At 36.9% G+C, this 60,970-nt stretch overlaps 1 protein-coding gene across 1 annotated transcript; it reads right to left on the bottom strand.

Moving 5' to 3' along the window:
* Positions 1 to 16,328: 16,328 nt before the first annotated feature.
* LOC140233268 (b(0,+)-type amino acid transporter 1-like) lies at positions 16,329 to 52,999 on the bottom strand. The gene is made up of 12 exons (XM_072313381.1): positions 52,895 to 52,999; positions 52,229 to 52,394; positions 49,356 to 49,601; positions 39,721 to 39,846; positions 33,806 to 33,911; positions 33,014 to 33,058; positions 31,612 to 31,735; positions 30,124 to 30,227; positions 19,436 to 19,532; positions 18,620 to 18,769; positions 17,750 to 17,918; positions 16,329 to 16,444 (listed from the first exon to the last, which is right to left on the bottom strand). Exons 1-12 carry the CDS (start codon positions 52,997 to 52,999, stop codon positions 16,329 to 16,331), a joined length of 1,554 nt encoding a protein of 517 aa, XP_072169482.1.
* Positions 53,000 to 60,970: the final 7,971 nt, after the last annotated feature.

Genomic DNA, 60,970 nt, shown 5'->3' with positions numbered 1-60,970 from the left:
GAGAAGAAAATGGCAAACAACAGGCAAACACATACCAGATAAAGAATACTATTGTTCCGAACATTGTAGACAGCAATTATGGTCCTCAGTGTGATAGGAACAGATACGTTTCAAGGATGACTTGCTTATGAAAGAAAATCAAACTTAAACATATTTTCCCACTCATACATTCTTCAAAATATTGTAGAGTTTTTAAATCTAAATGCCATATACTGATATCTGGGAAGATATCAGTATAGACTCAAGTTTCATATTCCATTGTCCTCTTTGTTGACGTTGTATTTTTCTCTAATTTTACCTTATCTTTTTTGTTTGAAAAGATTTTATTTTCTGCATTTCATATTTTCTTTCAGAATACAAAAATAACAAAGGCAGGTTCAATTACACAAATTCAATTCTGAAAATTATTGACATATTACATAGTAAGTCATATTTTGTATATAAAGACAAATGAAACGTTAAATAACATACAAAATGTTTATATGGCCAATAATGACTTGATTCACAGTACAATATATAATATATACATATGATGCAGAGGGCCGCCGTTATAAGCCGTGCTTGAACAGACGGACAGCCAGAGTTAAATTACCATTTTTTATTGTAGTACTTGAACACTAATACGGATGGGCCATGTTAAAATGCGTGTAAATCCAGTTTTATACAATTGGTAAACAGGAGAGGTGCCTGTGAGTGCGTGTGCAGGTGATGAAGCGCGAAAGTGTTGATGGTCAGCACTTCTAAGAAAATGATTGAATATGTTATAATATGGGCGACGGGTCAAGCAGCAAAGTAAAAGAAAAGGAAAAGGGGGTGGACCAAAATATTGCCTTGTTGTTGAGTATAAGAGGTACATGTTTAATGATTACTGTATAGTATGATATTGTGCCAAGAAATATTTCTTTGTATTTGCCTTAAAGGAATAAAGAGATGTGCACTGTTTTATGTGGAGAGGGAGTGAATTCCAAATATCAGGCCCGTTATGCCGAATTGATTTTTGAGCTAATAGGAGTTTAGGGTTATTCAAATGGAAATCATTACGATGGCGCGTGGGGTAAGCATGGACATCCCTGTTAAGGGAAAATGCGTTGTGGAAGAGTGGGAGTAGATTTTGCGTGTATTTGAACATAAATATTGCTGTTTGAAATTTGTGTATATCATCAACTTTAAGAACTTTTAGTCTAAGGAATAATGGATCAGTATGTTCTAAATAATGTGAGTTAGTACATATTCTTATTGCCTTTTTCTGTAAAAGAAAAATAACATTTACTTTGGTTTTATTACAGTTTCCCCAGACAACATTACAATAATTAATATACGGTAAGATTAATGCATTGTATAACATAATGAGTACTTTTTCCGTTACCAAATATTTTAATCTCCGAAGTATTCCAATGACTTTAGATATTAATGTGGTTATATTATCAATATGGTTATTCCAATTTAAGTTGGAGTCAAGGGTTACCCCTAAGAACTTGGTTGATTTTTTTCCAATAATGGGCATATCATCAATAATAATGTTATTAGGCATTATCGGTTGCAAATGTGAGGTATTAAAGTTTATGAAACACGTTTTATCTATATTTAATGATAATTTATTGCATTTAAACCATGTAGAAATTTTTGCAAGCTCAGAATTAAGTACATCCACTAGTGTGTTTAAACAGTTGTGAGAGTAGAAGACACTGGTATCGTCCGCGAATAATACATAGGTGAGAAGGGTTGAGGAATTTATAATATCGTTAATATATATAAGAAAAAGTAGAGGTCCTAAAATGGATCCCTGTGGTACACCGCAAGTAATATATGACTTAAACGAGGTACTTGAATGAAATGCTACGTATTGCTGACGTTGGGATAAATAATCTCGGAACCAGGAAAGAACTATTCCTCTTATGCCATAATTATGTAGCTTTTTTAATAAAATTCCATGGTCTATTGTATCAAAGGCCTTGCTCAGGTCCATAAAAACTCCTATCACGTGCTGTTTGTTCGCAATAGAATCGATAATTTTGTCACAAGTTTGAATGATTGCAAAATCTGTAGAAAAACCTTTTCGAAAACCAAATTGGTTAGGATTTAAAATGTGGTTAGCAACCAGAAACTTATACAAACGTTCATGTGCAATCTTTTCAAGGATTTTGGAAATGACGGGCAATAATGAAATTGGACGATAATTCTTTATTTGGGACGCATCATCTTTTTTGTGAATAGGGATTACTTTCGCAATCTTTAAAGAATTTGGGAAGATCCCAGTAGATAATGATAAGTTACAGATATGTACTATGGGGGTTACTAAAAAATGTATTATTTGTTTTAGTAAGTGCATACTTAATCCATCGTGGCCACAAGATCTACTCGACTTAAAAGATCGAACAATATTCAATATTTCATTTTCATTCGTGGGAGTAAAAAATAAAGAATTATTATTACTTTCAGGAAGGTAATCTGTAAAATTTCCAGCGTTCGGAAGTATTGTTGAGGCGAGATTGGGGCCTATGTTGGTAAAGAACTTATTAAAACAATTTGCAATGATTTCAGGGTCGTTAATATCTTGGTCATTTTCGGAAATAACGGTCGGGAGTTCTTTCTTTTTATTCTTAATAAGGTCATTGATAGTTCGCCACAGTTTGGTTTTACTGTCCTTATTTGATTCTAGTATGTCTGAATAATATCGCTTTCGAGATGCCCGGATTAATGTGGTTAACGTATTTCGATATGTTCTGTATTTTGCTTTGTTCTGTGGTGTTGGTTTACGTAAGGACATTTTATATAAGCGATTACGGGTGAGTATAGAACGCATTAGCCCTTTGGTAATCCATGGTTGTTTTATTTTTGCGCGATTGTTCTTATTAACTAAGGGAATACGATTATTATAATAATAAAGAAATTTATGCAAAAACATTTCGTAAGATAGATTCGCGTCATTGACCGAAGTCACATCTTGCCATTGTTCGCGTGATAAATCAGATATTAATGAATTAATATTTTCGTGAGATTCTTTTCTTCGCGTTCTATAGCATTTTTGTTTTGGTTGAACGTTTCCAATCTGCTCGTGAATGGTAAATATGGGAAGATGATCAGATATATCTGAATAAAGTATGCCATTAGTATAATTTTTATCAATAATATTAGAGAAGATGTTGTCGATTAAAGTCTCAGTTGACGTGGTGTTACAGATTCTCGTAGGCTTATTAATGTGAGGATAAAGACTACTTAATGATAATGTGTTATGAAATCTAGAAGAATTATGGTTTGTCGTACTTAGTAAATCAATATTGTAATCCCCCATTAAAAACAAACTTTTATTTTCATGAATAATTGTATTTGAAAAAATTTCAATGCTGTCTAAAAATAAATCTATTTCGTTATTTGGTGGTCTATAAATAATACCTATAAAAATATTTTTAGTTTTATCATTTATAATTTCGACAAATAAGCTTTCAACACCATTTATGGATAAGTCAGGTCGGAGTTTGTAACGAAGTTGATTATGTATATACAAGGCTACTCCACCTCCTCTTCCAGTCCTTCTATCTGCACGAATCATATCATAATTTTGAATACTAAACATATTTGGGGAGACATAATGCAACCAAGTTTCAGAAATTCCTATTACGGAAAAGGCAAAATGGTGAAGAGAGTTTAAGAGCGTTTCGATTGATTCAAAGTTCTTATTCAAGCTTCGTGAATTGATATGAATGAGGCTGAAGTATTTATCTATGGAAAAACTGTGAACAGATCGACTATCATTTCCAGTTTGGGGGCAAAATTCGGAATTGAATTCGTCAATTGTGAAGTATTCACTATGATGATCTGTTAGATATTGGTCCACAGCTTCGTGTGCAGGTTCGTTATTCATTATTCAAAGGAGAACACGACGGAAGAAATGGAGGCCATTGAACACAGACGCGCGTCGTACTGTGGGTGAGTGCAAGTGAATGAGTGGAAGGTTGCCTATTGTGTGTGTGCATCTCGCGTGCGAGAGGGAAAGATACAAAATGTTTAGCTTTACTGAATTCGGACAGTTATAGCAGACTATCTTTGTGAAGTGCAGGAAATATTGCAAGTCTCTGATAAATATCTTTCTATGATAATTTAGGACAAAACTTATTATTTTGTTCAGTAGAAGTTTGTAGAAATGAAAATGTGAAAGTTTTTTATGACGTCATCAGATTTTGAATATTTTTTTAGCATATCTTTCAATTCAATTCAATTCAATTCAATTCATTTATTTTCATTCTTCTTCTTTTTTCTTTTTCAACAAAAACATAACACAAGATATATCAGGTTTTACATCATAAACAAAGAACATTTGCCTTTGCAATTAATAAATGGTATCAATAAACATAAGAGCGCATACTGGCAAAAAAAAAAATAATACAAAGTCATGCTTCAGTTGAAAAAAAAAGGAAGAAAGAATAGAGAGGTCCACTAAAAAGCAAAGTTTGTAGATTGTGAACCACTCATAATCTTAATTAGGGACTCCTAGCGTGGGGTAGTGCCCATCAAAACTTACTAGATAAATTACTTTTGTTACAAAAAAAAAGTTATTCGTATCATTTGTGGCGTCCCGCCACGTTCCCATACAGAGCCATTATTTACTAAACATGAGATTTTGAAAATTAAAGATTTGTATTTTTTTCAACTTGGTCAGTTTATGTTTAATTACAATGTAAATGCACTTCCCAGTATTTTTAATTCAATGTTCCCACGGAACCAGTCTTTTCATGATTATCCCACTAGACAATCTAATGAGTTTCATTTACCCCTCGTGAGAACTTTATTGGCTCAGAATACATTTATATACACCGGTCCTAGATTTTGGAACTCACTGAGCTGTGAAATAAAAAATTCCCCATCTTTGTATTCTTTTAAGCGCAAGTTGAAACTTTTTTTTTTATTAAATCCTCCCTGATATGTTTTTTTCCTTAGCTATAGGTTTCGTTAACCTCAGGGTTCATCATCCACCCACCAATCATTCAATCACTGAATTCATTATTACGTAAAGAAGTAGCCATTACAATCCTTGCTCAGCTGCATGCAGCACCAACTCTATGAAGCACATTCTCTACCATCCCCCGTTCCATTTCCCTTGTTCAACGTGTAGGCATTCTCTCATTCTCTCTTTTTTCTTTCTTTCCTTCCATACTTTTCATCTATTCTGGCAAGTTGTGTCATGTTGTTGTGTTTCTTCTGTTTTGTCCCGTCTTGTCGTATATCATATTTGTCACAAGTGTTTGTAAATAAGTAATTCATAAGTTTTATGAGTGGTTCACAATCTACAAACTTTGCTTTTTAGTGGACCTCTCTATTCTTTCTTCCTTTTTTTTTTCAACTGAAGCATGACTTTGTATTATTTTTTTTTTGCCAGTATGCGCTCTTATGTTTATTGATACCATTTATTAATTGCAAAGGCAAATGTTCTTTGTTTATGATGTAAAACCTGATATATCTTGTGTTATGTTTTTGTTGAAAAAGAAAAAAGAAGAAGAATGAAAATAAATGAATTGAATTGAATTGAATTGAAAGATATGCTAAAAAAATATTCAAAATCTGATGACGTCATAAAAAACTTTCACATTTTCATTTCAGGCAGGAACTTAATAACATTAAATCATTTTGCCAGCCTTGAACACCCATTAACTGGCATTTATGACTCATCGGCTATCAAAATACGTCATTATGTAATACAATTTGAGGGTCATTATCCATCCTAACAATCTTAAACGGATTTAAAATATGCATTCTACGCATATTTAGGGCGGTGAATTAGCTCGGTCGGTAGCGCGTCTGCGTCACGATCCAAAGGACCCCGGTTCGAATTCCCGGGTCCCCGCCGGTATCAATGGCCAAAATAAATTTTACAAAATGCATGGTACTATAGATTTACGTATAGGATTACATGATTTGAAATTATGGAAATCGTCTGGAATCCCTGTAAGGGTCCATCGACGAAACTATTCCATCTGCTACATGACGGTAACAACTTTGTATCTTTATCCACTAGCGTTTAGCCAGATGAGATTCAATTTGTTATGACAGTCTCCATTTTCCTCAACTACTCATTGCAATTAGTTTCAATGTTTGAAATGCATTTTGATGATGATGTAGGTGATTTGCATTGTGCAGTGATGGATAGCTTTTTATTTTGTGGTCATGGGCGTAAATCCCGGGGGGGGGGGGATGGGGGGATATATCCCCCCCCCCCCTGAAATGGTGGAGGGGGGATGGCCTGTACAATCATCCCCCCTGAATTTTGAGGGGAAAAAATGGAGGAAGCAGAAATGTGATTGTATAAATTTTGGCATATTGCATGACGTTTGTACGCCGGCCTTCAGACAGGTAACAGAGCTGAACAGTATTCTATCTTTTAGGAAAATGTATAATTTTCTCAAGCGCTCGCTCGCTTCGCTCGCTCGCGAAGAAAGTAACATCGACATACACTGTAAGGTATGGCTCATGCAGGCGTTGACAACGTCAAATAGTATAGGTCTACATATAAACATGCTATGACGCAAGTAACTGGGGACCCTCTGCAAAATATGTACGAACACATACAAACAAACAATAACAACAACTTTATCGCCATAATTGAATCCCCTCCATTTCCTGAATCATTCCTGAGAAACGACAGTGACTGATGACTCAGTCAGGATACATCTATGGGCATACCAAGGGAAGATCAGGGACGTCGAATCTATGGGGGGCAAAGGGGCATTTGCCCCGCCCCAAAGGAAGTGTTTAGACAGACAAATCATTTATCCCCCAAGCAATTCCCGAGATGAGGACGAATCTCAAACTTTCTTAATGGAAAATTGTCCAAATATCGCCAGAACTATGCACCAGATCGTTGTATTGCAATCATGAACATGCAAAAGGTCCGCTATACAGGATAAGGGATAAACTTTGTACACTTTTGACATAGACGTATATTCCCTAATTCATCAAAGAATGTGCAGCACATCTTTCACTTAACAAAAGCAACCTAATATGTATAGAAGCGTCGATGGGGGGGGGATGGTTCTCAAATAAAAGTGGGACAAACAAAAGCGAAAAATATAGCTACAAACGGCAGTTTTTGGAGTGTAAAATTTTAAAATTTTCAAGCTCGCTCGCTCCGCTCGCTCGCATTTAACCGCTATGCCATTCTCCTGATGTTGCTGCCAGTGATTGACAGCAGGTGCACCCGGTGCGCCCCCCTTAATTTCTAAAGCGAAAATATAGCTACAAACGACAGTTTTTAGGACTGGAAAATGTCAAAATTTTCAAGCTCACTCGCTTCGCTCGCTAGCATTTAATCAGTATGCCATTCTCCTGATGTTGCTGCCAGTAATTGCCGGCAGTTGCGCCCGGTGTGCCTCCTTAATTTCCAAAGCGAAAAAATACAGCCACAAACGGCAGCCTTTGGACTGTAAAATGTCAAAATTTTCAAGCTCGCTCGCTCCGCTCGCTCGCATTTAACCGCTATGCCATTCTCCTGATGTTGCTGCCAGTAATTGCCAGCAGTTGCACTCGGTGTGCCCCCTAAATTTCCAAAGGACTGTCAATTAATGTCAAAATTTTGAAGCTCGCTCGCTTCGCTAGCTCGCATTCAATCATTATGCCATTCTCCTGATGTTGCTGCCAGTAATTGCCAACAGTTTTTGCCCGGTGCGCCCCCTTAATTTCCAAAGCGAAAAAATACAGCCACAAACGACAGTTTTTGGGATTGGAAAATGTCAAAATTTTCAAGTTCATTCGCTTCGCTCGCTCGTATTCAATCATTATGCCATTCTCCTGATGTTGCTGCCATTCTCCTGATGTTGCTGCCAGTAATTGCCAGCAGTTTTCGCCCGGTGCGCCCCCCCCCCCCTTAATTTCCAAAGCGAAAAAATACTAGTACAGCCACAAAGGACATGTGGGACTGTAAAATATCAAAATTTTCAAGCTCACTCGCTTCGCTCGCTCGCATTTAATCGTTATGCCATTCTGATGTTGCTGCCCGATTGCCGGCAGTTGCGCCCGGTGTGCCCCCATAATTTCCAAAGCGAAAAAATACAGCCACAAACGGCAGTCTTTGGACTGTAAAATGTCAAAATTTTCAAGCTCGCTCGCCCCGCTCGCTCGCATTTAACTGCTATGCCATTCTCCTGATGTTGCTGCCAGTAATTGCCAGCAGTTGCGCCTGATGCGGCCCCCCTTAATTTCCAAAGCGAAAAAAGTATAGCTACAAACGGCAGTTTTTAGACTGTAAAATGTTAAAATTTTCATGCTCGCTCCCTCCGCTCGCTCGCATTTAATCGCTATGCCATTCTCCTGACGTTGCTGCCAGTGATTGACAGCAGTTGCGCCCGGTGTGCCCCCCTTAATTTCCAAAGCGAAGAATATAGCTACAAACGGCAGTTTTGGGACTGAAAAATGTCAAAATTTTCAACGCAAAGAGATTTCACCGTAGGAGGGGGAAACCCCCCTACCATACCCTCCTCCCTCGCTTGATTCGTTCCCTCACATAACCGCTCCTCCTAAGATCAAATCCTGTCTACGCCGATGATAGGCCCCATTATTTAGTAGGCCTTCACAGTGATGTCGCACAGCAAGAGCTGAAATACCACGATTTTGTCATTCAATAATATATTGTGAATATTTCATTTTTTCACAAGTGAGCACCAGATCGCTGAATTTCAGGTCTGAAAATGCAAAATCTTCCTCGTGTGGGAGAGGGATACCCCCCCCCCCCCCCCATACACACCCTTCCCCCGTTCGGTCGTTCCGGTCCTGTTCCGGTCACTTTTCTCCCATTTTATATTTCATGCAAAAGAGTGGGGCATCCGATCCCTGTTAAGTGTGTGTGTGTGTGTGTTGGGGGGGGGGGGGAGAGGGGGGCACAAAGCTTCTCCCCCCCCCCTCCACCCCACCCCCCCCCCCCAAAAAAAAAGGCTGCGCCGGTCCGGTTATGGGCTTGTAATCGTGGTGATGGTGACCATCCCCCCCCCCCCCCCACTCCTCAGTATGGATTTACGCCGTTGTGTACAATGTATTTTTTTTGATGTGAGAAACAAACTCAATTCAATTCAATTCTATCTCATTCACTATGCGAAAGTCAGTTTAATAGCACCCCAGAGCTGTATGGAAGGAAGACGATTTGTGCGCCATCTTCTCTGCGAAGTGACCTGCATTTTACCAAATAAAATCGAAACTCAGAAGCTTTTTTGTTGTTGTTTTTCCTCATTCGTTAGCCAGTTGTAAAGAAAGGAAGAGCTTGAAGCGGTATGATATCTGTGGCCTTTACTGGGTTTTTGTTTGCCCATAGTCTCTTTTTAATGACAATTTATATCATTTATCACTAATTCTTATTTCTTTTACGCCAGTTTCAATTTGTGATCTTTCGTGGATTGCACGTACATATATTAATAAACTGTTGGGTCACGCTTCCTATAGACTTGAGTGACCTGTTCCGCGAAATGGTGCAAGACGTGACACATCTAACGTGACTATTCGTTCCAAGCTGATCAAAACTCTCAAGGCTTCAGAGCACGAAAAGTTCTCCTGGTGGAAACTGCATTGACTGTCTGTTCCACTGATATTTTCCCCGCCATCTATATTCATTTTTGGCTTGTAGAACTAAGCACATGCAGTATCACCCTATTTTCTTAGCCACGACAAGAACGAATCTTGATGGACTGCTAAAAATAGCTATCTCTTCGATTATTACTATAATGGGCGCGCCTGATAGAGCTAATCAGTTTTCAAATGAATCAAGAGCCGCGACCTATATACGAGCGAACCAAATAATCGTCAAACGGTTAAATCGATGCAGCAGGAATCGGCTTTCATACATGGAGTACATTACGAGCACTTATAAATATATATGGTTTAACTTTCATATATGCAACTTTTGCTAGGCTGTAGCTCGTCACATACTTTCATACTAACTGTAGCCCCTCTGTTTGACTGCAATACTTCTCTTTGAGGAACATTTCATTTTTATATAGCCATGGAAACTATTATGTTTTTGTTGTTTCTTGTGTTTGTGATGGAATGTATTTTGTTAGGAAGCTCACCACAAGCTCTGCTTTTTAAGGTTCTGCCTTCCTTGTGCAATCTTATGTATGTGATATAGAACATGAAAAATATGGAAAATAAATGTTTTACGAATTTGAACTTGAACTTGAGTGAATTCAAGATGATATTTCAAACAATGCTTAATGCTGATTTTATATCATGTCGGTTGTAAATTACAAGAACATAACATAAATCAAAACATAGTCCTTGAGGCTCCCAGCGCTGTTTCAAACAGACTAAATCAGTTTTAAGATCACATCAGCATGGTTACTATATCGCAGGTCTCAATGGTAAAACTACTCAAACTTGAATAACATTGCAATCATCGTCAAACTCTTTTAAACGTTTATTTCGTGTTAGATTAGTTGAACATTTGGTAAATTATTAACTTCATTTAAGTTATTGGGAATTTCCCGGAACAATTGCCATTCTCCACAGTTTTTTAAACATCATAATGAATATAATGAGCTTTCACATACACGCACACATAAACACACACACTTAGTCTTAAGGAAGTTATCAGGCATAATGCTTTCAAACAGTAAAAGAGTGAAGAGTTCAATGGTAGACACGAGTTGTTGGCTATCGGTACAGTTTCAGGATATGGTAATTCGGAAATGTTATCATGTTTGAAAAATATAAGTATTCATGAACTTATTGTTCTTGTTTTATATTTCTGAAGCAGCGAATTGCTGCGTGCTGAGTCATTCTCGCGCATCAATTGAACGAAGTTTAAATTTGAGGCTCTGAGAAACAAATACAGTCAAGTGGTGTTTGTTGTACGGGGCCTTACTCCTTTGAAAATGCACTATGGACTTTCGGCACGTGAGGTACTCAATGCAACTGGCGAAGATTATGGCGATAAGCAAATATTATTATGATACAGAGATAAGACTATGAACACAAGAGGTGATAACCCATAAACTTGCCTTTGGATAGTGCTTTCATCCATAGTGTGATTGCATAAGAAAGGTGTGTTGCGACGCTTCAATAAAAGAAATGATATGGAGCCTAATTATAGTAATCCTCCAGTAAGTTGACAAAAGATAAACCAAATAGTGGTCACCCACTTGGGAATTGTAATCAAGGGTAGTGGCTTATATTAATTAAATTACCATTTTATTTTACCTTGGATGTGTGCCGCTCCATGACGTATAATGATATGTACAGGGTATCATTGCGGACGAGTATATTATCGTGGCATCTCTCACATCTTGTTCCCCGAATGTCTTTTCAATGACTGTGTAGGCCTGCTAAGTTTGAGATGGATAATGCATTGGGGCATGTCTTTCACATCTGAAAAATAAAATTTATTATACAAACACAAAAAAAGATGTTCATCACAAAGTCCGAAATCTATATGGTTCACAGTTTATCATCACAAAAGTGCTGGCTTGTGACTCTCGCTGTCATAGTCGTTGAGGTGAAATTGAACTGCAGCGTAGACCTTGTTGCCCTTTCACAGCAAAAGCGTTGTTGTTGATGGCCAAGTGGCAGCCACATTATTATACATCCAGGAACCTTGAGAAAAATTTTCGGCAGAGACTGGCTGGTCCCCGCCGGTACGTCTACAGGACACGATTGACCGGCAGATGATCACCGGCCGGCCGGCCGAACGATTTCTCAAAATTGGTCCTATTGCCGGTACGTCATCATTCGGTACTGCCCGGACTGGAGGAAATCCACCAATCTCGCCAGTTTTTGACCTAAAATCGGCCGGTGACCGATGGGAAATTGACAGGGCATCGCTCGGGCATTGCTGGGGCTTTACAGCACGTTCGACTTCTCCAAAAATCATAGGGCGACGCCTGAATGGCAGCGGCGACCGAGCAGGCTGCAAATTTAGTCTAGCGACGCAATTTTAGCCATATCAGTTTTTGATCACTCGCCAGTAGATGGCGCGATCCTGAGAGCTGCTGGCCAGTGTAGTAGATGACTAAAAATATGTCGAGGAAGAAAACCTCGGAATAAAGGCGTAGAAAGACAGTTATCTGCAATCAAATCTCGGAAGTTTCATTGACTGAACACCGATGTCAATCAAAAACACATCGCAGAACCATCAAATTCAATTCCTTTCTACTTCGCTTATTTCTTTTATATACTTTGAGATGCTCTTTATCCCTTTTTTCTTGATATCTTTATCAAGGAAAAAGTAGAGAAAACAGAGAAATGTCAATCAACCCTGACGTCTCCGTTGCCGCTTTGCAGTCTTATAGCAGCAGGAGCAAGACCCCGTAGGCCTATATTTTGAAAACCTGCAAGGATATCAAGCATAACGAACGCGAAATATAACTTTTCATAAATTTTCGGTTGAGATGTTCTTACGGAAGCAATATGTTCTCAACAAAGCGATGAAGGTTCAACGCTTCAAGATGGAAGAATGTTGCCTAATGCAAAAGAGGGGTAGGTGGACCAATACAGGGGTGAACAAAGCAACCCTGTAGTGATGTTTTTAGCCTTGCTGGTGGTAACTTTGCGTTTGGGAGCACCAAAGGGCAGACTATTAGAAGTCTATGACAGACACGAGAAATACCAAGGGCTATAGAAGATAAATATGGTACCATTACCGAATGGCTCTCTTCTAGTTCTCGACAAACATGGAATTGCACATCTCCTGTCGAAAGACAGCACAAGTAAATTTAAAGTTACACGTGGCTGTCTTTCTGATTTTCATTACAGATGTGGAAGGAAACTGCATTATGACCTACAAGCACAACTTGGTTTATTGGTCAGAAGACGGTGTCTACTGGATACAAAATTTCCTTTGATCTATCTCACGAGCTATCTAAGCTTTATGTAAGAAAATCTAAGGAAAGACCAACGGCTATAATACAAAAGCTGAAACCAATGCTGCGAATTGCAACTGATTGACAAATTGCCCTACATCGACGTAAATAAGCACTGATCAGTGTTTCAGTAGTAGCCATGATGATAAAAAAAAAAAAAAAAAAAAATTATGGGCGTACATACTCGGTTCTAATCCTTATAGCATGCAGCGGGGACTGTGTAATTATTCAGATTCATGAGATTCTTCTGTCGAGATGTTTTCATTGCAACTGATTGACAAATTGCCCTATTATTTATGTCGATGTAGGGCAATTTGGGCATGGAAGAACAGCAGTGGTATATACTTGTACAACAACATCCTTAAAAGAAATACAATCTCTATGATGGAGAAAAAGTGATTATGATTATAAAGGTTTGATTTTACACCTATGTTCAGGTGTTGATACAAACACGATTACTGGTATCCACTCCGCATCTACATACTTATATGTGCTACAAACGCGACGGTAGGCAGGAATCTTGGTTACAGCTCGTTATTCCGAAGGTTCGTTATTCCGAAGGCTCGTCAGTCCGAAGATTCGTTATTCCGAAGGTTTGTTTTTCCGAATTTTATTTTCGGATTAACAAATCTTCGGAATAACGAACCTTCGGAATAACGCCAGAAATGTTCGGATTAACGAACCCTTTTTCATTTTCGGATTAACGAACCTCTGGGTATAGGGAATTTGTGTGTTTCGGAATATCGAACCTTCGGAATAACGAACAGCACCCGGAATTGGTTGATATATGTGTTCAACTGATGCTTGATTGTACACGTTATACTTGACTTGAACATTGTACTTCACTGGTAGAAACATCGAATCTGGCTGGTAAAAAAAAAATAATAATAATAATAAGATAAAATAACTTCCACTCTTTTCAAATACAGTTGTTTTATTTTTTATTTGAAATGGTAAAACGAGGAAGCTGTTTGTAGAAATTAACATACATGCCATTTATGTACAATCTTGTGTGTATTTGATTTCTATAAACAGCTTCCTAGTTCTACCTTTTCAGAAAAAAAAAAGTGATTTTGTCAAAAGCAGCTTATGATCACCATTTTGAGGAGCCTTTGATGATACTGGTGAGCTTCGTCATCATCTGGTACATACAATACCATGTTCTATAACACCGGACCTCTTTGAAAAAGAAAGTGCAACTACATTTACGAAGCCCAGTTCTTGAAAATGGTTTGATAGTCCACTCGAATCGATTTCCTTAATTTCAGTAGGCTCTATTCAGATGAGAAAATCATGACGTTAATGATGCGAACAAAGACCTGAACAGAGAAGACAAAACATCAGCTTTCTGAGTCATAAAATTAATCTTTAATTTTTAAGAATATAGAATTTACAAAACATCTAATGAACATCATTTTTAGTCATTGCAGAGAGACATAATTCAGGAATCTGCAAAAATAGATTTCTATGTATGCAAGAATACACAATATTAATTGGAGAGTTTTATCGCAAAATGGTTTAAGCGCCATTTTTAAACATTTGCAAGTGAGTCCATCATCAAGTAGAGCAAAATTAAACCTTTCCAGCAGTACCTCACTTGTAACATAACCACGAATATTCTAGAAGTTATGATTAAAAATATTCTGTATTTTCTCATTATTTTCTTTATCTTTTAGCAGCTTTAATCACAAAATATCTCAACTTAACGAGAATGGATTTAGCTCATTTTGCGTTAAAACTCTTCAATTACAATCAAGTAGATACTAGATTGTAATCACTCATTGCTACTTTCCCAAGTACGTCAATAGATATGCCCTTGGTTACCAAAACTGCAAAATGGGGCAGGGTCAATTCATGCAGTATAAAATTGAATGCAATTCCTGTGTAAATGACTGTAATTGTGAATCAGACTGTAGAACATGACATACCGTGTAAAGTTACATAAATTATTGAGTGTTCCTTGTATATGGAGCTGACGTAACCAGTAATTTGATGTCAAAGCCTTTCATCACGTGAATTTGTATGTTTTTTGTTTTTTTTTAACACACAACAGCACAGACAAGAGTTGTCTGTTAAAGATACAGTGTAAGTCTTAATCCACATTACACGTTACATCACTACACAGCCATACCAGGTGAAACATACATGTGGTGTGTAACTCTCAACAAATTAATCAAAGTAGATCAAGTAGAACAAAAACAAAAGCGCTCTTGTGCTTTCATTAATGATGGGTGTTGTTAAAAAAAAAACAGCTAAGCTTTAAAGTGCTGTCTCATTCAGCTTGCAATGATGATTATGTGACACCACTATTAGAAAGACAACCAAGTAAAATAGCGCCCTCTCCTTCAGCTCGTAATGATGATACTTCATATCCCTCCATAATTGTGCACATTTCAAAGATAATATGTAAAAGCAAGAAATCTGGTCACTGGCCACACAGAATTTCTCATGGCTGACGACACGTAAAAGTTACTGATCCTGTACACTAAATGAGACAACTAAATGACATCATATTCACAGGTTGCTTTGGGCTGCAGTACCAATGACTATTCATTCTGCCTCTCTTGGAAATAAGTTGTCAACTTACTGGCATGCTTCAAATACCCATCTCCTTTATCCATTAACTGGCAAACATATAGACGATGCATTTCTCAACATAAGACAGGCCAGGATATAGTTTACTACAACAACAAAACATAAAAAATAAGATAAAAATAAAAAAGTAAAAACCAACGGACATACAAAAGAATGAATGCTGAAAATTTATCATGCAGTGGTTAAGTCATCTCAGGATAAGACTGAAGACAAAGAGGCTCATTTTACAAATCTGTGGCAGTGTGGTAGTTGCTATCTAAAAAAAAAAAAAAAAAAAAAAAAAAAGATATTATTACATTGCATTATTATTGCATTGACCAAAGAAATGTTTGAGCATTTACAGTATATTGCTTTACACAAAGTGATGACCACAAGGTGCTAAACCAAAAAATGATGCCCACATATTATGATAAAGAAAATAGTTCAATTAAGCATTGTGGTTGGATAGATTGTATCACGTGACCGTGCAAAAATTTCGGTATAGTGTATGGCCGTGCCCTACACAGCTGATTTTGGCACGCAGAATCTTGTATTCATGAATAGGAGATGAGTGATTTCTATATGGAGAGCCACAGAGAGAACATAGTTGCATGGTTTTATCAATAGAAATTTTGGCGCAGACATCGGTAAGATCTAGTAGGGCCTAGACTTACAGAAAATGCATGTAGTTTAAGGGTTCTATTTTTTAGTAGTACCAAAAGTACATACTATTTATTGATGCACCAGTACTAGACTATAGAACTCTGCATACTAAATTATCCCTTCTGCAGTTCTGTTTCATCTCGGCCTGCAGTGTCAGTGAAATAAACTACACTTGGGATGATTTAGTATTTGTCATTTTATAAGCTAGTACGCATTAGAGCATATGCATTAATTGTATAATAGTGGATTCACAGTGCTCTATTATGAGATAATAGCTTTTTCATCCTCCCTTTTAATCTCATTCTCATCCTCTTCAGGGGCAATATAGCGAGTTGGAGCAACCTCAAAGAGCATCTGGAAGAACACGGTGATGTGCTCTGGGGAAAAAAAGCAAAGATTATACAAATAAGTTAAAGCACGGGTGACCTCTCATTCTCAATCATTGCACAACAACTGTAAGATTAACATTATCAATCCAATTCATTGTTTTTATCAAGCTTTGATAAATTGATAGATTTTTTAGGCAATATTTGGGGATTGATCAAGGTGTCTAAGAGGAATATGTTGCAAATCTGCAGCAAATGTAAATTATTTTTTTATCCATTTCAACATTCTTCTACTAGTGCCTATAAGCTGTGTATGTGTGTACGTGTGGGGCCTTCTGTTAGCAAATCTGAACTGCAATACATGTATACAGTTTGAGAATATAATCTCAGGATATATCAGCAAACATCATTTCAAACTGACATGACAGTGACGAGCTGAATTCTTATGAATGGTACGCTCTTCAATACTTAAAGGGGATGGCTAGTAACTGATCAGTGGGAATCAGTGGGAATGCTGGAGGATGATTGTTCCAATCCTTGTGGGATTCATGTAAGAGTACATTATATATCTATTGTTGTGTGAAAATTATTTGCTTCAGAATGGTCTCATATTCAAGTAATGTGCAGTTTAATATTTCCAGGTTAGCGTGCCTGGTCAGTGACGGGGCATTAATCTGCACATTACTTGAATATGAGACCGTTCTGAAGCAAATAATTTTCACACAACAGTAGATATATAATGCACTCTTAAATGAATCCCACAAGGATTGGAACAATCATCCCTCAGCATTCCCACTGATTCCCATTGATCGGCTACTAGCCATCCCCTTTAAAACTCTTGCAAACACAGATTGCACAATACCATTTCATTAACAACTGAAAGCACATTATCTGATTTTAATATAGAAGTTGAAAGTTATTTTGTTGTTTTTGTTGAAATGTATTGTTAGAATGGGAGATGGGACATAGGCCTATATTGCTGTCTATTTTCAGGGATCCTTTGCACTACACTGCTAATGCAGGTAATGTCATGCCAAAAAAAAATGTACTCATGAGCATAATGAATATGATGTACGTTAACTCAGAAGGTTCCTCAGTAAATTGTTACAAGAGGAAGAAAGAAAGATAGAGGAAAGAGAGATAATACAGACATGGGTAATGAGTCAGAGTATAATGAAGAGATAAAAGGTGGGAAAAAATGTGAGAGAGGAAGAAAGCCTTGCTAAATCTGTGTGAATATCACACCTGAAAATTAAAAGGATTACATTCCAATGAAATCTATAAATGTGAGACATATTAACATGAAAATGTATCCTATTGTTTTGCACTAAGAAGCATGTACACTTATATACTCACTCATGAAACTGAGCTCCTTCTTGTAGTAGACAAAAGGAATATAAAAGATAAGACCCGACAAGATGAACAGAAAGGCATAGAGAAATTCAAGGGCAGGTTCCTCAATGATGGGTGCGATGATCAGGTAGATCGAGGCAATCAGAACAATGATGGGCAGGATAAGAGGAACCTAAAAAACAAACAAACAGGAAACATTCAACAAAATTCATGCAAATTTAAAATGTAAACCATGCACAAGTTAAGAGTCAGCATGTGTAGATTGGGAAATTCCCCAGAAGACTGTTTACTTTCTTCAAGCATATCTTCAACCATTCTTCAAGAAAAGAGATTTGGCATCTCCTCTATTTGGGAATGATAAATGAATATGATTGTAGTGCCAAAAAGTTATTACATACTGAAAATAGAATGTAGGCTGTATTTACAAAGGACAGCCTCTTCCATGCAACCACTGTTATCCCAAAGGGCCCTCATCACTACCCCTGCATTGCCAGACAACATGTCATAAGCTTGTATCAAAGAGAGGCAGCATTATGTAAAGCAGTTTGTCCAAGACTGGATGCACTGAACATCACTTAAACTCCTCAAGGGTCAAGAGCCTTTATATTAACATGTTCTTCATGAAAGTGTCAAAATGAAATAGTCCATGGTTTCTTTGTGAATGCATCTGTTTATTCAAATGTAATATGGGTTCAGTATGGCCTGTGAATTTGAAAGAAAGTGCAGTAAACATATTCAACATCATTTTGTTCTATGTCTCATCAACATGTCAACTAAAACAACAAAATTTAATGCTAGATGGGCTTCCACAGTTCAAATGAGGTAAACCCTAATCAGGTGTTGGTAAGCGCAAAAGTGAGGTGAGAAGAGTACCTTGATAGGCCTTTTCCACTCGGGGTGCTTGTACCGGAGGAAAAGCAAGGCAGAAACTGTCATCCCATAGAACATCCAGGCAGCAAAGCTAAAGTAGTTCACTAGGGTGTCAAAGTCACTTGGTATCAGCATGGCAATGGCCAGAATAGACTGAGGAAAAATAAATGGCATAATGACACACATCAGCAAATTATTGAGCGAGACAGACTTTTAGCCTTTCACATGTCACCATATCTTGGTCCTAGAACTTTACCTGGACCTAAAAACTGATGGCTTATACAACTTTTATTGACAACAGCTACCATGGCAACAGATAGGCACCAAGTATTTCACTGAGAATGCTCAAGTTACTGCTGTGATAATTGAAAAGATTTTCAGTGTCTTTGTGGAACAGGTTCTGAATTGCTCTTTAACCAGGCACAGTACTTGAGTAATCAAATGAAAAGCAGAACCATTATGGTTGGTTTGTTACAAAACTGAATGTAAGATTTTTCTTTTGATATCTACTTACACCTTACTTCTTTTACGTTATTTGGAATTTTTCTAGGTTTCTGCAATTCATGTCTGCTCTGAAATTCTTATACTTATTTCAAAAAGCATTCATACACTGTATAATGCAAGACGACAGAGATTCCAGTTTTTGATTCACCACTAGAAGATTTGGCAGAAAGACATACAAAACAACAACAACACTTATGGATGGCTATAAGATCAGTGTCAAAATTTATGGACCTTTGAGAGAATTGGATTACAGCATTCAATGTGTAAATTGTTGTGCCAGTCTGTGCAAAGAGGATCTAAGAGCAAGATACTCACGGTGAATATCATTGCAGGAAATGGAGTCAAACGCTTCACGTGTATCATGGACAGCACCTCTATCATGTGACCTTCTCTGGCAGCAACATATGTTAATCTGTCAAATAAATGGTCAGTGGTCATCACATGAATGCATGTAGCGAATCGAGTAGGTGATGTAAATCACAAGATTTCAAAACAAGGAATTCCCTGCAATCTGTCTACCTAGTAGTACAACAACTATACATATGTAGTCTTCTACATAATATACAATGTAGTTTAATCTGTCTGAATATACAACAAAATATCGATAGTTCTTAGGTACATGGGTGCAGCGCGATACCATGAAGGCTATATGGTAGCATTAACATAAACATAAATTATGCCTGAATAACTCTTTTCTATTCCAAGGACCGCGGAACCGGGGGGGGGGGGGGGGGGCTGGGGGCTGCTGCAGCCAACCCCCCCCCCCCCCCACACACACACACACACACACACTTTTGGTTCGTGAAAAAAAAAAGAAAGAAAAAAGGGGAAAAATCGGGGAAAAAATCACAACACCTATGAATTTGAATTTCCAAAATTTCGCCCTTACATAAAGTTTCCGTCTAGGCACCAGCGTAGCAAAAGGGGGGGGGGGGGGGGGCGATGGGGGCGACCTTTAATCAACCCTTTCCTCTCTCAGTTCCCCCGATCATTTTTTTTTTTTTTTTGATAATTTCCCAAATGTTCCATGAAATATGCATATACGAGATATCTTAATTTCAACTTTAAAAAGGCAAAAGCTTCCTCGTATGGGAAGGGTGGGGATAGCACTCTCCCATGTTTTCTCCCTGTTTGCCCCCCCCCCCCCCCCCCGCCCTGTGCATACAAGTAGACTATGGCTACCCTTTGAGTTTTCCAAATATATGCCACAAAATGTGTGCACCAAAACGTTTAACTGCAGGTGCAGTCAGAAAATACAAAATCTTCCTCGTGTAGGAGAAAAAAAAAGCTCCCTCGAATATGGGAGAGGTATCTTGCCACCCTCCGATTGCTTGGTCCCCTCTATAGACTTACAATTGTAGTACACTTTGGGGAATGACAATTTCCGAATTTTCCACAAAAAGTGTGCTTCAGATCGCTTTATTTCAATTTTAAAAACGCAAAAGCTCCGTCGAGCGGTAGGGGGCATCCCCCTCCCACACCCTCCCCCTCTACCTCATTAGACTTTGTACATACACACACATGATGCACACGCGGAATAAGAACTAAATGCCGTGATTTTGCTATTAACACTTCCCTGGAAAAAAAAAAAACCTAATTATTTCCATTATTTTTTTTTTGGGGGGGGGGAGGGGGAGGACCTAGAAAAAAATCCAAATATTGCACCAAAAGTCTGCACCAGATCGCTGAATTTCAGGTCTGAAAATGTAAAATCCCCTTCGTGTGGGAGGAGAAATATCCCTTATGTACACCCTCGTGTGCATGCCTTTTCTGTTTGATTGCTTAATTAACAGACATCGTTCATGAAATTCGTTGTAATATACAAGAAGTTTATTTAAACGCTACCACTTTATAGGTAAATTGTTCAATAATAATCCACATAAAAATACCCTGCTACCTTAAACAAGTGGGACCGTTTCAAGTTGATAAAACACGCAAAAACATGCATCAAATTGCACCATTTACAACATCAAAATGCAAAAAGTTCTCATCGTGGGAGGGGGGGGGGACACCCCCTCCCACATCCTCCCACTCTTGCTTGACCGTGACACCCCCTCGGTCCAGCAGCCCCCCCCCCCCCCTCCCCCACCCTGAAAAACGTTCCGCGGCCCCTGTATTCTGTGATGATGATGATATCTCAGCAGCTGATGCTAACACACTCGAGGCAGACTGAAAACTCTTTTCCACTAGAGATGATATCTACTGAGAAATCAGGTTGGTTTACTTAATCTAACTTTGGAAATGATGTTTTATCATGCAAGCACACATAAGAATGCCAAACAGACTGACCATGTGATATTAAGTCAATATGATGACACATGGGATAATTTTCCAGCAGAAATTAATACCATGAGTCCTTATGACCAGGGCAATGTTAAATACTTAAAAGAGAGTTTTTATTGTGATATTAAGTCAATATGATGACACATGGGATAATTTTCCAGCAGAAATTAATACCATGAGTCCTTATGACCAGGGCAATGTTAAATACTTAAAAGAGAGTTTTTATTGTGATATTCTGTAATGCATAGAAGACTTATGTATATAGGCCTTGTGACTCACTGTAACTAATGGAAACAAAACTGGAATTAGTGTCCCTTCAGAATTTATTTACATTTTTGCAAAAGAACAAAAGCACACTTACATTCCTCTTCATGGTAAAGAGATTAAGAATGACATGCAATGCACACATTAGACATTGAATCTGGAGAAAATGATCCAACTACAATGTGTTGGAAGCAAACTAATGTGAATGTATATTGCTTGAGCTAGCAAGGGACAGCTTTTTTAGTTACTGCAGAAAATGCAATGCATGACATGATTCTTTATCTTCCTTTGTTTTTTTAACTATTTCTTCCTTTTGATTTATCTTTGGTAGAAACTTTACCTGCCAGCAGTGAAGACAGTGCCATTAGCAGACCCATACGTGGAGCAACACACAAAGAATGGAATGAGCCATGACATGCCATGACATGAAACCAAACCTTCGATCACCAAACGTCTGGGTGACATAGGTCACCATGCAATAGGGGATGAGAATGAAGATATGCACATTTACATATTTCATTCTAAAAAGATACAGAATTGAGACGAATGACCAAGGAAAACTGATATCAAAATTGCTTTAAGAACAGGAAAAGATGGAATGTCTATGCAGGTAAATGATAAAGGTATTGACATGATTTTTAAACTCATTTTCTTGGGTGCTGCATATCCTGGCTTCCAATTTTCCATTTACTATTTTTGTCTTTTTCTTTTTGTCCTAAACATTGAAGTTAGACAAAATAAACACAGAAATTCTCTTTCTTCACAAGGAAGTCTTATATATCAAAACATTGCTTATGATATCATATTACCAAATACATACATGCACACACACAAACACACACACATATTTATATACTAGTGCTTCTGATGAAAGTTTGGGTGATACAAAGAATGCATACAATTTGAACAAAAGTATGATTTTATATGAAAGTAAAATTAGTGAACATTCAAAGCTTAATACACCAGTCAAACATGGGACGGGAGTAAATTGGATTTGTAACATAAAATATCATGAGCTCAATGTATATGAAATGTATATTAAGCTAAACTTTCTATTTGATAGAAACACAGATCATCTAATGATACAACAGAGGGAGGAATGATAGGGATGTAAATGATAGCACGAGTGACTTTCTGTCAAAGAATTTAGTGAATTCACTACTCCTGCTGAAAAAGGAAAAAATGCGTACGACAATTGCCAAATATGAAGAATGAAACTAGATTGCAGTTCAAAGAATTGTAAGTATCTAAAATCATGCTTGGGGGGAATTTAATTACAGCGTAAAGAAGTCTCAGAATTTAAGATAAGTTTTAAGGATACAAACCCTGAATTTGTATTTACTCCCTCTCAAGGGATTTATCATCAAATTTACATACAAATCATCAATATCAGACTAGTCCAGATCTCCACCACTACACTATAACATTATTGAACACTGTGATTATGCCAGAAGCATCCCCACTGGATTGAGGACTATCATATCCTTACTTCCAAACACTGAAAGTGTGCCATTTATCACATAATTGCATATAGGGGAGAGTTTAATTTACACCATGTGCAAGAATACCTGGTCATGGTCATAATATAAGTAGTAGGCATTGATTTAATATAACATTTCACTCGAATGTTCCAGTTCAAAAACTTTTGTTTTTTTGTTGTGGTTGATGTTTTGCTACAGTATTTTTTTTTCAATCTCAAGATTATTGCAACTTATACTTCTGATAAATTACATCAAGAGGACTCCCTCCGACTCATCAAAAGAGACCCACTATACATATTTATAACCAGTCATGGGTTTGCAGGAATTTTACATATAGTCATATTTTCAAGGCAAAGTGTATGACAGAAAATGTTGCTGCACAGTATTTCTGATGTATGCATTATACCGCTTACATCATTACATAATCAGGTGATACATTGGGAGAAAGACTTTCAATTTTCAATTTTTTAACCCCTCGCAGAAAGATTTTAATTGAATGCAAACTCAGACAAATTTATAAATTTCAGTGAGGTCTGTTGATGATGGCTCGGTGAAAACTGAATCAGTGGATGAACTATACCAATCAGTCAGTGGATGTGAAATAAGAATGAAATTGATTCTTTAACAGTTAGGTTTGGTTTTTTTTTTCTTTTTGTTTCAACTTGAATTCTACCTTCCAGTAGCAAACAAACTCCCATTGGCTGCCCCAAATGTCGAGCAGGCTACAAAGAATGGTATGCACCATGCCATGACTCCCAATGTACGATCAGCAAAAGTCTACAAGTGAAAGCAAAGAGAAAGGCTTTCAACAGTGAGGCTAATTTTCTTTCTTTTTTCTAAAGGAAACAAAAATCCAAATGTAAGTGTGGATTAAGTGAAAGCAGCAATATTAGAAGACACTGATGAAAGTTTGAGGAAAATTGGACAATCAATTCAAAAGTTACAAATTTTTAAAGTTTCAGTACCTTCATCGCTGGATAACAAGACTACCACAGTCAATGACATCATTATGGACAACCATAAAGAAAATATACGCATGATTCCACAAAATATCATTTATCATAAAAAAGTAAACATTCCATCACCTTGTTACTGCCATATCATATTAGTCTGCCTGCTTTCTGAAAGAGGCAAGCAAAGTGCTCTTTCACTATGATAGAAGAGTCAAATAATATTATTTTTTTATATTTTCATTTAATTGTTGTCCATAATGATGTTATGAACTGTAGTAGCCTTCTTATCCAGCAACAACAGCACAAAAACTTGAGATATTCATAACTTTTGAATCAACTGTCCTATTTTCCTCAAACTGTCACTGATTTGTTCTACTACCATTGCAGCTAGAAGGTTGGACAATAATTCTGCAACATAGCATTTTGAGACAGTGGTCCTGAAGGGTCAAAGGGGTAACAGGAAGAGTTGTCCGGTTGGTAATGTCCATCACACAGCCAAGTATATTAGTCACAGGTACATATGCCTCTAAACACTTAAGGAAGGGGAATGTAGCATTAGGAAAGGTTATGCATACCAGAAAAAAAAACTCTACATAAGCCAAATACTTTATATAACTTCTGAATTAAGATTGCTATGAAAACAGAAAGCTACAAGTGTTAGCAAAATACAAAACAAAACAAAACAAAAAAGTTCTGATAAGCAAACCAAATTATGTATTGAACTCTGTTAATCAGCTTTTTAAAATCTTCTTTCACTATCTCTCACACTAGCTTATAGTGCATGGTTAAACAGGCTTTGCTATCATTTTGCAAATATTATATTAAAGAGCTGGTTAGAATACACTCACAAAGGATTGATAAATACTCTCAATAGATGTATACAATTAAGAGTGACATGGCATTCAATTGTCGCAGAATGAATAAATCTAAAGAACTCTACATCCAGAAGCAAGCAGCAGTACAAAGGTGTTTTGCTGTAGAAAAGGCATTGCCATGGCAACACCACATATACCTTCCTGCTGTAAACATGGTACCGTGATTGGAACCAAAGGTGGAACAGGCCACAAATAGAGGTACCAGCCATGACACACTGCCCAAGGTACGATCTGCAAATGTCTTATACCCCAAGCACATACAAATACATGTTAATTCATATTCATGCTTACAACAGGTGCATACATTGGAAATTGAAAATGTAACTGCTAACTTGTGGGAAGAACACAGGCTAACAAATTCTCTATATACCAGGTGTTACTAGCTATATACTGTCAAAACAATTTAGAGTAAGGCTTGGAGGATGCAACTGAAGGATGAGTAAAGTCATTCCATTTTTATCTTGATTCAAAAAGCCAACAAAATAAAGATTGGAATTATAGGGAAGAATTTCATGGGAGAATATTATTGCTGTTAATGACATATAAAAGTCATCAAAACTGGGTGTGATAAAATATCACAGCCTTGAGATTATGACTTTAAAGGAAAGAGAGAGAGGGGGGGGGGAGAGGGGTGATATCAAGGGTCAATTGAAGTCCTGTGTCTCACTATCATGGGAACACAACTGATATCAAATTCCATAAGAAAAATAGCTGCTATAAAAGAATTACAAGACTACCCTGAAACATTGCATACTCCTAAATGATTACATTTTGTTCATAATTATCTACAAGTATCAATGCTACTGCTGACTTCCTCATAGTATTTGTTTTCTTGTCACAATTCCATGCACCTCACGAGTTGAAAATGCAACAAGAGAAAGCAAAATGATACATTTCATAAATAATAATATTAGCAATGAGAGCAAACATATTTATGTGATATTGAATAAGTTTGTCTGTTTCAACTGAAGTGCAATGAACCACATATGGATAGAATTCACATAAGGAAATAAGCATGACCACAACTCACTAAATTTGTTATAAGTCTGAAACATAATGCAGAGTTAAAAGATCCTCAGTACTCATAACAAAGCAATTTCACACACCTCAGAGACTGTAAAACTAGTTTCAGTGTAAATGAGGTGTCCTCATTACAAAAGAAATATTTGATAGATTTCGCTTCATTAACAGTGGTGTTCTTTGTTCTATCATAGCTACAATTTACTTTCTCAGCCATGTACAAATTACATACAACCCAGTAATAACCTTAATTCTTTTCACTATCATTACCCAATTCTTATTCTTGGAACACAAAATCAGGCAATCACACAATGTAAGGATGATCTAAATCATTGTCATGATAACACAAGATTAAGTGTACTTTTTTACAACTTCAAGGAATACATACTGGTAATCTATTACAGGTTTTAGCTTTGATTATGCAATTTTACCATTGACTTAAACTATAGGGGAGTATTAAAGGGATCATAAATAATATGCAAATATACTTTGTCCTGAGAGTTTCTGGTTAAGACTATATGGGCAGAGGTGACTCCAAAATAGTTTTAACTGGAAACTAAAAATTAGGCAGAGCACACTTGTTTTATATTTGGGATAAAAATAAACAAAAGAAAAGGAAAACATGAGTTGAGAAGGTCTGTGGTGGATGCAATGTTGTGAAGGGTTCCTACAGTTACCATATATAGCAGGGCACAGTGCCACAATCGCATAGTGCAATTTTACAAAGTGACTGTAGCAAGCAGCATGCAATGTCAGAATTGCTTCGTTACATTTCCCAAAGTAGCTGTACGAAGCAGTGCGCAATGTGAGAATTGCTTCGTGATGTCACAATTGCTTTGTAACTTCATTACCTCCTCCAGGAGGTGAAACCTATGGCTGGTGGAGGTTATGTTTTTCGTTCTGTATGCTTGTTTGTCTGTCCGTCTGTGTACAAGATAACTCCAGAGAAAATTGATGTTCAAAATGAAGTGAGAAAGAAACAATGAAATTTGGGGGTCATGAGGTCAATGATCTAAGGTCATAGGGGTCATTATTTGAAGAACATGAAAGAACTTGAATTCCCAATTACTAAAGATTAGATGTTTGGATGTCACCAAACTTGCAGGATGTGTTCAAAATGAAATAAGAAAGAAACAAATTAATTTAGGGGGTCGTGAGGTCAAAGGTCATAGGGTCATAAAAGACATGTATATGTTTGAGCTCTAAATAACTCTAGAATGGACTATCAGATTTTTCACAAAACTTCCAGGACCTCTGTTTATGATAAAGTAAGAAAAAAATTATTTAATTTGGGGTCATGAGTTTAAAGGTCAAAATTCATAAGGGTAAAAAAAAAGCTTAGTCGCCTGATATCTCAAGAATAGATGATCAGATTACCACCAATCTTGCAGGATGTCTTCATATCAATATAAGAAAGTTCAACAATTAGTTTGGGGTCATGAGGTTGACGGTCAAAGGGTTGTAAAGGACATAAACAAGTTTAATTTCCCAACTGTAACTACTAACAATGGTCGATCAGATTTTCACCAAATGTGATAGTGTAGATGTCCCTATACACCTCTGTGTTTATGTTGAAGATATATGTACTGCCTATGTAATGGTGATATTTAATCATGTAACTTTCACAATGACAGAAGCAACACATGAATGTTTTAATGAAGCCCATACCACAACCATGATTACAATGACAGTATGTGACAGATGACAGCATTTGAATAAGTACACTGTACATGGCAATTTAAATGTTTGTTGCTACAAATATGATTGTACCTTCCTCCAGTAAATAAAGTGCCATTAGCTGCCCCATATGTTGATAGTGCTACAGAAAAGGGCATCAACCACGCCATTGGTCCCAAGGTTCTGTCCCCGAATGTCTTGTGAAAAATTTTAGCACAAGAAATTTGTAACTTTACAAACATCTACTTGGAACTTGTGTGCATACATGGTTCTTTCATGTGAAAGCAAGGCAAACACCAAACAATGTCTCCCCTGCACATCGAATTTGTGAGCATTGTGTTTTACGTTCATTGACCTTTGACCTTTGACCTTGTCAGACTTCACCAATATTCAAACTTGACCAGCATCTTCAGCTTCTGTACTTATGGTGTGAGCTTGGTGGTCATAATAGCTCAAAGCTGTGGATTATTTTGAGAGCACACCACCATATTGTCAGTATAGGGCCAATGTGTATCATGGAAAGTTCATTGACCTTTTGACCTTTGACCTTGTCAGATTTCACCAATATTTGAACTTGACTGGCATCTTAAGGTGATATATATGTGGTGGTGTAAGTTTTGTGGTCATACCTGTGGAAAAATAGTAAGAGTACTACAGCGCATATTAAAAAAAAGGTAATCCAACTTTGGATTATTTCATAATTATCAGCTATGGAGAGCAAAATGTTAATTGCGAAGAAAAGAGGAATTCCTCCTCTTTTCATTGATACCTAATTTATGTGACAAATGTCATGCATGACTGAGCACATGAACTTTAAAGACAACAATGACAAATTGCACTTTTTCCAAGTTTGCGTGTTATTGTGAAGGAACAATGCATGTCTCCCTGCATGGAGATCTGTCAATGAAAGTGGCCAAATAGGCCAACCTGTACGAATGCAGGTTTGTGTTTAGGGTTATTATGTTATTGTTCATACACTTTAATATGGCCACCTGTTCGATAACTTGGTCACTCCACAGAGGCCACCCCATACAGTCCACATTTCTCTGTTCATATTCAACACATATCTCGCAGCGACAAACCATGTCCTGAATACGAAGAGAGAAAAATGGATAATGGTTTAGCATTCATGGGAAGGACCAAGTTATCAACAATGTGGCCATGTTGAAGGTTATGAACCATAAAAAGGTTAGAAGAAACCCCAAAAATGAACCTGCAGTCATGCACCTGCTGACTTGATGATTTGACCACTTTCATTGACAGATCTCCTCCGTGCAGTGAGACATGCATTGTTCCTTCACGATAACACGCAAACTTGGAAAAAGTGCAATTTGTCATTGTTGTTAAAATTCATGTGCTCGGTCATGCATGGCATTTGTCAACACAATTAGGTATCATTTCTCACAACCAACGTTGCGCTCTAGATAACCGATATTTATAGAATAGTAGCCCTCCAAAGTCAGATTACCTTTTTCGATACGCACTGTATACTGCGAGTACATTGCTTATCAGGTAAAATTCAGTGGTAACCTTTTGAGAGAATTTGTGACCCATCAGGAAAGTTTTGAATACCCCAGCAAAGGTTCGTTACCAAACATTATTCAGAGAATATGGCAAAATCAAGCTCTGACTATATGTGAAATGTTCTATATACTTGATGAAAAAACATACAGGAAAAAAGAAACTAAAACTTCAATTGGCAAGAAAATTAAACAAGAAAAAAGCTCAAGTTCAATTGTTATAAGTCTGTGGGGATGGTACGAAACATTCTCAGAGAAATATACTGCAAGAACTATTATCCTTAAAGCTTAATTTATGATGCAATACTAGATTCATTGCCCACACATATGTTGACTTGAATATGTAATTATGAACAAAGTAAAAAGTTAGTTTGACATTGTTCTTTCTTCCTGTTGATCTCCCCCTATAAACAACAAAACAAAACAAAACAAAACAAAACAAAACATGGGCTTCAAACCCAATACTAAGAGGAGTGTCATAAAGTCTGCATGCTACTACGTTGATTTTGACTCTTTTGAAAAACTGGGGTAAATAGGAAAAAGACACAACCACCGCAAAATAGTTCTACTCATTGGTTTCTTGCACATGCAGATAATTGTGACGTACTACTTAAACATAGCTGTGTGCACTTTTTCTTGCTTAATTTCAAGTGATTTTACATTTGATGAGTCATTTGATAGGGCATTTTGTAGAATTCGCATAAGAGGAGTTTTTCGGGGCACGTGGGACAATTTGTGAGCTATTTTCGTAGAGTGAGATTGAATGCAATTGATCAATTCATTGTCTTTGCAAACATAACACTGCAAAATCAATGGTCAACAGTACACAACATGTCAGCAAAATGCAGACATTATAAAGTGTTATCAGGGCAAAAAATGCAAACAGTCACAAGTATGGTTATCCAGGCATCAAAACAGTCTTTGGACTACCTTCCAGCTGTAAAGAGTGTCCCATTGGCGGCCCCAAAGGTGGAGCTTGCCACGGCAGCCGGCATGATCCATGCCATTACACCTAGTGTTCTCTCACTAAATGTCTGATATGACATTTATTTTTGTTGTCATGATACAGTGCCAGGAGAGAAGGATCCATCAAAATTGTTGCAGGCCATATGGATTCATATAATTATCACCACATGCAATGTACTCCACTTCATTTTTGTTTCATCTTTGTGTGCTCATGTTATAAGACATTCACACATTGATACATTTACTCCAAGATAATTCAATATGTTTAACATTCACTACATCAGGTTGAGTCAAGAAACCTCTTTCACATAAAGAACAAAGAAACATGCATGTCAGCTACAGAGAAATTCCATTATTTGGGGACATTTTGTGATCTGGCTCCAGGTAATGTCAAGCCCAGGGTAACGTCAAAGCAAACGGGTCCTATAGACTCAAGGCACATTAATCCACTGAGTGCTGAAGGAATTTTGTTGCAGATATTATCATTTCCTGATTGTCAAATTAGCTACTCTGAGTCTCACAGCATAACCTATTATGGAGAAAGATTAGGTGGGACTGTTGATATTAGCCATATCTGTACAAAGTAAACCCAAAAAGTAATTTAGTAAAATTTGCCAATTGTTTAGAATTTAAAAATTAGGCATTCAGCAATAATGCAGTGAAACATTTTAAATTACATATGATGACAGAGGCTGGACAGAAACAGAATGTGTTTATATTCTACCTTACAAACCACTATCAGTGAATTGTATACATTATAATAAAAGGACACAGCACCAAATTATATACATTTTTGTCTCTGGGAGTTGATGAGTGAAGTAAACAAAGTGGGTGTGAATTAAACATAAGGCAGCCAGCATGTAATGCACCACGGACAGGGGTCACCAGTGCTACTTTCTATTGTCCTACCTCTGTTCAAGAAAGACTGTTGATTGGCATTCACATTTTTGTGTATGTGAATATTATATTATATGCAATGAAATTCTGAAAATTAACATACAGTACACATGAAAATACACACACTCCTTCAGTCATCTAGTAGATTTGGAGTAAATATAAGTATTTTTTGCTATTAGAGGATTTTTTCAAGAACTGCTATTCACAAAGACGGTTGTCAAAGATGACAAAATCGACTATGGGGAAGAAATCATCATCATTCACAACATCAATCTCATCTGTAAGATACTACAAAAGGAGTGGGCGTAGCCAGCTGTACAGTCTAGAATACGATTTACAGATTTTGCAGATGATGGATAGGCCCTACTGTCAACAAAGTGTCACAATAAAGTTCCTTTGCTTAGAGTTCACCTTGCCACAAATACAATCTCCCTACACCTTCAGTCAGCTGAAAAACTTATTTGATTTTTTTCCGGCAATTAAATTTTGTTGAATGATATGCTATTAATGTGCCAAAGAATGGTTTGATGTGTAAGAGAGGCAACCATGTCTTACCACTGCAACAGCTCCAGACTGAAGAAGTTCTTCTGGTGACATGACAGTGAAGTAAGAGATGTTTACCATCAAATACAGAATGGTTACCATGGGGATACCAATGATAATAGCCAGTGGAAGATTTCTGGGTAAAAATGTTAAGGAGAGGAGAAACAGAGAGCATATTCATGAGTAAGAGTAATCATATCACATATAACAACCAAGCCACTAGAGGCATGGCAGTTTTCCATTAGGTTGAATTAATGACTCAGGTTAATCATCACTTGAGCAGAAACCACCGTACACCATACTGTCAAAAAAACCCAGAAAATCTCAAAAGAAGATCAGGCAGTCAACATTCATGAAGATAAACAATCGTGTTAGCCTTGTCTAATGGCATGGCAGTATTATTCAGTGACCTTGGATGGAATTGAATGTGACTGAAGTACACTTTTCTATTTATAATGATCTAAAACACCAAGCCTTCAAAAGTGTGATCTTTCATCCCAGCTTAATTATCTCCTTGTTCAACAATACGAACACACACATGAATGTCACAAACCATGCACAATAAACACATGAAAGGTATATAAGGATTAAAACATGCTCAAACTGGCTTTCTCATTCAAATAAAAAATGTGCACATCTCCACAAAACATAATTCTTTGATAAACACGGCAGTTTCCCCCAGTCATTCTACTTATTAGGGTATCTATATAAATCAGATATATACAGTGTATCTTTAAATTTGTTTGAATGACTGGCACCTTCAGCTCAGACAGACATTCATTATACACTTGAAGAACAAATTTGGTTTATATTTTCTTATGAAATTAAAGTACAATAGTGTATAAACTGGAAAATTCCAATGGGATTCTACATAGGAAAATCTGAGATGAATCATCTTTCATGCAAATTACTTAATTTCCTTTACAAAAGCAACTTGCAAACATTGATGTATTTGTAAACTCGATTATTCATTAATACTGATATACACAAAAAAGAAGAAAGAAAACATCCTGTTCATACTTTAATTTTTATTTCTACAAATATAAGCGAGAGCCAGATATCTCTTTGAGATGATGTTAAAGGCATACATTAACCAATTTTTGAAAGAATATGATGCACAGATATAATCATGACATCTTTAACTATCAGGTGTAATGAGCCTATTTTTTCAAAGTTTTCAACATCAATGATTTGCAATGATGGCCACAATCTTATGATAACATCATCTTTATCTTCACACAGCAATATAACCCTTCAAAAATAGCACAGTTTATACACTCTCCCCCTTTGAGCTATGTTGTAACTTTTGGTCCCGTACATAGGATCTATTATGAATGCAAAGGCCAGCTGATCTAGTAAAATTTCAGTTTCCAAGCTGCAGAGAATACTTTCAAATGAATAATTCTCTTCATACCTGTATGGATTCACAAGTTCTTCTGTGACATAGTTCAGCTGATTCCTGCAGGGAACAAATGGAGAGAAGGAGAAGTACAATGTTAAACCCACATGATACCAATGATTTCCATCTACTATATATATGAAACATTTTGTTGCCCTATATTGAACTGATATAAAATATGCTGGTTCTCATGTAAAGTCATTAATCTATTGAAGACTAGTTCTGAGAATCTCGGGCAGGTTTCTATGGAAAATGCACGCTATTTAAAAGCATTATCAGTCTGTCCTCAATGACTTTAATGTAGTGTTTTTGAACACAAACCTTAAAAAAATGAGGGAAGAGGTATATTTTGAGTACTCCTGGAAGTGTCTGTCATATGTTACATGACAAACTATATTCGAAGATACTTTTGGCTATTCCTAGAACCAAATATTTGTATTTGTAGAACCAAATATCTCTTTGTTGAAAAGTGTCTTTGAATACAGTTTGTCATGTAACATATGACACACACTTCCAGGAGTACTCTTAATTCAATGAGGGCAAGCTGATTTTGATGTAACTCGCATTTTCCTGGCCCAAGTATATTTGGTACTAGTCTTCACAAGACTCCTCAAAATATACCTCTTCTCTAATTTTTGTTTAAGGTTGTGTTCAAAAGCACTACATTAAGTCATTGAGGACTTACTGAAACTGAAAACTACTGAAACATAACTGCATAACTAAGTCCACTATGGAATACACTTGGTCAGAATATTCATAACCTGATGAAGTAAAGGCATATCCAAAAGCAAAGATATATATGCTTACCATCCATCATAAGCCCAGAGCCCTTGGTAAAAGGCAATGCCATAGGCTGCTACATTGGTTGCAGAGCCTTGGAAGGAAACACTTGGGTCTAAGTACTGAGTATTACCTGCAAGCCAAAAGAATGGATGTCAGGATACTGCAAAATTTCTCATTTTCAATGAGCACTTTATTCTTCATCTGTAACATGGTACAACTAAGCTTTCCAACACCACACCAATGAACCACAATGCAACCATTACAAAGTGTTTTCTGACAAGTCATGATATGACATGCTCTAATTAAACATGTCACAGCATAGTATCACCCAAGTCACTTGCACTGAACCTGCACATACTGTGAACTCATTCCATTCTGCAGGGAGCAATCCAGCCAGACTGCCACCTTGTGGTATATAATTATACAGTAAATGCGATAAACCCATTTGCCTTTAGCATTTTGTTTCTTACCAGTTGATATTCATTTAAACATATGGGTAGCAAATGAGGGGCACTGATGAAAAAGTGCATTGCTCAAGGACACATGTTCCATGGCAGAATGTATGAACCCTGGTCACTTTCAATGGAAGCACAAGTTCAAATCCACTAGACCCGGGTTTTATCCAGACATGCTGGAGTCTGACGTAAACATTACTGGAGTTGTCTGATATAGCTTTAGCTGGAGTCTGGATGGATAAAGAGAAGAAGCCATGGTGAAGGTAAAAACAGAATAACATGGAACTAGTTGGTAAAAGACCCATGATTCCTGACTTAGTTACTGCACTAGCTGTATTAAGTTCCAAACACAAAGGGAACCGTCATAGGGAGCAACATGAACTAAAATGGTAGATAACAATCTACTTTTTACAGCATGCCTGAAACAAATGTCCTTTGAATAGGGTCAAGCAAATAAAATGAGTGAAAAGAAGACCAAAGTTCCCTGAGATTCTTGTGCAACTATGACCTAGGTTATACTTCCAAACTTATTCTTTCCCTCAAATAACATTTGTAATATTCAAGATCAATTTCTAAACAAGAAAGACCTCCATGCTAAAAACAACATTCAGACATATCGAGTCTTCCTTATATATATATTTAAAAAAAAAGGTAGAAGAAAGGATTAATACTCAGAAAAGTTAATTCTACAGCAGTCCCAGGTATGCAGAATTAAGGTTGAATCAAAGGCAACAGCTTAGGAGCCAGACTATCAGTAATTCAAATGTGTAAAACCCAATGCATTGTCCACTCTTTGCAACGGCGTAAATCCATACTGAGGAGTGGGGGGGATGGTCACCATCACCACGATTACAAGCCCATAACCGGACCGGCGCAGCCTTTTTTTTTTTTTTTTTGGGTGGGGGGGGGGGGAGAAGCTTTGTGCCCCCCTCCCCCCCCCCCACACACACACACACTTTACAGGGATCGGATGCCCCACTCTTTTGCATGAAATATAAAGTGGGAGAAAAGTGGCAGCAACAACCTAAAGACTTTTTGTTCTTGTTGCTTTTTTTTTTTTTTTGCTTGTCAGACAACTTTCGGCGGAAAATCAGACCTTAAAAGTATGAAAACATTTTTTTTTTTTTTTTTTTTTTGGGGGGGGGGGGGAATATCTGTGAGAGGGAGCGGAACGACCGAACGGGGGAAGGGTGTGCATGGGGGGGGGGGGTATCCCTCTCCCACACGAGGAAGATTTTGTATTTTCAGACCTGAAATTCAGCGATCTGGTGCTCACTTGTGGTGAAAATTTTTTCTTTTCTTTAAAAAAACAATAAGAAAATGAAATATTCACAATATATTATTGAATGACAAAATCGTGGTATTTCAGCTCTTGCTGTGCGACATCACTGTGAAGGCCTACTAAATAATTGGGCCTATCATCGGCGTAGACAGGATTTGATCTTAGGAGGAGCGGTTATGTGAGGGAACGAATCAAGCGAGGGGGGAGGGTATGGTAGAGGGGTTTCCCCCTCCTACGGTGAAATCTCTTTGCGTTGAAAATTTTGACATTTTTCAGTCCAAAAACTGCCGTTTGCAGCTATATTCTTCGCTTTGGAAATTAAGGGGGGCACACCAGGCGCAACTGCTGTCAATCACTGGCAGCAACATCAGGAGAATGGCATAGCGATTAAATGCGAGCGAGCGGAGCGAGCGAGCATGAAAATTTTAACATTTTATACAGTCTAAAAACTGCCGTTTGTAGCTATACTTTTTCGCTTTGGAAATTAAGGGGGGCCGCATCAGGCGCAACTGCTGGCAATTACTGGCAGCAACATAAGGAGAATGGCATAGCAGTTAAATGCGAGCGAGCGGGGCGAGCGAGCTTGAAAATTTTGACATTTTACAGTCCAAAGACTGCCGTTTGTGGCTGTATTTTTTCGCTTTGGAAATTATGGGGGCACACCGGGGGCAACTGCCGGCAATCGGGCAGCAACATCAGAATGGCATAACGATTAAATGCGAGCGAGCGAAGCGAGTGAGCTTGAAAATTTTGATATTTTGATATTTTACAGTCCCACATGTCCTTCGTGGCTGTACTAGTATTTTTTCGCTTTGGAAATTAAGGGGGGGGGGGGCGCACCGGGCGAAAACTGCTGGCAATTACTGGCAGCAACATCAGGAGAATGGCATAATGATTAAATGCGAGCGAGCGAAGCGAATGAGCTTGAAAATTTTGACATTTTCCAGTCCCAAAAACTGTCGTTTGTGGCTGTATTTTTTCGCTTTGGAAATTAAGGGGGCGCACCGGGCAAAAACTGTTGGCAATTACTGGCAGCAACATCAGGAGAATGGCATAATGATTAAATGCGAGCGAGCGAAGCGAGCGAGCTTCAAAATTTTGACATTTGACAGTCCAAAAACTGCCGTTTGTAGCTATATTTTTCGCTTTGGAAATTAAGGGGGCGCACCGGGCGAAAACTGCTGGCAATTACTGGCAGCAACATCAGGAGAATGGAATAATAATTAAATGCGAGCGAGCGAAGCGAGCGAGCTTCAAAAATTTGACATTTTACAGTCCCCAAACTGCCGTTTGTAGCTATATTTTTCGCTTTGGAAATTAAGGGGGGCGCACCTGCTCACAATCACTGGCAGCAACAACAGGAGAATGGCATAGCGATTAAATGCGAGCGAGCGGAGCGAGCGAGCTTGAAAATTTTGACATTTTACAGTCTAAAAACTGCCGTTTGTAGCTATACTTTTTCGCTTTGGAAATTTAGGGGGCACACCGAGTGCAACTGCCGGCAATTACTGGCAGCAACATCAGGAGAATGGCATAGCGGTTAAATGCGAGCGAGCGGAGCGAGCGAGCTTGAAAATTTTGACATTTTACAGTCCAAAGACTGCCGTTTGTGGCTGTATTTTTTCGCTTTGGAAATTAAGGGGGCACACCGGGCGCAACTGGCGGCAATTACTGGCAGCAACATCAGGAGAATGGCATACTGATTAAATGCTAGCAACCGAAGTGAGTGAGCTTGAAAATTTTGACATTTTCCAGTCCTAAAAACTGTCGTTTGTAGCTATATTTTCGCTTTGGAAATTAAGGGGGGCACACCGGGTGCACCTGCTGTCAATCACTGGCAGCAACATCAGGAGAATGGCATAGCGGTTAAATGCGAGCGAGCGGAGCGAGCGAGCTTTAAAATTTTAACATTTTACACTCCAAAAACTGCCGTTTGTAGCTACATTTTTCGCTTTTGTTTGTCCCACTTTTATTTGAGAACCACCCCCCCCCCCCATCGACGCCTCTATACATATTAGGTTGCTTTTGTTCAGTGAAAGATCTGCTGCACACTCTTTGATGAATTAGGGAATATACGTCTATGTCAAAAGTGTACAAAGTTTATCCCTTATCCTGTATAGCGGACCTTTTGCATGTTCATGATTGCAATACAACGATCTGGTGCATAGTTCTGGCGATATTTGGACAATTTTCCATTAAGAAAGTTCGAGATTTGTCCTCATCTCGGGAATTGCTTGGGGGATAAATGATTTGTCTGTCTAAACACTTCCTTTGGGGCGGGGCAAATGCCCCTTTGCCCCCCATATAGATTCGACGTCCCTGATCTTCCCTTGGTATGCCCATAGATGTATCCTGACTGAGTCATCAGTCACTGTCGTTTCTCAGGAATGATTCAGGAAATGGAGGGGATTCACTTATGGCGATAAAGTTGTTGTTATTGTTCGTTTGTATGTTTTCGTACATATTTTGCAGATGGTCCCCAGTTACTCGCGTCATAGCATGTTTATATGTAGACCTATACTATTTGACGTTGTCAACGCCTGAGCCATACCTTACAGTGTATGTCGATGTTACTTTCTTCGCGAGCGAGCGAAGCGAGCGAGCGCTTGAGAAAATTATACATTTTCCTACAAGATAGAATACTGTTCAGCTCTGTTACCTGTCTGAAGGCCGGCGTACAAACGTCATGCAATATGCCAAAATTGATACAATCACATTTCTGCTTCCTCCATTTTTTCCCCTCAAAATTCAGGGGGGGATGATTGTACAGGCCATCCCCCCCTCTTCCATTTCAGGGGGGGATATATCCCCCCCATCCCCCCCGGGATTTACGCCCATGACTCTTTGTATACACAAGCTAAGTTATACAGGACACAAAGGTCTACAAGGTCCTGCAAGAGGTGTAAAAGATGTTGACTGAGAGTAAATAAATGAAGACCCGATATCTCGCATTCTACATCTCATCTCATTCAAATAATGACAAGGAGGTCAAATAACGTTCAAACTTCTTTCCTGCGGCATTTCAGTACAGGGTAGTCATTTACACTTGAACTCACAAAGATTGCATAATACACTCAGGGTTACTTACAAACCCCCGACAAAACACACACTCAGGGTTACTTACAAACCCCCAACATAACACACGACCCATTACCAAATGTGAAGCACAAATTCCCTGAACTTCAGAAATGGCAATTGATCAAAAGTGCCCTCGTATTGCAGCAGTTTAACAAAGCCAAGAATTTCAAATACAGGTTTACTCTGTCACCCTTGAATGGAATTATATTAGATAATGATATATCTGAGATGAGGAATATTCTGAAAAGATATATAAAATGTGTAATAAAATAAGTACATGTTAGTTACATGACCTATTCACAAATGAGATCTATTTAAGCATGGGGTGACCACGCCTCTCATGGTTAAAGTAAATAAGAAAAACTCATCAAATTATAATCATTGAGAATAACAGCTGGAATTGAAATTCATCATGTATGATGGATGTTCAATTTTGCAAACAAAAGAAAGCACTGTAAACATAACTATAGCTGAAAAGCTCACCAATAGCCTGATAAGACTGGAAAACTTAGTTACATTTCAGTATAGAAACAATTACCTAACACCAGTCATGTGAATCAATACCAATGCATGTTGTGAACAAAGTTGGCAGGTTTGTTTGCACCTTGCTTTCATAACAGGTAAATTCTACTATGATGTCTTGTCCGAGATCCTTAGTGTGTGTGCACTTGTGTGTGTGTGTGTGTCTGTCTGTATGTATGTATGTTAGTTTTATGGTTTAAGTTATGTTTTATTATGTTTAAGTCTGAGTTGGCCTAAGCATGAAATATCTGTTATGCACGAAGTGTACCTATGTATTTCTACTTTACTGCAGTTGTATGGTTGAGGGGTCTAGATATCGCGCACGAAAATTTGTGATGCTCTTATAATAGAAATTATTCCACAATCGTACCTGAATTTCTCAATAAATATCAATTCAATTCATTTATTTCATTCTCATTTTCTTTCCAACAAAACATAACACGAGGTAAATTAGAAAATCCATCATAAGCATGTATACAGTACAAAGTGCGAAGGATTAACGATATCCAACAAACTAATAGAGATGAATCATGTATACATACGGGAAAATACAAAGTTATATTTTGAGGAGGAAAAAATCATATATCACGAAATATACCTACCTTTTCCAAGTTCTATGAACCCAACGACAATAATGATTGCCAAGGCCAGAAGTTTGGCTGCAGTGAAGACATTCTGCACATTTGTTGCCCACTTCACACTGGCACAGTTGATAAACACTATGAGTACTGCATGTTAGAAATGAGAGATGAAATCAGATAAGAGAATTAAACAAAATTAAGTGCAAACGAGGAAAGGATTCTGGACCCATTCATACAAAGCTAACAAGAACATTGTGAATGTATAGCCTACTACAGGATGATAGCAATTATCCCTGTTTACTGTTATACATGTACATTGGATAAATTGAATAGATCTGAAGAAGTTCACAAGCAATACAAGATAATGTGTGATGGGAACCAGAGAGACTGTAAATACTGAGCCTGGTCCAAAAGACTGAACTCTCTATGCTTCAAAACATACATATTTTGTACCATGTATCTCTCTGTGAGTATAAAGTTATTTAAAATGATCAGCGACAAAGTTCGAGAGTCGCAATTCATTTTCTGACTGGTATACACATATTTAAAGAAAAATGTCTGCTGTTCTAATCTACCGGTATCTGAGTCCAATGATGAAAGGCTTTTAAACTGTCAGAAATCAGAGGCTCAATTTGTTTTCACACTGAACAATATCCACCTCAACTGTCATTATACTGATTTTTATTTTATTTGCACAAGAGCATATATAAAAATGCATAACACACACAAATGCATTAATATAAAATATGCATGACATCACAAATCAAGAAATGTCTTCAGCTGATGTTGATAATGAAAAAGATTGACATTTTGACATGATGTAAAGACTGATGCACTTATACAGGGATGACTTTGAAAAAGGAAACATTTGATGAGAGTATAGAAAGAAAACATCTTCTTGGGCTTGGTTCAGGCTTCTTGGCTTGGTTCAGTTCATTTTACTCGTTCATTGCGTATGTACTACATCTATTAAATGCTGATTTATTACGTAAGGTTTGACCGCCTTACACTTCAGCGCACTTCAGCGCACTCGATTTTCTTTGTGATTAATGTCATATAATTGAGAGTTCACTGCCCGATAAGCCCCGCGGCAAGAGTGTAGAAAGGAATCCCTCTAGTTCGTTTTGTCTTTATATACCAACATCAAGAACTCCAAGTTTGTCTTTGTATATTCTTAGCGCTCAGAGTATTCACTCTCTATTCTCTTGAGACTTTCTGGCTTGGCTGCTTCTCTTTTTTTTTTTTTTCCTCTCTTTTTTTTTCTCTCTCTCTCTTACATTTAATGTTCATGTTCAAATCATTATCATGTAAGACTGACCGCCCTTCATTTATGTGTGATTATTTAGGCGGTCTTAGGCTACTTGACAATTCGGATGTATCGAGAGTTCACTGCTCCAATGACAACTTCAATGGCCTCAAATAAGCATAGCATTTCGGAAGTCAAGTTGAAGTCAATAAACACAGGTCTCGTATTTGTTATCCTTTTATGTAGATATCATGACTACAGGGACCATACCTTTTATTTGAATAATTTTGAAAAGAATGGCCTGATGTTGCTGTTGATCTCTCTTTTTCTATTTCATTGGGCCTTTGTGTATTGCAGTTGTGCATTGCCATTGATCCGCCTGGGGTTATTGCTAGACATTCAGTAAAGCTCTGAGAGCAATTTTGAGAAAGCTGTCGTTGTTGTTTTTTCACACACTGTTCGATAGTTTTGAAATAAATACGTTTTATTCAGTAATTTTATGACGTTATAAACAGCAAACAACTGAGGGTTTGAATTTAAAATACTTGTTAATGTTTGATTCCAATCGGATGTGTTGGCTGGGTGTGCTTCGAGTTATTTGAGTTGCACATCTTTACTAAAATGTTATGTATATTTGTGGAAAATAGTCTTCTGTAGTATGAGGTCTTTGAGAATAGCTTTGTTCTTGTTCTTGTTTTCTATAGCAATGTCATCTTATTTGACTATGCTCTATAGGAGCACTGGACAACCCATGCCACGGGCAGATGACTTCCGGATACAATGGCGGATCCAGAGAAGACTGCACCGGGCGCACGCCCCCCCCCCCCCTTCATACTTTGTTAAAACAAAAGACAGAGAAAGAAAACGGGGGAGGGGTGCATGCACCCCCTTTTATTATCGCAAATTTCTGGATCCGCCCGGGAATATAAAAATACTTTGGTACAGGCATTTAACTCAGAAATTAACAATTGGACAGGTCTCTGTATAGTGTGTTCGTAATGAGACTTCGTTAATATGATAATGTGGGAATTGAGATGTCAATGACAGAGGGGCGTGGTTCGGTGAACCCCTGCCCAGATGCACTGAAATCTAACGATATATTTGACAATGTACTGGTAACAAACGCTTTGATTTTGTTCAGTTTTGAGATGGAACAATAACTGTCACATACCGAAGGTTTACAATACATGCACCAGTGAACGCATTCTCGTCAAATTTGTGTGTTGGGTGACGGAGTAGCGTGGCGTGACGAGGCTCGACCAATGAAAAGCTTCAGCCTAGCCCATACGAGCAAGTGTAACATCGGGTTCACTGGCAACTTTCATCCAGTGCACTAACTGAATACTGTACTCACAAAAAAGGATTGTAAATGCATTATTCGGAGTCTATCTTGCCTGACCAGTTTTGACATACTCTTCTCAGGGAGGGGGGGGGGGGGGGGGCAGGGAGAGCGATGATTAGGTTTAGTTTTTCGGAAATGTACCTTGGTCATGAGTCGATAGGTATGTGTTTTTTGTGGTGTTTGTCTTGTTCTTGTCTACTGTTTGTCCTTTGCTCTCTTGTAATTCTCCGGTATTTACGTTTTCTTTCTTATTTCTACTTCTACCACTTTTTCTGTTCCTTCCTCCTCCTTCTCGTCCTCTTACATTCTTTTATGCTTTCTCTTATCTCATCCTCCTGGGGTCTCTGCCATGCATGCTTGAACGCACACTGGCGCTCGATGGCACCGAGTACGTCCTATTTCTTTCTGACTCCTAGATGATGCGAGTCGAAGACTTTGCCTTTCATTCATTAAACAGTGATGAGTTTTTTGAAATGTTCAGTAATAACACGGAAACACAGGCAAATAATGACCCCTCTAGTAAATATTATCAGTTACCTTTTAATTTTTATGAGGATAGTGTTAATTTTTGTCAGAATAACAATGAACAATATCCAAGTTCAGAATATTTCACTATTAACAATATCAAATCTTTCGTTGAAGGTAATGATTGTGACAATAATTTGTCTTTAATGCATCTGAATATAAGGAGTTTGAATCATAATTTTGATAATTTTCGCTTGTTTATGGATGGCACTCATGGATCCTTTTTTAATGTAATAGGTCTTAGTGAAACATGGACCACTCATGGATCTACTTCTATGTTCTCACTCCCAGGTTATGATTTCATACATAATAGTAGAAATCAGAGAATGGGCGGAGGCGTTGCCTTATATGTAAAACAAAGTCTGGATTATGTTATTCATGATGAATTGAACTGTATGAGTGAAATTGTTGAATCACTTGTTATTGAAATTAAGGTCCCTAATTCAAAGAATATAATTGTGTCAGTATTATATAGACCTCCGAATTCAAATATCTATGATTTTTTTGATTACGTACAATCCTTATTATCAAACCCAACTTTTAATAATAAAGATTGTTTTATTATGGGAGATTTTAATGTTGATTTATCAAAGTTTCAGACTTTAAACAATGCCCAAAATTTTCTGGATATAATGACTTCCTCGTCTTTTTTACCGCTTATAACAAAACCAACTCGTGTTACCAATCATTCTGCAACACTTATCGACAATATATTTTGTAACATCAGCCCTTTACCTGTCTCTGGAATTATTTTATCAGATTTAACTGACCATTATCCCATCTTCACTTATGTACCCCTTAACCGTAGAATTTCTTTAAAGCCTCCTATGATAAGTTTCCGGAAAATAACACCTGACAGTATAGTTAGGTTACAAGACGAGCTAAACAGAGTGGACTGGACTGATGTATATGATAAAGAGGATCCAACTGAATCTTATGATTTGTTTATGCAAACACTAATTTCCATTTTGGATAAACATGTTCCCATTGTTAGGAAAAAATGTAACAATTACAAAAGATATCCTAGGCTGCCTTGGATATCTAAATCTTTGTTGCGATCGATTAACCGTAAAAATAATTTGTATTATGTTGATAAACTTAAACGCACTCAGCAATCTCATTATAAATATACTTCATATAAGAATGTTCTCACGCAAGTAATACGATGCGAGAAACGTAAATATTTTATCAATCAGTTATCTTTGTTTAAACATGATATTCAAAATACGTGGAAAATTATTAATACAGCTATTAATAAAAATACGGAGAAACCGCGTATTACCACAATCAAACATAACAATTTGATTATCGATGATGCTACATCCATTTCAAATATTTTTAATCAGTATTTTTCACAAATTGGCAATAATCTTGCTCACAATGTTCCGGATAGTCAAAAGAATTTTTTTGATTTTTTACAAACTCGTAATCCTAACTCACTGTTTTTTGTTCCTTTAGAGAGAAATGAATTGTTAGATATTGTTCAGAATTTGAAAAACAAGAAAAGTGCCGGGTATGACAGTATTGATAATGTTCTTTTGAAAAATATTATCAATTCTATTGTTGATCCATTAGTACACGTCTTTAATTTGTCTTTGTGTAACGGAGTTGTCCCTGAGGATATGAAAATTTCTAAAGTAATTCCTATTTATAAAAAAGGGGATAGGATAGATGTTTGCAATTATCGACCTATATCTTTGTTGACTTCTATTTCGAAATTACTTGAAAAAGTTGTTCATTTTAGATTATTGAAGTTTTTGGATATTCATAAAATAATTTCTGATTATCAGTTTGGTTTCCGGCAAAACCACAACACCTCCCACGCAATACTTACCTTTTTAGATAAAGTTTCAAAAGCCATTGATCAATTTCATCATACAATCGGCGTTTTCCTGGACTACTCCAAGGCCTTTGATACCATTGACCACAATATACTTTTTTATAAATTATCATATTATGGTATCCGAGGAAAGGCCTTGGAGTGGTTTAGAAGTTACCTTTCTAACCGTAAGCAATTTGTTTATGTTAATGGGCATACATCTGTCATGCAAAATGTTAATTGTGGAGTTCCTCAAGGAAGTTTGCTTGGACCTCTTTTATTCATCCTTTACATTAATGACATGCCGAATTCATCAAGTATTCTTTCCTTTCTGTTATTTGCTGATGATTCTAATGTTTTTTTGTCACATTCTGATCCTAATATGTTAATTGATGTTTTAAATGTTGAATTGGATAAATTACTTCAATGGATAAGAGCAAATAAATTGTCCATAAATATCAAAAAAAAACTAAATGTATGATTTTTAGTAACTCTTTAGAAAATGTACCTAGAAATGTATATCTGAATGATACAGTTATCGAAGAAGTTTGTTCAATCAAATTCCTAGGTTTGATTATTGACCGTAAACTTACTTGGAATTTACATATTGATTCCATAAGCCATATCATTTCAAGAAATATAGGTGTTATAAATAAAGTTAAATTTTGTTTACCCAAAAATGTTCTTTTGATGTTATATTCATCTCTGATTTTACCTTATTTGAATTATGGTATACTCGCCTGGGGAAACACACATTCTTCTCATTTGGAAAGATTACTTTTGTTACAGAAAAAAGCTCTTCGCATTATTTGCAATGAATCGTGGAGAAGTCATACTGATGTATTATTCCATGAAAACAATATCTTAAAAGTTAAGGATTTGTATTTGTTACACCTAGGACAATTTATGTACAAACTTACCAATAATTCTCTCCCATTTGTGTTTGAGTCCATGTTCACTAAAAATAGATCTGTTCATTTTTATCCTACCCGGCAATCCAACTCATTTCATTTGCCATTAACTAGGACTATGTTTGCTAAATCCATGTTTTCTTTTACTGGCCCCAAATTTTGGAACACTCTCGATAATAGTATGAAACAGGTTCTAAGTTTAAACACATTCACATTTAAACTGAAGAAATTGTTCATAAATTCTTATATAGTTGAATGAGTTATATTTTAATTAGCCTTAATACTGAGCTCTCTTCTATATTCGTTATATTCACTCTTTTCTTTTATCTATTCCTTTCCTACATTATGTACATATACCTCGGTGACCCACCGCATCATGTGCCTCGCGTGTGCTGGTATAGACCCTTCATCTCTTCTCCTTTCTCGCCTTTCCCTGTCCTCTTGTCTCTTTCTGTTTCTTCTTTCAAAATAATTTCCTCTTTTCCTCTTTTTCCTTTACTGTGTTTTGTTTTTTTTCTCTCTATCTTTCTCTTTACAAGAGAGGTTGCTTGTGTTTGTTTGTCCGTCTGTTTGTTTGTTTGTTTGTTTATATGTATAGGTCTGTATGTGTTGTACACCGATATATTATGTCTAGCTAATTGCTTTTTGATGTTATTTAGCCTTTTTGTCCACGAGGAGACTGCAAAATACAAGCTTAGCTTTTTAACATGTCTCCTCCATTTCCTGCAACTTTAGTTTCAATTTTCATTGTTTACTTTGCTTTTGTGATGCGTAGTATTGTCAACTTCACGTATTTTTCTTTGTTACCACATTGCATTGATATTGTGTTATTTTGTGTATGAAAATGTTGTTGGAAATGAAATAAATGAAATGAAATGAAAACATCTCAACATAAAATTTGTCTACTTTAAGTGTCTTTTTTTTATGACAGAAAGGATTTGTTCTCCATGTAAAATAAAAAAAGAAATTATAATGATTGCACATGGCACTTAGGAAAATTATCAAATATATAAATTTTATTTGTGACTCTCGCTTGTTTGTGCATTTTTAAGATATGCGTTTGTTAATTGCTATCACTTTTAAATCATCAGGTCCACTATATTGCCTATAGCAAAGCATCAACTACATCTACGCACAGACAGTAGGTATAAAAACTAGCTATGTCATCACATATGCCGTACACAGTGGTGACTATACCAGGTGTATGTGCTGCCATATGAAATTATATTCCCCCATATTACATAGTTCGCATGAAGTAATGTATTGTCACTGAGCTTCAACCTGCCAGAGACTTCCTTAATGTTTCTGAGGAGTCAATGAGAAGTTTTATATGAAAAAAAAAAGAAACAAGTTGTGATATACACTTATAACCAGTATTCTTTAAAGCAGCATGCATTTTACATGCATATCATATGCATATTACATATGATAATTTTCCGGAAAATTTGTTTTATTTCACCAAATCTCTATATGAATATAAAACAATAAATGAGCTTCTTCCAATTTGAATATTCACTAACAGTAAATAAGCCAGACATTTCATATCCATTGTGGCACATAAATCAACCAAATAATTCAGGAGAAATGATGAATATATAATAAGCACATCAAGGTGAAAGATTGAATGAAATAAATACAATAAAAAAGCGACAACAAAAACGAAAAAACTTCCTCTCCCTAATCTCTAGCTCCCTCTACATCTTCCCTCTCACTGCTCCACTCTCTTACAAACTCTTATCCCATTATGTATTCCCTCCCCATCCTCAATTCCTATGGTTTCCTGCACACATCAAAAGCTGAAATACTAACAAAAACAATTAACAAAAAGATAATCAATGAATGATTGGACATACCTTAAGATTACAATTCCTAACATTCTATCTTTACTTTTCAAAAACCTGAAAAAATCACAATCTCAATTGTTAATAGTTCATTATTTATTTATTTTTTACCTAAAATGATTAATTCTATATCAAGTGTTCAGGTCTGCCGACATATCTACATTTTGAAATGCAGCAGATAGACATTTTTAAATCATCTATATTGCATTAGATATATCAATGCTCTCGGTAAATCTATTTTTGAAACAAACATAAACAATCATTTCAACACATAAACTTTAATCTAATTTGATTGAACTTATATCAAATATGTCAATAAATTATTAGATATGGTTGTGTTCATACATACTCCCTATATATTCAAACACTCTCTACTTTTTTCCATTTGTTGGAGAATTCTCAAAGAAAATTGTGCAATATTCAACTTCACTTTAGAAATTAAGCATAATCCAATGCCACAAATGATAATACAGTATATCTTACCCCAATGACCTATAATAAAAGAATTCTTACCCACTCTAGTTCTTTTTGCCATGTAACAAACACCTTAGCCAACTTTAATGTTGAGCTTTGACAAATAATCTATCATGAGTCATACTCATTGCCACATTGTTAAAATCTTGAAAAATATATTCCTTTTCCTTTATTAGTTATATTCCTCTTCATGTTCTTCAACAGCACTGATAGTCACACAACAGTTTGAAATAAAATAAAATTGATAATGATATGATATAAGCAAACTGATAATTAATTTCCTTTTATCTTAAAAATAAACCATTTTGTACAACATATTCCTCTTTTACTTATTCTCTGAGATTACATTAATTGCTTTGTTTTGTTTTGCTTTGCTTTTTTTGTTTTTTTGTTTTTCATCTTTATATAATAGAAAGTACTTATATAGCTTTGTGTCTTATTTGGTCTGTTTGCAATCTTCTTGATCGGTTCACTCACATATTATTGCCAGGATAGCTGTAAGTTTTACAAGCACGGTGGGAGCTCCACATTCAACATCAAAGAATGGCTGAGTAGTGTATAGGCCAAAGCTGAAAGCAATGGCCGAAACCTGAACTGGCTTGAGAATGATGGTGGATACATATGAAAACAAAAAGCCACAGACCGGGTGGAGGCCCTCTTTGAGGTAGACATACTCTGCACCGGACTTTGGGATCATAGTGCCCAGCTCCGCATAGCACAAGCATCCTGCCATGTTTGCATGGTGCATGATGGGAAGGAGGGGAAAAGAGGATGAAGGCGATGGCATCAAATATGCACACACCATTGCACAGCAGGGAATTTACTCTTACCTTCAGCAGTCACATGAGATCTTGTACAGGAATGAGATTGGCCGGAGTACAACATGTGACTAGTATACACAATATGCATGACCATGTATTGCGTGAAAGATTTTTTTTTTTTTTTTGGGGGGGGGGGTCTAGGAACACTTCAATCTGCCTCAATTAGTACATGAGATTTCATTTGGTATTTGAAGTTAATTGTTAATCAGGAAGAAATGAGACTTGCAACTGTGATGAACCTAAATGAAGAAGGAAAAAAAAGTAACATACCCAACATTGTGAGGACACACACACACACACACACACACACACACAGAATCCAAAGTAACAGTAAATTCTATCTCAATCATTCATCAATGCAAAAGGAGTTGCTATGCACCATATCACAGGTTTGAATGATATTGTGAAAATTACACAAGGTGACTCCATAAACAAGCGTAAAGAGAAGACAATTCAAGACTACTAACACAGTAGCATTAGGGCTCTGGATCAAAAAGCAACACAGCAAAGTAATATAAAGAGGGAGAAAAAAAGAGAGAGAGAGAAGGTTCTGCTCTCCTATTGCAGCCATGATGTGTCAATACATGATTTTCATGAAAGCTTTAATCAAATGCATTGGCCATATAAATGTGACATGAAATTGTCAAACGCAAATTGTACAAGAAGTGTGCACTTACTGACACAAACTGCACCAACTAACTTTATGGTTGCCTGCGGGGGTCCACACTCTCCATCAAAGAAAGGGACCACCACATACTCAGCAAAGCTGAGACTGATGATGGCTACAGAAGAGGGTCGGACGAGCAAAGTGGAGACCCAGGCGAACAGAAACGCAAAGGGAGAACCAAATGTGTCCAGAAGGTAGGAGTACTCACCCCCAGACTTGGGGATGAGCGTGCCTAGCTCTGCATAGCACAAGGCACCTGCCATTGAAAATAATTGCTTCATGATTACCAGACTGTTTATATTCATTTAGTGTGTCAGTCCATAACTAAAAATAGTTGTATTGCTTCCTATAAATGTGTAAAACATCATCAAGAAAATGGTATTATAGCCTAACCCTCATCTCATCGGCCAACTTCAAAATGGGCCGGCATCAATAAGTCTTCCTACCCTCAAAGTTCACTTCTCAACTATGCAGGGCTCATCAAATCTCTAACCGTGTCTAAATCCCCCCCCCCCCCACCCCCGTGTCACAGGTCCCACCCCAAGAAAGACTAGTATGGTTTTGCAGTTTAAACAGTTGAGGACAAGCTGATTTTACTTGGATTTTACACACCTAATTTCCACAGACACCTCCCTGAGTATACTCGGGAGTCGTCTCCAGTGGGTCAAAGTATTAATTTAAGTTTCCATGGACATATCTCTCAACAAATAATGTATGTGATACATTCTTGTCATCCTTCTCATTCTATTCACTTAGGACTTAGGAGTATTAGTGATCGCAAAAAAAAAAAACCCACAAAACAAACAAACAGAGGTCCATATTTGCCTATTCAAGTACTCAGAAAATCTCACCTACTAGTGACCTAGTAAATCAAAAGTCTGGGGGCACTCATATTGACTATCAGAATTAAAAGTGCATATTGTATTACTTCCGTTTTTATCTAAAACACAAGTGCGAATGAAAATACATCATATAACAAAATCAGACAATCAACTGAGTGATGTCAACAGCTAGAACACAAAAAATATTTGCAGACATTTTACTCCACAGCAAAGGTGATATTTCACATGATCAACCAATAGTATTCAGGACAGAAAAAGGTAACAGGATGTTTACAGATATTACTGTCTTGTTTCAATTCAAACACAAGTGCATGTAGAATTGATTCCTTCAAAGACATGTCCGTGACCTTCACATACAAACACTTTCATGTAAGCTAATTTACATAAAGGAGTGAATACCAGGTATTTCATCATGTAATTATAAGCACAGATCTAAACATAACATGAAAGAAAGCATAGCAAAATTCTGAAGGTGAAAAAACCCCAACTAATCTGATTGACAAGAAATTTTGTCAGTAAGGCATTTCATTTTGAAATTATGAGGCTAAAGTTCATTTCTAAAAATAAAAGAATTGAAATTATAACAAAACTCTCTATGGGGGGGGGGTCTGGGAGGGCAATAATGTCGGGTTTCACCATCTCTTTATAATGAAATAAACAGGGTAAAGGTCACTGTCATTGTTGAGACCATCCATCAACTTTTGCAGGTATTTACACTGTACATCATTTGACATGATAGACTTTCATTTCCAATCTCCATGAAAGTCACTGCTTCTTTTTATCCAATTCTACACATAATTCTGTTCAAACTTCAATGAGTTTTCTTTACTCTGCTGCTTAACACTGCTTCATTGCTTGTCTTTTCAAATAATTTTGTTCTCCCTGGAGTGCACTCTCTTTAAAACCCAAAACTGAAATTCTGGGAAGCAATCAGAGGAAAAAAAATCATATGTATGAAACCTCACTTTTATTTCAGTTGTATGAAAGGAGACATTTTTGTATCTAGTGTACTTACTGTACATGGAATATAGTCCAAATAAGTATGTACAGCAAAACTAGGTTTGTATCTTTTCGTCGAGGCACATTGCTTAAATTTCATCAATCCCTTGTTTTTCAATGAATGAATGACTTCAACAGTGCTCTGAGTCAATAAAAAAAAAATCAAACCAGTTGTAAATGTTTGTCCAGTAAGTCACAATTAAACTTGTTTTTCATATAACTTTGCTTTATAGATTTTACATACTTTTTTGTAACACACACAATCTCAATAATCATAGGCATTGGCATAATCAAACTAACCGTGCCACAAATTCAGACAAAGTCTGCAGAACTACTGTTTCACTACCAAGACTACATCTGGGTCATTCAAAGACCCCTTAAACTTTACAGCCTATTTTTCTAGTTACCACTGAATCTGCCATAGATACACAGCTTCTCTTATCATCTTTGCTTATTGTAAGACTTCAAAGATCTGGTACCTCACTGTAACCAGCTCCTTTTTTTCTGGGTTTCCACAAATATGAACTGTTTTGCAAGAATTAGCATGCAGGGGGAAAAAAAAAAGAATTATGAGATCAAATACCTACATGCACAACAACTTAAAAACAATAAATTAAAGAAGAGGGGAAAGACCTGAGGTGGGCAAACAAAGATCCGCCCACTGTCAATACACCTTTATGAGTTTTGGAAATTCCTCTTTTATTTGAATTGTCCTGCCTTTGATACAAATATATATTGTCCTGCACAGTAAGGATGTAAAGAGTGAGGAAGAGAATCTGAGAAAAGAGCAGCTATTAAACAACATTAAAGTCAGTTCTATCATCCAGTAAGGAATTTATCCCTGAAGAATTCACATTGACTCCTACTGTAATTTGATTACTTCATATATAACATGTATACAGAGGCAGAGTCATTAGTTTGACATGTCGATTGAATGTCGCACCACTGCAAATCAGTGATATACATATAGAGGAGTGTATTACACAGTCTTTTCTTTATACATTGTACCACCTGTTTTCACAGGAAAACCTAACATTCTTACCTATGGTGGAGAGAACTCCACAGAGCATCCAAATAATGAGACTCATCCCAACACTCTCTGTCTGCCGTAGGACCCCTTTGGGGGAGACGAAGATGCCTGAACCTATCATGGTTCCCACAATGAGGGCGATGCCACTTACAAGACTCACTTGTCTTTTCATGTTTACCTGTTGGAAATGCGACCAAGAAAAATTCTGGTCACCAAATGTATTCTGAATGCTTGACTTACGGTTTGCCTTCTTTCACTTTGAATTCAGATTCTGAAGTCAATTTGAAAAGAATTCCTTTCAGAGAATGTTTTAAACTGTATCATATAAGTAAGAAAGACAGTGGCATTCAGAGAGTAGCAAGCATGATCAAACATCAAGAAATGAATACATTGCCTCAATCCACTTCCCTCCCTCATGGATGTCATTTTGCAATAGTCCATTTTTCTGCCAGTACAAGACAACAATTATGCTTATGATAACAACAAAAATAAAATAAAGGCAATGATAATTCATTAATATGATCACTGCCATCCTCTTTACCGTCATTGTCATAATTTATAAAGTTATACTAAATCATAGGTCAAAGTATTTCCTACGCACATCAAACAAATAAACTGATAATAAAGTTTTCGTCACATCACCAACACTGCAACTTCATACACATTCTCATCATCTACCTTTCCATTTTGATCATCTGTTTGATGGACATCACCATTTCCTGTGCCATCTTTGCTCTCCATCATCTTCTCCTCCTTTGGAGGCAACCTCTCTCTTGTCTCCATGACAACGAGATGCTGTGTTATGTGACCAGGAGACAAACTAAGAGGAACAAAAGCCAAAGGTTGATTTTAAGATAATGATTAAAGCTCACACAAGCAACAAACATTTGCAATAATTGTCATCTATCAGTTCCCATTTTTAGTTGAGTTTGGCATTTCACAGCCAAGTTTTAACAGTTTTTTGAATTCATGACCAATGTATGCTTTCCCCAGAAATAGATATTTCAGTTTTCAGAGAGATTCAAGAGGGCATCATGAATACTACAGTAAGGCTAAATCGAAAGTGTAACAACACTCAACATCATGAATATGTCATATTTTTCCCAATACCAATAATTCTATCCATATCCTCTTGGCCTTATTTAAAACTAAAAATTACTTCTTCTTTTCTTTTTAATCACCCATTACAGAAAACTACAGATTCATTTTACAAAACAATATTTAGACCTGCAAAGCCAATTATTGCGATATCAATAGGAACAATAAACTGAAAGTTCCTTCTGGCCATCTTCAAGGCTTGGCTGCTCATTAAAACTGTTTTGTTTGATTATTTTTATTGTTATGATTGCAATAATTATTAGACATTCTTCATTGGACTTTGATCCAGGAGGAGACAGCCCATGCCTTTGAGGCATGAAATTTGCTATAACTCTTGTCTTCATTTTATATATAAACAGCCTTATCTAAGTAGTATTATCATACCTGTGATCCATTATCTGTTACTACCTTAACGCTGGGTTAGAGATTATCAGTTACTATTTATTTTGTCTTTTTGGATCTACTTATGCGAACAGAATGATAGCGCAATTATCCTTGAGATTCTGAACAAAAAGGTCCTTAGAATATGGAGGGTCCACAGTCTCAGGTTCAAGCTTTCAAGAGAGTTTGAATTGAAATGAATTAAACTGATGTGATTTATTGACTGAATAAAGCAGCCAAGAGCCTGAATTACATTCAGTATACATTAAAAACATAAGAAATTACAATACTTTATAACATTAACAATTATATGGGACCATTGGGCTATTAACAATTGACAAAATGTACATGACAATATACATATATCCATATAACCCAACGATATATACCACAAGTGAAAATAACAATCAGTACATAATATCTACAACACTGGATTATTGCTTGGAACAATGGGTACCCTGGTATGAGAATGCAGGAAAAGTTTGCACAGAAAACAGAAAAGGAAACGATATCAAGAAAAGGATACAAGACTTTTTCTTTTTCAAGACATCCTATAGAAATTTGACATGTAAGGTTTCTGAGGAATTCAATGGAATTGGTGGGAACCATGAGACACACAAAAATATAATGATATCTTTCGTCAAATTTAGGATTTTTCTAGTTTCTGCTTCGTTACTTCATCTTGAAAAATGAAATAAAATACACAGTATAGAGTGCATGATGCATGAATCAGCCAGAAAACCCTGTCTTAAATGCAATGTCAGACATTATGCTACTTTTCTCATGTAAGCATCTGTGAAAGTACATATGATTCACATTGGCATTTACAAACAAGAAAAATGCACATGTTGGTTGAAGGTTTGTAGTTTTTTGTTTTGTTTTGTACATGAAAAGTTTGAATAATGTTGATTCTGTGTCATTGAAGTGAGTACATCTTTAAACATAAAACTCATGGTTTATCAACAAAAAAGTGTATTATGAACTGTTGTGCATATGACGTGGTGACAGAGACACAACCAAAGATGTCAAAATTCTATCTCTCTCATCTGATTATTTGCTCTATATTGATTTAACTTGTATCAGGTATTAAAATATGCTTCATTACTTTGAAAAAAAAAAGTTGCAAATTTTGCATTAGATTTTGCTTTAAATCTATGGATTCACGAGTCATTCAATATTGCACTAGTATGTATACAAAAATATCTACATGCTTTGTGAATCAGAAAGAGCAAAAGTAGTGTATCTTTAAAAATTCAGTCAGAGAGAATTAAGTAGGCAGAAAGGAGAAAGAAAGGGCAGGACGACACATAACATAAAGAAAGGGGAAATACAAGAGAACCAATGAAGGCAACAAGCTATGAGGTTCAAAAAACCTTAAACTGCATTTAAACAACATATCTATTTTGTACAACACACAGGAGATCTTTATATTTAGAAGTTAATAGAATTTGAAAGAGCCATTAGGCCCTAAAAAATGGAATTTGCATGAGTTTTATGAATCATTAAAGTCCCAAAGGAAAATGGGTTAATCCGATTTCTGATACGCAAACTATACCTGGTACTGACTAGTACTGTTTTAAAAAAAAAAAGCAAAAGAGTAAAGTGATTTGAAATGTACCCTTGAATAATTCCACCCACAACAGGAAAAGACTGATAAAATTTGATTGTTGAAAACTCCTGTATTACATGACTGGCTTGCCAAACCTTTTCTTTTCCTAATGTGATTTAATGTCGGACTGAACATGATGACATCATGACATGCTACATGATTATTTTTTTCAGTCATTAACAAGATTCATTCATAGTAGGTCATTTTCTGTGATTAAATGAAAATAATGACCGTCACGACATAAATTTTGGTTGAAGACATGGCCATAGGTCAGAATATCAATGTTATGCATCTAATTTCAGCATATCAATCATGATAATGAATACTTTGTAAAGTTTAGGAGCACTTCGAGACAGCAGATCTCCATTATTAAATATCCCCATTTCGTAGTACAAGTGTCTTCAACATAAACGTAGAGATATAGGGACATCCTAAATCTATTTATTTTTCCTTTTTACTTCATTATGATCATAATACACAATTTGCAAGCTTAGTGAAATTCTGATTATCTGTTCTTGAGTTATTGGGAGATTAAGCTCATTTCATGTTCTTTAACTATAACATCGTAATGACCTCTGACCTCATGACCCCCCAATCAAATTGTTTCCTTCTTACTTCATTATGAGCACAGTCTTCAAGTTTGGGGAAAATTTGATAATCCATTCTTGAGATATTGGGAGATTAAGCTGAAATTCATGTCCTGTACACTCTTATTTCTGCGGCGTCAAAAATAACTCGGAAAGTGTGAAATGTGACTCGGAAATGGCGCCAGCTGGGAGTCAACTCCTTCCGAGTGAAAGCTACTCGGACTTCCGAGTCAAATGATTTCACTCGGATTCCGAGTCACTTTCCGAGTCATTTCTGTGGCGTCAAATTAACTCGGAAAGTGTCAAATTTGACTCTGAAATGGGGTTAGTTAGGTGCAATCTATTCCAGCAAAATGACACGGATTTCCGAATCAAAAGATCACAATTTCACTCTGATACGGTGTCGTTTCCCCGCATTGTAAGTAACCCATTTTGGTGTAGTAATGACTCGGATTTGGTGTGCACTTTTCTACAGGAATGCGGAATGGAGGAATACATAGGAGTTTTCATCGGTGAGTACCCACCTCATTCACAACACTCATATAAATAATTGCCTGAAACATGGTCTAAACAGTCAGTTTTATATAGGGCAAAATGAACTTTCGACACGGACACATTGACTGGTAATGGCGTAGCCGTAGGCGGTAGCTCGAATTAGCAATCAAGATCGTATGTGTATTTTATGCATGTACAGTGGAGGTGCAGTAGCTAGGTAGGTTCACATCTATTGTAGATTGGTTCTAACGTACAGCATATAGCCCAGGGCTACGTACAAAAGGTACAAGCTACCTAGCTACCTAGCTACTGCACCTCCACTGTACATGCATAAAATACACATACGATCTTGATTGCTAATTCGAGCTACCGTACGGCCGCCTACGGCTACGCCATTACCAGTCAATGTGTCCGTGTCGAAAGTTCATTTTGCCCTAAATAAAACTGACTGTTTAGACCATGTTTCAGGCAATATCATTTATATGAGTGTTGTGAATGAGGTGGGTACTCATCGATGAAAACTCCTATGTATTCCTCCATTCCGCATTCCTCTAGAAAAGTGCACACAAAATTGTCCACCTTGAAGACAAAAAGTTGCAAGACATCTCGCGGCCGCGGCGAATCGTCGAGAAATGACGCTTTTTTTTTTCGCCAGGGTACTACGTCACATAGGACACATGACATGTTTAGTCCATTGTAGTGCGCGTATGTCATGTACACCGCGCTGGGTATTTCTGATGTGACTCTGCGCAGGTGTAAAAAGTCCTATAACCAAAATGATAACTCGAATTTGAGTCAGAAGTACACGGTTGGTGTTGAATTTACACGGATCGGAGTGAAAAATTTTTGAGTCGGATTCAGAGTTGAAATTTTGACTCGACAGAAATAAGAGTGTATGACCACTATGGCCTTTGAACTTTGAACTCATGACCCCCAAATTAAAGATTTTCTTTCTTTCTTCATTATAAACAACCTCTGCAAGTTTGGGGGAAATCTGATGCTCCATAGTCATTGGGAGATTTAGCTTATAACTTTATATCCTTTATAACCCTATGACTTTTGACCTTTGACCTAATGACCCCAAAATATCATCTTGTTTTCTTACTTTATCATGAACATACCTTGTAAATTTCTTACTTTATCATGAACATACCTTGTAAATTTTGTAAAAATCTGTTCCTCCATCCTCAATTCAATTTGTTATACGTGTACTTACACAGACAGACAGACACACACAAAGAACAAAAAAAAAACATAACCAGGATGCAGTAATATCAAAAGAACACATTTTGAACACAATCTGTTCAAAAGTTATGAATTTTCAAAGTTTCTGCACAGTCTCTGTTGGATAAAAAGACTACTACAGTTTGTGATATCATATGCATAGAACGATACAAATGCGTATAAGGATAATTTATACAGAGAATTTCACAAAATTTTATCGGTACAAATTTCCTCATCTTGTTACATATAAATGCTGAGGGTAATATTCTCCCCCTCCCTTTTGAAAGAGGCAAGTCAAGTACTCTTTCATTATGCAAGAAAAGCGAAAATATATGTTGAAGTTTCCTTACGTTTTTTTTTTACTGTATTCATAAGCTGTTATTCATTTTTCGCATAGAAATATTTTCGCAAATGGGGAGGTCACAGACATATTTGCGAAATGGTGCATTCCCGATTTGACAACACGGCTTATTGTAAGTGCACTATTAGCCTAGCATGTTATGGTAACATTTTCATGTGTTGTTAAATCTGCGGTCCAGCAGTGATTTGCGAAAATTAAATTCTCGCGAAATGACAGCTTAAGTTATGTACAGTATATTGTTGTGACATCATGAGCTGTTACATTACAGTAGTAGTCTTCTGATACAGCAATGGCTGCACCGAAACTTCAAAAATTCATAAGTTTTGAATAGATTGTCTGATTTTTCCCAAACTTAAACTGATGTATTCTACTACTGTTGCTGCATTCTCTCAATCATTATGGATATGAAGGTGAACTTGTCCTTTACTGATATTGAAAACAGACATTTTTAAGCATGTACATGTATAAAAATTTCTCCTCCTGTCCAGTACGTGTAGTAATGAACCATTTCCATCACCTGCTCCATGCAAGGTTCTTATGCAGGAACTCATATAGCATTCACCAGTTGTTGCCAGGTGGGGCAAGCCTCTCACAAACCATGTGGTTGCTATGATAATCTTTCCACAACAAAGAATGCACAGAATTTTTACAAAGACTATAAAAATGTTCTTTTACACAAAACATAACGTGTGGCAGACTTCACACCATATTCCTAGGACACAGAACAGCAAATATTGACATACTGACCTGTAAAGATAGCAATGCAAAGATTTTAGTTCTCACTCGCACAAAAGCTTACTGTGAAGATACTTGACTAACACATTTATACCAACGTTTTTATCAACAAAACTTACTGCAAGGAGTACTGATAGTTCCTACTGATTTATTTACATTGCCACACTATTTTTTCCAGAAAAGTACTGAAAAGATGCTCTAATCAATCAAAATATAGCAATTTTTAGTTCAAATTGCTTTGGGTGTTGTACCTATTCTCCAAAACTCTTTCTGTGGTAACAGAAAAATCACAAAAGAGAAAACCTCCAAACATTTTACAAACTAAAATTGCTAATTAAAGGAAACTCAGAGCAGCACTATTAGTATGACAAAGGAGTGAAAGTTTGAGGAAAATTTGACAACCAATTAAAAAAATAAGAATAATCTTCAAAGTGTTGGTGCCGTCACCGCTAGATAAGGAGACTACAACAATTCATGACTTTATTATGGATAATGATAAAAGAATTCATAAAGAAAATTCAATACAATGATGTAATTTTCATTTTTCTATCATAATCTTAAAAAAAAATCACTTACCTCCTTCAGAAAGCATGGGGATTAATATTACAGTCTGTGTCAGTAACAACCAACGTTTATAAGCTTTAAAAGTGCACTTGACCGAAACTGTTAATGGATAACTTTCCTCAGTTTTTCTTCGCATGCACTTCTTTCTCCTTATCTCCTCTCTCTCTCTCTCTCTCCATTTTTGTCTCTGTCTCTCCCTCCCTCTCTCTCCCTCTTGCTCTTTCCCCATGAGCATGAGCATATGTCTCCTCCTCTCTCTTTCTCCTGAACTCTCCTTTGTTTTCGTCTCTTTCATTCTATTACTTTGGTGATGTATGATTGTAATTGCAGTTGTACATCCTTGATTGATGTTTTTGCTTTTGCCTAGATGTGTGTGTGTGTTTTTTTTTTTTTTCATGTAAAGTTTTGCTTTTCACTTTGATACATTAATGCTATGTTTTATCTGCACGGACCTGCGGAAGAAGCATCTCCGGACTGAAGTATGTGCCATGCTTGAATAAAGGAATTAAATGAAATGAAATGAAACAAGTCTATGGAATGTGTACTTTTTATTTTTTTTAAAGAGATTTTGTGGAATTCTCCTCATATTTTCTGCATATTAAGTTGTCCATAATGATGTCATGAAGTGTAGTAGTCTTATCCATAAAAATATAATAATAAACAATTTTTATACAGTGCAAATTACATTTAAGTCTCTGAGTGCTTTTTAGAAATGAAAAAAGACAGACACATGTGCAAGAACACACAAATCAAAAAGAGATATTATATATCAACCTAAAAAACACATCATTAAATAGTTTACATAACAGTGAAAATTACAAACAAATGAAACTTCAATAAAGACTTAATCCAGCAACTCGTTAGAGATGGTACCACAACTTTGAATATTCACTTCTTTTTTGATTGATTGTCAGGCTTTCTCCAAACTTTTACTGATGTGCTCTACTACAATTTTCACTCAATCCATATTTTGTATTTTGCTTTTGCCCGCATACGTTCCTTTAAATCTGATGTCATGAACCCCTTCATATGTTTACTCACCACAACCAGCAGTAACTCCCTTCTCCGGAGGAATCAAGGTAGAAAACGGTGACGGGAAGCTCGTTTTGCCAAATATAAAATGAGAGGCTGTTTTGTGGGTATCATCAGTTGTCCAAAACCACGGTCTAGGTAGAAATGAGGTCGCGGTCTCTCAATTGCACATCTACGTGTGGGTTAGTCCGCATGACTGCTCAAGATGTAGCTCCCGAACAGCTCGTCAAGGAAGTGTATACGGGTATCAGTTATAGAGGGATGGACGTGTGCCAACAAACCTGCGTATCAATCGATTTGAAGTAGTACAGTTGTACAATGAACTGCACGACGATTACACCTGTAACAGCCCCTCTGTTAATGTTTGGACCTTCGCGCCGCCACCTATCTTCGTGTTGTCCTCCACAATGAGTGCATGACCTTCCTGGCTAGGGGTGGGGGGGGGGGGGTTGGGGGCGGGGGCGACGGTGGGGGAGGGGCCGACCGAACAAGGCTAGGGAACGCATCACACAGAATGGCATTGCAAACACACCAGTACATGACCACCTCCCCTCACCGGACTAATAGTGATCCAGAGATAACAGCCAGACACTTCTGTTGCGACAAAGATTGTCGCCCCGTCAGATTGTCGCCCCCGGCTGGGGGCGACACTTTTTGACGGAGGTGGC

This window comes from Diadema setosum, chromosome 9, assembly GCF_964275005.1.
Source record: "Diadema setosum chromosome 9, eeDiaSeto1, whole genome shotgun sequence".
NCBI lineage: Eukaryota > Metazoa > Echinodermata > Echinoidea > Diadematoida > Diadematidae > Diadema > Diadema setosum.
Note: the sequence above shows the minus strand (reverse complement) of the source record. Positions and strands in the feature narration are given on the sequence as shown.

Bases quoted from the DNA above. Each gene is read 5' to 3' on its own strand.
- LOC140233268 (XM_072313381.1), bottom strand. From the start codon at position 52,999: ATGGAGACAAGAGAGAGGTTGCCTCCAAAGGAGGAGAAGATGATGGAG. The intron at 49,602-52,228 runs GTAAGAATGTTA...TTTCAATGGCAG, and splicing joins TGGAGTTCTCTCCACCATAG to GTGCCTTGTGCTATGCAGAG. The intron at 39,847-49,355 runs GTAAGTGCACAC...TCTAACATGCAG, and splicing joins AGTTGGTGCAGTTTGTGTCA to TACTCATAGTGTTTATCAAC.